General features: G+C 37.1%; 1 protein-coding gene across 1 annotated transcript; it reads right to left on the bottom strand.

The window, feature by feature from the left end:
- Positions 1-34,476: 34,476 nt before the first annotated feature.
- On the bottom strand, positions 34,477-35,159 carry LOC133758558 (large ribosomal subunit protein eL19-like). Its single transcript, XM_062189739.1, has one exon. The coding sequence runs from the start codon at positions 35,157-35,159 to the stop codon at positions 34,578-34,580; it is 582 nt and encodes a 193-aa protein (XP_062045723.1). The 3' UTR covers positions 34,477-34,577.
- Between the last annotated feature and the right edge of the window lie 36,930 nt (positions 35,160-72,089).

The following is a 72,089-nucleotide window of genomic DNA, read 5'->3' as shown; positions in this document are numbered from 1 at the left end:
TATAATACAATGGCTGGCATTTTGTAGACACTCAAATAATTTTAGCTAACTGCTTCAGTATCATCATCATCATCATCTTGTTAACTATCATCTAGACAGGGATCAGTAATTGATATGAATAGATTGACTCTGGACTAGAACCTGATTTCATAAATAAAATTTGATCAGAACACATTCACATCCAATTTTTTATAGTCTGGCTGAATTTGGCCCTACTATGGGAGAGTTGAACAGTTGCTGCAGATTTATTTTCAGAAATTTTTACCTAGATTAATGGTTCTGAAACCCCTGGAATATGATGGAGAGGCCCAGGAAGCAAATCTGGTGTCTGTCCTTACCCAAATCATATTTTAGAATGTTGTATATTATTTTATTAAATATTTTATTCAAGATTAGCGAACTAGGCTATTAATGAGGTTTTTTTTTTCTTTTTCTAAGGTTTATTTATTCTACTTGAGAGGCGAGTTATAGGAGAGAGAGGACAAGACAGAGAGAAATCTTCCATCCATTGGTTCACTCCCTAAATGGCTTCAAAAGCCAGTGCTGGGCCATGCAAAAGCCAGGAACCAGATACTTCTGGGTCTCCTGTGTCAGTACAGGAGACCAAGCACTTGAGCTGTCTCCTAATGCTTTTCTCAGGCACAGTAGTAGGGAGCTGGATTGGAAGTGGAGCAGCCAGGACTTGAACTGGTGCTCATATGGGATGCTGCTGGTGGAGGCAGCAATTTACCTTGCTGTGCCACAGCACTGGCCCCTTCATGAGTTTTTTAAGGGTAAATTATAAGCCCCTCTGAGCTGCTAGGTAGCAGCAGGAGGAACAAGCAGATAGATATGTCCAGTAGCTGAAAATGCCTTCCTAAAAGCACATTAGAAAAATGCTAAGGAGTTTCTGTAGAATTGTAAATGGTTTTCATACTCTATTTTATTGATAGACTATCAAATATAGAATAAGGAACAAAGAATTGGATGATGAAATTGGTCAGCTAAGTAACAGCCATGCCTGATAATGGATGCTGTATTAAGAAGCTGGAACTCCATCTTAGAGGAGATGAGGAAATTTGAAAGGTGCAGAAGTGACATTCTGAGTTTCTCTTCTGAGTTTGATCACTATGAAAGTGAATATGCAACAATATTTGGCAGATAATGAAGTAGAGGCAAGAAGAACAGCTGGTAACTGGTATTGGTGGTGCAAGTAATATGTGTTTTTCTAATTGTCATATGTAAATTAGTTAAGTTGCCAGGACTGGGAGACTTTGAAAAAGGCAGGCTAGAAAACCAATACTCATTTTTCTGAATTTTTAAGTATAAATTATAATTATAAATACCATTTTCAATTCATGCAAATGTAAATCAAGATAGCTATCATGTCTTGTGAAGAACAGATCGAAGAAGAAATAGAACATACATTTAATGATGGAAATGGAAATAGTCCCCAGATGATTCTATGAATGCCAAGCTCTGATAGTAGTTATAATAATTTGGCATTTATTTACTGAACAGTAAAATCTAACACCGTGTCTTTAAACAGTAGTTCTCATAATACAACAACTTTTTATGTGGCCAGTATTTTTACTTCTGCTGTACACATAGTCATAGTGATGCTTAGAGAGCTGGAATAGTATGCCTAATGTTACATTAGCAGAAAATGATCTGAGGTTTGGATACAAATCTCATCTCTCTTTCATAGAAAACTTGATTTATGAGTGCAGAAAACATCTTTTTCTTCTGTTCTTTAGAAGACTGACTGCCATGCAGTCAGGAGTTTCTAGGGGCCCTAGCATTTGGGACATCTTCCACTGCATTTTCCCAGGATATTAGCAAGGAAATGGATGGTAAGTGGAGCAGTGTAAGACAAATCATTGCCCATATGGGTTGCCTGTGTTGTTGTAGAGGATTAACTTTCTATGCCACAATGCCAGTGATTCATTATTTAGAAAATGTGTATTCAGAGCCCACCACATGACATTCACATAATCATGTCATTCTAATCTGTTAGGCTCCCTGAACAATGACACAGCAGCTTTCCAGACCTCTAGATTCATCTTACTTTGGTCCCCGACACATAGAGCAGTCTCAGTTCTTATTCTTGATCTTGAAGGGTTCTTGTGCAATATCTCGTGAGGAATCACATAATCACTGTTGAACATCTTGATACAAATCATTGGATTATATTCTCTGTTTTTTTAATTTTTTAAAGTAATACAAATTTCATAAGTACAACTTTAGGAATATAGTTATTCTTCCCTCCATATCAGCCCTCTCAACCACACTCACACCCCATCTCCTCTTTTCTCTTTATATTGCTAAATATAAGCAAAGTTACCTCAGATACAAGAAAAAACTTAATTTGCCGCTCCTCCACTAGGGGGTATAATCCCTACTTCTGGATAGCAATTTTCATAATGATTTCCTATGTCTGCCTTCTTAATCATGTTAGATATTAAAATACTTCTAATGGAAAGTACAATCTTAGTTGAAGACTAGTATTAGGCTTATAGGAATACACACATATGGATTGGGAAATTAAGACATCCTGTTAGTATTTTGTACATAAACATCAAATAATTTAGAATTTTTAAGGTATCCTAGGTATCAAATCTTTGCTCCTGGCTAATTTGGAAGCCTAAGATAAAACAAGAGACTTGAAGAAAAATAAATTTACACCTTTGCTGCAAACATTTATATTATGAAGATTGAAATGTCAGGAAGATTGAAAAGGGAGAGATTTGTGTAAAGTATTGAAATTGTGGTTGGCATTTATAAGACGTGGTAAAAAAAAAATTTCTTGCTAAGTGAGTCCTGGGTAAAGATCCTATTTCACTCCAATATTCTGCATACATTGTATATCCGATGTAACCATTAAGACTTACCTAGCCATGTATTATGTACCCAATATAATCATCTGAAATGTATCTAGTAAAATATCATCTGTGATGACTTTTTTTAAAGAGATGGAGAAGCAAGGGAACAATTTTTGAAGATGGTGAATGAAAGCTGGGCTATCTACTGTCTTTCTCTATTATAAAAACTCAAGGGTGTGTTTACTAAGGCTTCTTTGTAAAAAAATATTATGGGGGAAATCAAATTGTCACCTGATTTCTGCAATGAGTCAGTGGTTTTTATTCGGTTGGAAGCAAGTTATGATCTAAGATTAGGTACTGGTTTATATAAACAATTTAAAAAGGATTTGATGGAGTCAGTAAGAAAAATATTAGTGTTATCTAGAGATCAATTTACTATAATAAAAAGGTTGATATTAATAAAAAAGTTGTAGAATATTTGTAATATGATTATAGTAAAAAAAAGTGTGTGAGTGTGTATGTGTAAGAAAGTATGTTTGCATAGAGAAGAATCTAGAAATATGTAAGCAGAATATATTACCATTGTGATCTGGAGTGGTAGAAATGTAAAGGTTTTAGTCTTTCTATTATTAAGAATGTTGCTTGTCTTTATTTTCATAATTTCCATAGTGTACAAGTTCTGATTGTGTGTTAATGAATAGTTATTTTATATATAAATAAATACGTATTTGAGGAAATAAATGAGGTATTCAGCACCACAAATTATCTGATGTGTGATTAATGCAAATTGATAATCTAATAATAACAGTAGCAATTAAAAACAACATTAATTAGCATTGATTCAGTATTCTAATCACTGATAGGTTTTGTGCAGACATAATGTCAATAGATCCTGATTAAATTCCCAGGAAGTAGGTACTTGTATTATTTATCTTTTCTAGATGAGGGAACTGAAGATCACAGAGGTTTACCATCTTGCCCAGGGATTTGGCTAGCAGGTGATGGGAAAGGTGATTTAAGTCCAGATCCATCTGAATGCAAATAATTCTCACATAGTTAGCTTGTACACTGCCTCGTTTCTTGTTACCAACATCATCATTATCTCATTAGCAGTTCTAATGATAAGTTCTCTATTCTCAGAGATGTAGATATCATTCTGCAAATAATCCAACTGTTAAGATAAAAATTGGCTAGTTTCTTGAATGAAGAAAACTTGAAAGTTGGAACAAAACTTTAGTGGAAAATGACTTGCCTTGGATTCATAGAACTAACAATCTAATGAGCATAATTGTTATCACTGCAGAGAACATTTTTACGTATTTATGCTTTTAAAAGTCAACGTTAGTACAGATGTAAAATGAAAACGTGTCTGTAATATACAGATGCTCTAAATAAGCTAAGATATATACATCTACCCCATTTTATGTGGATGTTCATATAAACACTGATGAATACTTATTGAAGAATGGATGTGGAGATAGAAATTTAATGTTTTTAGTAGATAAGAAAAAGTATGAAGTGAATCTTAATTAAATATCTTCATAAATATGCATTAAACATACTTAAGAAGATTTCACATATTCCCTTCTGGGTGAAAATAATTGTTCCAGAACACAAATTTTACAGAATCACATATATTCTGTGAGTGTGCCTGATTTCACTTTAAAGTTCTTTGGGATTTATAGTGCAGTTAAACTTAATTGACCAAAATAAAAGTGTACAGAAAAATCAGCAGATGTAAAAAGCTAAGTAGAACAATTGATATTAGGTCTTTTTCTTTAAAATTATACCCAAATCAGGTTTTTCCACTTAAATAGGAGACTTGATTGATATGATTGAATTTTTTATTTTATTTTATTTTATTTTTGTAGGGACAACTCCAGAATAACAAGGAAGAGAAGTATTGCAAGTGGGCAAAGACTACTCGAGATGCACTGACTGTGCTTGGAGGTTTCCAGGTAGGAAAAAGAAATCTTTTGGAAATCCTGGGACTCATTTTGACCACTGGGATTTGGGATCTAGGGATGTTTCTTGATTGCATATGGACAAGGATAAACAGAGGCAAAGGTTTACATTTAGAGTTCACTTTATATTCAGACTTTAATTTCTTCCTACTAATACTTTAAAAAGATAATCTTAATTAACATTAAAAATGTAATTACAAACATACTCCATTACACCATTGGGTGGTATGAATTCCCAGGCTGTAGATATAACTCAGAATGTCTTTGGAGTTACAGTTTTGTTAAAGCAGGTCTGGAGCAGTGGGGCTAGTTAATATATTCATTTCTTATGGGTAGGCAACATCCCAATAGCTAATCATGGCCTCTGCTCACAACACAAAGAGAAAATAGCTCCACCATTTTTGGATTCAGCCTTCGAAATTATGTAAGTCAAAAAATTTAGAGGCATTCCCTACTATGCAGAAAATCATGTTTATAGCAAAGCAGGGAACTTACTGCTATTCATCTATTCCTGAGGGACAGTCAGTGTAGGTATTTTATGAGCAAGCACAATGCTCTGACTTGCATCAGGCATTCTCTGTGGTTCACATGAGACAGTGAGGAGAATTTGAGTGTAGACTTTTGGGCCAGCTCAGAACCTGGATTTTACGGGCTCAGTATTGTGGGACTTTCCTTAATCTTTGTCTTTCAATTCCTCATTTCTAACACAGGGGTAATAGAGGTTCTGTTATTTCATAAGATTGTTTTAAGGATTAATGAATTTAATCATGCACCAAACAGAAAATGACAAGTATAGTAATCACCTTTTGCTGTGCAGCATACATTCAAGACTCCCGAGTAGATGACTGAAACCTCAGATAGTACCAGACCTTTTTCCTATGCATATGTTTGTGGGATAGAGTTCAATTTATAATTAAGATATAGTTAAGAGATGACTAACACTAACAAATACTGAAGTAAAACAATTATACCACTATACTCTAAAAAATATTTTAAAATTTATGAATTCTTTGTTTCTGGGATTTTCCATTTAATATTTTGAGACCTCAGCTGATTAGGAATAGCTGAACACAAAGAGCAAAACAATGAACAAGAGAGGTCTGCCATAGTAGATGTGCTTAAAACATTATATATTATTTTGAAAAACATTTCTATAATTATTATTTTTTTATAATTTTAATTGACAGAGAGAAATGACAGGTAACAGAGAGCTCCTTTCCACTGATTAATTCTCCAAATGCCTGCAACTTCTAAGCCAGGTTTCCCATGTGGGTGGCAGGAACCCAATCACTTGAGCCAATATTCTTGCCTTCCAGGGTCTGCCTTGGTTGGTGGGGCAAGGGAGTAAGGATAGAATCACTAACCAGAGCCGAGAATTAAACAGGCACTCTTGTATAGGATACAGGCATCATAACTGGTATTTTAACCTCTGGGCCAAAATGTCTGCTCTGAAAGTACTCTAACAGGTAAATATATAATCATTGACTTTGCTATTTACTACTGTATGTGATGTATTTGTTGGTAACTGGATTAGCCCAACTGGACTTAATAGTTATATTAGCTTTGTGCTCTATTCTAATCGATCATAAAATGTATTCAGGCTATTCGAATGATCATGACTTCTATGTTAGGACTTTTTCCTTTATTTGTAAAAGTCCATAGGTTATTTTCAAGGACAAAGATCGAAATCCGATAGTAAAGGTAGCCCTTTATATAGTCTATCTGAAAAATATCCCTCTTGTCCCAGATATTAGTAAATAAATAGCTTCATGATAATAAAATTGTACCATGATAAAACTGAAAAATCAATGTGATATTTTCAGCAAGTCACTTTAAACTTGTGGAGTAATATAAACTCTAGTTACAGAAAGTGAAAAGTTTGTCTTATTATAGACAGAGAAGTTTACAAAAATATTACCTTTAAAGAAATCATTTATCTAACATATTGTATGTGGATTGACTTGATCTCTGTGGAACATGAGTTTTTAAACACCTGGTGTACACCACTTTAGTAAATTACTATGAGATGATAATTTACATGTAAAGCTGTTTATTTAATATTTGGTCTATATTTCACAGTTTGAGAGGTTCCTGTGTTTATACTTTAGAAAAAGTTTGCACATTCTCTTAGAGCAAGTCAAATGTCATATATTTCTAAAAAAAGCCTCAATAGAGTTTTTGAACTAAATACTCCAGTTGAAAAGGTGGAAATAAATATGATTTTTTTCTGTAATTCAGTTATATACTGAGGGAACACAGAGTTGAGGACTAAGCTGTCAGTGAGTTTGATAAATGTATATACCAAATAAGATCAGATTTTCTTCAGCTGCAAGATTTGCCTGTAATTACTGTAACTCTACCTTTCAGTGTTTAAATTCCCTACGCCTTTCTTTGTCCTGCTGCTATCAAATACATAAAATAGAGTTGTGGACAAAGCCAGATTCGATCAGCCATACTAATTGGACAGTAACTCACACCAATGAGCATATTGACCTACACCAGATATTTCAACTGACTTATGTTCTAGTATTACAACCTGAAATTTAAAACAATTAAAAATGAGGGATACGAGATTGGATTGATTATTCTTTTCCCAAGTTAAACAGAAGTGAAACTATTTTAAAAATCCACCATCAGTGGAGGTCAACTCCCTAAATGTAATCAGAGCATTTCATGTGTCTTTTTACTCCCTCACAGAGAGAGAGTACTGAAGTGTCCATTGTTACCTATGCCTTATCGAAGAGGTACACTGTTTCTTTGCCCAATGGAGAAAATATATTGTAGTGAAATGCTAAAATCCTCTTTAATGAAAAATCATACTCTATTATGCCTTCAGTTTGTAGACATTCATTCATGCATCCATATGTCATTATGTATTATATATATAGAAAGAGTAAAGGGAAGGGAAAGAGAAGGGGCCCTTATATATTTAAAACTGTTGATAGGAGACAGTGAATATATGAAGTTAGGATCCACAAATTCTGCACTGCAGAAAGTAAAACAAAGCATAGGACATTCCTCTCACTTCCCTGGGATAGTCTCTTCTTAGTCCCTATAAGGAGTCTGCCTTGTGTGCCTGTGCTAAATGCCCATTTCTTTTATTTTGCTTTTTTAAAGATTTATTTATTTATTTATTTGAAAGTTGAATTTTAGAAAGAGAAGGAGAGACAGGGAAAGAGATATCTTCCATCTGCCGGTTTACTCCCCAAATAGCCTCAATGACCACAGCTGGGCCAGGCTGAAGCCAGCAGCTTCTTTTTTTTTTTCTTTAATAAAGTTCAAAAGTATAACTTTTGGGTTATAACGACTTTTCTCCCCATAACCTCCCTCACACCCACAACCATCCCATCTCTCACTCCCTCTCCCATCCCATTCATATCAAGATTCATTTTCAATTATCTTTATATACAGATGATCAATTTAGTATATAGTAAGTATAGATTTAAAGAGTTTGCACCCACACAGAAACACAAAGAATAAAGTACTGTTTGAGTACTAGTTATACCGTTAATTCACATTGTACAGCACATTAAGGACAGAGACTCTATGTGGGGAATAAGTGCACAGTGACTCCTGTTGTTGATTTAACAATTGACACACTTGTTTATGGTATCAGTAATCACCCTAGGCTCTTGTCATGAGTTGCCAAGGCTATGGAAGCCTCTTGAGTTCACCAACTCCTATCTTACTTAGACAAGGCCATAGTCAAAGTGGAAGTTCTCTCCTCCCTTCAGAGAAAGGTACCTCCTTCTTTGATGGTCCATTCTTTCCGCTGGGATCTCACAGAGATCTTTCATTTAGGTCATTTCTTTTTTTGCCACAGTGTCTTGGCTTTCCATACCTGAAATAGTCTCATGGGCTTTTTGGCCAGATCCAAATCCCTTAAGGGCTGATTCTGAGGCCAGAGTGCTATTCAGGACATCTGCCATTCTATGAGTCCAGCAGCTTCTTCTAAATCTTCTACGTGGGTATAAGGGACCCAAGAACTTGGGCTAGATTCTGTTGCTTTCCCAGGTCTTTAGCAGGGAGCTCGATCGGAAATGGATTAGGTAGGACACAAACTGGTACCCATATGGGATGCTAGCTTTGCAGATGGTGGCTATACCTGCTATGCCACAGTGCTGGCTCCCACCCCTTTGAACAATATGAAAAATTGTGGGCCCCACTTACCATATCTGGAGTCCAGAATTGTTCATTTAATTGAAAATCCCCATCTTCAGGTTAACAACTAAGAGTCATTAAGTTATCGTGTTATGGCTTCATCCAAATGTAATAAGGGCTTGTAAAAAATTGTTTTAATCTGCAGCTATTGGGATACAGGGGAATTGTAAGTAAGTTTTACTTTGAGTCTTGAATGAAGACTACTGTCTATGTAAAAGGGTAAGCCTGTGCATTTGCTTTTGAAGATATGTGACGTGCATGTCTGCACCCACTCCCAGGATTACATTATTTACTTTCTGGTGCTGAACCAAACCAAGGAGCCTCTGCCAGACTTATCCAAAGGCACCCTGAAATGAGAGGATGGAATTAGTTGCTAAGAGACTTGTGGGTCTGTTGTAGCAGCTTCTGCCTTCCATTCAGCAGGAATAAAAGCAAATCCTAGCAACCAACTCACACAGGCAGGTAGGGAGGTACCTTTAAGAATTCCTGGTGAGCTGGCGCTGCGGCTCACTAGGCTAATCCTCCGCCTTGCGGCGCCGGCACACCGGGTTCTAGTCCCGGTCGGGGCGCCGTAGTCTGTCCGGGTTGCCCCTCTTCCAGGCCAGCTCTCTGCTATGGCCCGGGAAGGCAGTGGAGGATGGCCCAAGTGCTTGGGCCCTGCACCCCATGGGAGACCAGGAAAAACACCTGGCTCCTGCCATCGGATCAGCGCTGTGTGCCGGCCGCAGCAGCCATTGGAGGGTGAACCAACAGCAAAGGAAGACCTTTCTCTCTGTCTCTCTCTTTCACTGTCCACTCTGCCTGTCAAAATAATATAAAATAAAAAAAAAAAAATTCCTGGTGATGGAGTACCTGGGAATGACTCTCATAAGTTAGAATTAGCCAATATTTTCTGGCTACAAGCAACATAAAGAGAGTCAGTTAGTGTTATACAAGAAAAAAAATTTTTTTTAAATTTATTTTTTGTTTAATTGAAAGGCAAAGAGACAGATACAGACAGGCAGAGACTGTGCACCCATGAGTTTATTCCCAAATGACTGAAACTCAATAGGGGTCTCCTAGACGAGTGGGAGGGACTCAAGTACTTGAGTCAGCACCTGCTGCTGCTACATTGCACATTAGCAGAAAGCTAGAATCAGAATTGGAGTCAGAGTTTAAACCCAAGCACTCCTCTTGGAATATGGGTATCCAAATGGCATCTTAACCACTAAAGAAAAAGCCCATCCCTGTTTTGTTTTTTAAAGAACACCAACTTGTAATGATATAAGTTGTCTTAGGAAGAAATTAAAAGATAGTCAAACTCAGAAAGAACAAAACAACGGGATAATTATATAATTTTTGAAGACATATACTGGAGGAAGTAATGGGTTATGTTATTAGGGCATTCGTATTGACATGGATTCACTATGATTGCTTCCTGTACTTATTTCACTTACAATAAAAAGTTTTAGGAGAGAGAAGGCCCAACTCAATCCACCTGGAGAAATCAATCATTTATCCAGGGTTGGGTGGAGTATTTGGTTTGGTAATCCCATCAAAATTACAGTCCACAGTTCTGAATTGTTTCAAAAAGACATAAGGGTACTTGGACAGTATAAATGGATAATAGAAAACAAGATAACAGATATACATTATAACCACCATTTGTCCTTTGACTCATTTAATTATTCAGTGTGTCCATAAGTGATACTAAGGCTGCTATATATTTTGTTTACTCCAGTTATGGTGTTAAGTATTTCATATATGTTTTTGATAGCCCAACATATTAATTTGGGATAACGTACTCATTTAGGATAACGTATTCATTAAGTTGTTCAAATTTGGCAAGACTCAACTCTGATATTTGGAAACTGTGGTGTTATAATTAAGGTTTGTGTTTGGTCAGTGTTAGTACAAATCTAATATAGACATGACCTTAGGTCATGATTTTGGTCCTTTCTGGTAGTTTATTTGGTGTCTTAGCTAGACGGTGAAGGTATTAACAAGGTTTGTTGATGCATAATGGTTTAGAACTACACTAACTTCCAGAACCATTTTGTTTCTTTTATTTTTATTTTGTCCCAACCCCATAGCAGTCACTCCCTGGAAACCCTCAAAAGTTTAACCTTGTATATTTGCAGCTCAATTTGTGGTAAATAATTACCTTGAACCTCCCTCTCCTAAACTTACCATTTTTTCCCCTTCTATTTAACTGCTTCTTCTCTATGTCTGCCCTTTTCAGATACGTAGCACCTGCAATCTGCTCACTGGTCCCTCAATTAAACGGCATTGCCATGCTCAACATATGTTCCACCTCCCTCTGCAACATTCAGTAAACTTTCCTTGGGCAGAGGAATGTGACAAAAATGGAACTGACCTTCTGAGCTTTCTTTTTTTCTGGAATTGTTATGATGTGCTGCTTGTTGTTCAGTGCCTAAAAGCAGTTAACTGAAATATGGGTAATCAGTTTTAAGTATTTGGGGCAGAAAGTATAGCCCAGTGCCAGTTGTGCCATCATGACCAGAAGTAGAAGTCCAACACTATAATAAAATTTAAAGTTATGAAAAATAAATATTTCCTATATATTTTGGTGAGTTATTTAGAAAAATACTTCTTAAAAACATATATTTGGAGCCCACAAGTAGAAGAAGTTACACAGAAAGGTAATTAAGAGAGGACATAGGATAGGGTGAGCTCACACAGGCAATACAGGGTTTCATTTTGCCTGAAGTAGGACTGACAGGCAGGTTGATAGAATTTATTGCCAATATTTTACCCTTGATGCTGGTTAGTAAGTCCCATAGGAAGTTATTACCTTAAGATAGATAAAGTAAAAGGCTTTGCAATCATTAGTGATAATGTTGTATCATAAAATGTGTGGTTTTGCCTAATTCTTTCCTGATAGGACCAGTTTGTTTTTAATTCCTTACCATTTGAACCACTGGAATTGAATGTTTGTTTACTTATTTATTTATACATTTTTGGTAATGAAGAGGAAAATAAGGCCAACAATTAATATATAGATGTTCATCTATGGTGATATATATATAGCTTTTTTGTGTGTGGAGGAACACTGAGGTATTCCATAAGTAATAGGAAACACATATTCTTCCATGGAGCTGAGCCCTGCAAAATCCCATGTTATATGACTTATAATAATTTAAGCTATGCACAACCTTCAGACAGTAATTTTATAACTGTTTAGAACCTGGGTATTCATTATAAATAGCCCAAATTGGAAACATCTCAGTTTCTCATAAGCATAAAATGGACAAATAAGATATAACAGATTTATACAATGCAATACTTGTAGCAATTTAAAAGAATAAATTGAATGAAACAATAGAGATAAATCCTTTACATATTATATTAAGCAGAGAAGTCACACAAAAGAGCATATTCCATATGGTTCCATTTACGTTCAAACTCATCTATGATATTAGAAGTCAGCATACGTGTTTTAAGGAAGAAGTGGGATAAGTGTAAGAGAAGCAGGATGTGGGAAACTTGGGGATCCTGTCCACATTTTATTATTTTTGATTTGGATGGTGGTTGCATGAGTGGCTCATTTGGGATGGATCAATATTCTTTGCAACATATGTAATTATTGTACCTTTATATATACATTATACTTCCAATCCTGAGTTTATTCATTTTAATATTAAGTAAGTTCAGAAAAGAAATGTCAATTTTTTAAATACATGTAATTATTTGGGAAGCAGAAAGAGAAAGAGAATTTCCCTGTGCTAGTTTACTTTCCCAGTTGCCTTCAATGTTCTGGGCTGGGCCAGGCAGAAACCAGGAGATGGAAATCCAGTCTAAATCTCCCACATGGGTGGCATAAACCCAATCACTTGAATCATCATAACTGCCTCCCAGATTTAACTTGTGTGTTTCATCTCTTGAAATTGTTTCTAAAGTATATCTAAGCAGTAGAAACCTTTATGTTACTGGGGGAGATGGTTGAACAAAAATAATTTTATCTGTTGTTAAAGTCTTGCTCACTATTTTTTGAGTTTGAAGAGTTCTTTTGCATTATTTTTAAAACCCAAGATGGTTATATAATGACATTCCAATTCAAATTTCCTTTTCTAGTTTGGAGATCCTAGAGACAGGTTACATCATTTTCTAATAGCATTATTACCAAGTGGAAATGGCAATAGTACCAGGTACAGAATTCTGAAGATACAAAGCAAAATATTCATTAAGACATCTTGTATTTTCTTTTTCATCCAACTTTTAACATATTTAAATTATCATGTGGTAATAGAATAACCCAAATCTTGTGGCTTCCTACCTTCCAAGTCCCAAATCAACAAGACCTTTAAATGCAATAAAGAATTACTATGTTAGCTAATATTGATAGCATAGGCCTGGCATGGAAGAACCCTGCAAGGTCCCTGACACTCTTGGCCTATTGGAGATGTGCTTTTTGGGTCTAAGCTCTACTCCTCTTGAACCAGCTTGTCTAAAATGAAATAAATGAGTGAAAACTTTTTCATGCTCCAAAATGATTTATCACAGTACAGAAATTTCAGTTTGACAAATCTTCAGCTGTCACTAAAAGTGTCTGCTTTCTCTTTAGATGACATTCCATTACGCTGATACAAAACAAATCATTTTTCAGGAGGTGAATTGGCCTCAAATCATGACTTTCTTTAATTATTTGTCCTCTAATAGAAAAGAAACTCCCGTTAGGAAATAGTTTGATGTTTTATTGAATAAACCAATGAAATTATTAGGACAGATTTAAGGCAACATGTATTTACTCAAAGAATACTTGGAAATAATAATAGTTAAATTAACATAGTGTCTACGACATTTCACATAATGCATAAGCCCAAGAAGGGCCACTCCATGTATCATGGAACTAATACATTAAATATGGTACTTAGAGATCACATAAATGTGGAGAGGTGTGGCAGTGTAAGGATACAGAAGACATCTGGAGGGATGGAGAAATGGTCATTACATGGCCCAAAGCACTGAATTTGGGAAACAGAGTCACTTATTATTTGTAGATTTCTATAGCACCATAACAGGAGATCTAGAAACCTACCACTTCTGACTGCCATAACTTTCCATTTTGTCTTCCAAATCACACCTGACTTGTTCTCATTGGAACATTCTACACTGGAGTATATGATACAGGGGATTCTAGGAGACATATATTCTAGTCTTAAAAGCTGTGATGGTTAGTTTTAGGTATTAAATTGAATGGGCTAAGGAATGCATGGATAGCTGGTAGAACATTACTGCTGTGTGTGTCTCTGAGGCTGTTTCCAGAAGGCAACAGCATTTTAATCAGTAGATGAGTAAAGAATACCCACCCTCAGCAGTGTGAGCAGGCATTGTCCAATCTGTTAGGGCATTTGAAGACCAAAAAGGCAAGAGGATTTTCTTTGACCCACTAATATTCTATGGAAACCCTGGTATCTGTCTGTCTCTCTCCTTTCTCCTCGTCTCTCTCTCCCCCTCTCCTTGAACTGGAGCAGCCATCTTACCCTGCCCTTAGACGGTATTGCTCTTGCTTTTTGTATCTTGAGATTCAGACTGAGATTTTTGCACCATTGGCTTCCCTGGTTTTCAAGACTATAGGTTTAAGCTGGATTACAGCACAGACTTTCCTAGGCCTCCAGCTTGAAGATGGTGAATTAAGACACTTCTCAGTCTCTGTAATTACATGAGCCAACCCTTCATATTAAATTACTTTCCCATTGGATCTGTATCTCTAACACAAAAAGTGTTGATGGTGATGGTGCTATGTTGATAACATCTATGCTGGCAGTGTCCTTTATCACTTCAACATTATCACCCTTTACCCATTTTTAGGTTGAAATAAACATAACCTACCCCACTTCTATGTACTATGATACAATCATCACATACATAACTAGATATATTTCACATTCGAATGAACAGAATTAATCCCTCCATAGAAGAAGAGATATAAATCTCTTGTACTCGATCTACACCTGGAGATACTCATTGCTCTTCCAACTGAGTTCTGTTCCTGCTGAAATATTATGGTATTTAAATACTGGTATATGGGGTGAAATATGATTTACAGACTAATATTTGATGGCATGTAACTGATAGAGGAAAAATCAAAAGAGTTGGTAAATGTAATCATATCAAAGAAAAATTAATAAAACTATTACAATCCTTGTTTCTGAACTGGTTTCATGATTCATGTTTGTAGCTACTCTCTTCAGTCTCTCATCCTTTACTTGTTTTTCCATTATTAAAGAACTCAGCATATTGGGTCAGAAGTTTTAAAGTTACAGTCATCAAGTGCGTCACAACTAAATTATTGAGCTAATAGGGAAAAATTGCTAGAATTTCACTATTTCACAATGAGGAGTAGATAAGTTTTCTGTTGCTGCAAAAGCAAAAGTTACTACAAGCTAAGTCATTAAAATCAGCACACACATACCATCTCATAGTTTGCAGAGATCAAGAATCTAGCTTGGCTTTGTTAGGTCCTCTGTGTCGGGTTTTACAGGATGGAAATTAAAGTGCTTGCTGGATTGCGTTCTCTTCTGAAGGTTCAAGTAGGGAAGTATCTACTTGAAAATACCCTCAGGTTGTTAGCAGAATTCGTTCCCTTAAGGCTCTAGAAATCACAGTAATTTGCTTCTTCAAAGCCACCAATGTGAAAGAGGAAGAAAGATGGCTGCTTCCTCAGGATATCAGAAAGGGGAGGAATGCTTGACTATCACTCTAGGGTGTTGTGTTAACTCCGAAGTAGCAGACCCAATAGATGTATATATGTTTGTGTGTATGTTCTCTCTCTATTACTTTTAAAGTATTGACTGATGCATTTGTAGTGACTGGCAGGTTCAAAATCCTCAGTGTGGATCAGCATGGTGGGGACTGAGTAGAGCCAATGGTGTGTGCTTACTCCTAAGGCAGGCAAACTGGAGAACCATAGGGTTGATAGTGCAGAAGGGAAATCCTCTTGCTCTTTATACAGATCAGGCCCTCAAGTGATCTATTGGGACCCACAGACATTGTGGAGATCAATATATACTACCCACAATGAAAGAATTTAAATGTTTGAGACTGGCACCATGGCAGAGTGGGTTACATCATCACCACCAACATGGGCATCCCATCTGGGCACCAGGTTAGATTCCCAGCTGTTCTACTTCTGGCCCAGCTCCCTGCTAATGTGCCTGAGAAAGCAGCAGAAGATGGCCCAAGTACTTGGGCCCCTGCCGCCAATGAAGCACCTGTTCCTGGCTTTGGTCTGGCCCAACCCTGGCTGTTGCAGCCACTTGAGGTGTGAGCCTATAGATGAAAGATCTATCTCTCCCTGGGCTTATCCCTCTCTCTGTAACTCTGCCATTCAAATAAAATAAATAAATATTTAAAAAAGGAATTTAAATATTAATCTCATCCTAACAAAACCTTCAGACTGATACAGAATTAACCATCACAGGTTTGTCTACTAATCTTCAAAATAAATTTTATGAAGCAAGTATGTAATATCTTTTTTTAACAAAATGGGAACTAATATACAGATAATAATGTAATCTAAAGTAATTAAAGACGGACTTGTGATGCCAAATTCCTGATGATTTTTCTGAGGAACTATGAAGGGGACTGAGATATATTAAGAACCTTCTGGCCGGCGCTGCAGCTCACTAGGCTAATCCTCTGCCTGCGGCGCCAGCACCCCAGGTTTTAGTCCCGGTTGGGGCGCCGGTTCTGTCCCAATTGCTCCTCTTCCAGTCCAGCTCTCTGTGGTGGCCCGGGAGTGCAGTGGAGGATGGCCCAAGTGCTTGGGCCCTGCACCCACATGGGAGACCAGGAGGAAGCACCTGGCTCCTGGCTTCGGATAGGCGCAGCGCGCCGGCCACAATGCGCTGGCTGTAGCAGCCACCTGGGGGGGGTGAACCAACGGAAAAAGAAAGACCTTTCTCTCTGTCTCTCTCTCTCTCACTGTCTAACTCTGCCTTGTCAAAAAAAAAAAAAAAAAAAAAAAAAAAACCTTCTGTAAGCCAAACATTGTAGTCTTTTTGATCTGTCTGTACACATTCCCATACTGTTGACACCTACTGGGATGATATCATCATCATAATTATTATTTACTTTTTAAAAAATATTTATTTATTTATTTTAAAGGGCGAATTACAGAGAGACAGAGGCAGAGAGAGAGAGAGGGAGAGAGAGAGAGAGGTCTTCCATCTGCTGGTTCACTTCCCAGATGGCTGTAATGGCGGGAGCTGTGCCAATCTGAAGCCAGGAGCCAGGAATTTCTTCTGGGTCTCCCACGTGGGTACAGGGGCTCAAGGACTCGGGCCATATTCTGCTGCTTTCCAGGCCATAGCAGAGAGCTGGATTGAAGTGGAGCAGCTGGAACTCGAACTAGTGCCCACATGGTATGCTGGCATTGCTCAAAAAGTCTTTGAAAAATCCTGGAGTTGCAAAGTGGCCAAATCTGAACTCAGAGTTACATGGATTTCTCCACAGACCTTATGAGAGCCTTTTGTCCCCCACATTTCTTGACCAGAAGCCCATTACATAAACTCTATTATTTTGAAATACATTAAATATCTCTGTTTGCATAGTACACATATAGAAAGTAATGTTTTAATTCTGAGTAATAGAGATTTAACTTAAAGCGACAGAAGCATACAGTAATATAGTTTATTCTCAGAAAAGAACAATGCAGATAAAGGTATTTAATGGGGGTGTCATTAACTTTTCTTGAGTGTCTTTTACAAAATATTTACTTAATTCTCTATAATTTTGGTTATTTGCATATAGCTGCTAAATACATGATGACTTTGCTTTTGCTATTAAAATTCACTTTGTAAAACATTCTTAGTAAATAACTCTTGGAAATAGTGAACCATTAGAGTTATTTTTTAATCATATCTTTTTGTGTATCTAAGACTCTATGTCATTTTAAATTACAGATTTTTTGAGAAAAACCACAAAACTTTAAAATCACAAAGCAAACACTACTTCCAATGGAAATTGTCACATTAAACATATAATATAAATGTAATTTATCAACCCACAACAATTTATATCTGTGCTTTTATTTATCAATTTATTATTGATATGGCAGGTGATATTATTTTGTAACCATGTTAGGTAGAGCATCTGTGGATTCAGTGTATAATAAAGACCTTCCAGGCTGACATTGGTCAGTTTTCGCAAGCAGGCTTTATGTATCCAGTAGGACTTAGGTGCTGTGTGTTTGAAGGAGTCCACATCTTTGCAAATATGGCTTCTGAAGCTGGGTGGGGTCTTTTCTCTAAAGATAAATCTCAGAACAAACAAGCATCTAAAAGTGTTCTTGTTGACTTGAACTTGCTTCCTCAAGTCAAAACATGCTCTCTGTATAATTCAAGTAGAATTTCTCTGTGTTTCATTCAACACTTTTGAAAGAAAAGTCTAAAGCTACTTCATATTTCAGTATTTCTAAGTTTCTCTTTGTAAATACAGATGGAAGGTGCTGTTGCCTAACTCGGCATCTGTTTCTAATTCCATTGTTCTTGGCTGTCCCCAACATAGAAACTAAAACACTCTCCTAGACCTCCATGGAAGCCATTTCATCAAATTTTGTCAAGGACACCTGTAGATATATCTTTTTTTTTTTTTAATTTACGATGTGCAAAGTGATAGTTTATTTAGAAGGTGTGGAAAACACACACACACACACACACACACAGGCTTTTTTCAAGAACAGAGTGAAAAGGATAGGGGAGGGAAGTGGGAGTGGGTGCTTGAGTACCTCGGATGGGAGCAGAGATGTCCTTCTAAGGAAGTTCATTGGTCTGATGAGTGAAACAGTCATTACTTGTGATAGTTCTTTTGTCTCTTCCTTTCCCGTCTTCCTTAATTGTTCCCAAGTGTTAATCCTGGGTCTCTAGCAAGTATCCTGTTACCATGAGAATAAAAGAGCAACATGTGAAATGTAGTGAAATAAAACAGTGTTGCCCCTGAAGATATCACTGAGCCTCAGAAACAAAACCAGGAGCTGCCCATTTTTAGAGCTTTGTTATCTGAGAAAAAATAGAATCGCTATGTACTTAAGTCACTTCAGGTTGTATCTCTGTTACTTAGAAAACATTTTCTTTGGCCGGTGCCGCGGCTCACTAGGCTAATCCTCTGCCTTGAGGCGCTGACACACCGGGTTCTAGTCCCGGTCGGGGCACCGGATTCTGTCCTGGTTGCCCCTCTTCCAGGCCAGCTCTCTGCTGTAGCCAGGGAAGTGCAGTGGAGGATGGCCCAAGTGCTTGGGCCCTGCACCCCATGGGAGACCAGGATAAGCCCTTGGCTCCTGCCATTGGATCAGCACGGTGCGCCGGCCACAGAGCGCCAACCGCGGCGTCCATTGAAGGGTGAACCAACAGCAAAAGGAAGACCTTTCTCTCTGTCTCTCTCTCTCACTGTCCACTCTGCCTGTCAAAAAAAAAAAAAATTAAAAAGAAAAAGAAAACATTTTCTTTTTTTTTCCCCCAAGATTTATTTATTTATTTGAGAGGCAGAGATACAGAGAGGGAGAGACAGAGAGTTCTTCCACTCACTGGTTCAGTTCCCAGTCGCTGGTACTGGGCCATCAAAGGCCAGGAGTCAGGAGTTTCTGCCAAATATCCCACATGAGTGCAGGGTCCTAAGCACTTTGGCCATCTTTTATTGCTTTCCCAGGCCATTAGCAGGGAGCTGGATCAGAAGTTGAGCAGCAAGGATTTGAACAAGAGCCCATTTGGGATGTTGGCATCATAGGTGGAGGCTTAACCTACTATGCCACAGCACCAGCCCCATAGTGTTTTCTTAATGCTTTCAGTTGCATGCTTAAACATGAATTAAGCATGTAATAGTAATGATCATAATAATAACACTAAAATAGTTCTAGGTATAGCTTATACTGCTTTGTTACATGGAATATCTAAGTGTTTTAGGTTTTTTAATTTAGGTAATCTTCTTAACCCTGCTGAAAACTTATTATTATGTCCATTTTACATTTGAGAAAATAGAGGTAAAGTATTCTCAAGGAAGGTGACATGGTTATCATTTGACAAAAAATATTCTTGACCAAGCAAAGGTGCTAGAGTTTGGGACAAAGAACAGAATGAGGGCTTTTTTTACTATTACGAGAGATTGACTTTTTCTCATGGTACTCAGGATGCAGTGTAGATATGGCAGAGCGTAGGCTGTGAAGTTATACGGATCTTTGTTTTATGTCCCTTATTATCTATCTGATCATGGAGTATCCATAAATATCTCTAAGCCTTTATTTAAATATATGGCTAAGTATGTATCTTCTTGTTTAGAGAAATGTAGTCATGATCCAAAGTACCTCAGCATCATTATTTTTATTATGGTTATGGTCTAATTGAGCACTAATGATTTAGGTGCAGAGCTATATACTTTATGTATAAAACGTCACTGGCTCCTCATACCACCACTAAGAAGTATGCAGCATCATTTTTCCCTGTGGAAAATGTGGATAATTGTGACCACAGGCTTTTAAGCATTTCAGCCAGGGTTTATATTCAAGTGAAATGGATTCCAAAATTCCTATTTTTAATCCTTTGCCTCCCTGTTCCCAGGAGGCACTGGAGGAGGAAACATAAGTAGTAACTGAAGTTCCTGTGCCCCAAGGCAAGCCTTGAGGGGGAGACCGATAAGGAAACAGTATTTTCAACCTTATGTTAGGACAATGCGGAAGTATTACAGGTGGTGCTGTTTTGATGTCCCATTTGTGCCCCATTCTCAACATTTTGCTGAGCATGTTATAAAATCACATTGTGTATGTGTGGGTGTGTGTATGTGAGACGTTAATTTTGTTGTTGTTTATCACAGTACATTGTTGATAGTTGTTTCCATATAATATTTATTGTAGACTACTGCATACTCTCTTTTAAAGAAAAGTAGAGAGAAGCGGGTCATACAGGCTATTTGGGAGAAGAGGTGAATGAAGGTCTCTTCTCTGAATTAGCTGCTTTCTACCCTCTGAGATCTGGAGTCACCCAGGTTGTGTCCTTGAAGAAAACAAAGGAAGAATTGAAACCATTAATTTAAATGTTTTACTAGGGACATATGCTACCCTTTGCAGAAATTCTGGAATGAGTATTGTTCAAGTGACTTAAATTCCCTGTAAGATCATTTGACTGAGTTAATTCAAGACAAATGAGTTGAAAATGAATGGTAGGGCAATGGAAACAAGTAAAAAATACATCTGAATCCTGCTTCCTAGATTTTAGTCCCAGTCCCCCTTGCCAAATAGTGACACTTGTCATCTATGACTTGCTGTGCTATCCTACCTCAGATTATGATGCTTTCGTGTATTTTAGTTGTGCAATTCAGTCACAGAAATACAGATTCCACTTGCAAAACTTAATAATAACTTTAAAAATCGCTTGGCAATTTGGGGCATTTTAGACAAATAATAATGAACATTATGCCCAGGCAAAATATTAATAGGAGACTGTGGAACAATTCGTCTTTGCATAGCAATTTGGGAACATATGGTAATACATTCAAACAAAAGGCCACATTCAAGGTTGAAACAGCCATTGTGCAATGGGGCTAGGGAGTAACTCATGGCATTGATTACATAAAATGCAGCTTGAGGTTTCTTTTCTGACTAATTATATTTTAGGTCTATGTTGGGAAAATAATAAGGAAAGCTGGGTATGTGCTTAAGGTTTACAAGGCAAACCATACATCTCTTGGTCATTTATTTTCACTTTGGTTAGCTTTTTTTATTATCTTACCCCATAAGATAATACCTCTTATTCTCTAAGAGGTAACATGTAGTGGCTTAATGGTTCACCCTAGTTGTGGGATTTCGAAACAGCCTTCTTGATTTTCAACCTAATTCACTCGTTGCCAAAGGAAGTAAAACACTGATTTGGGGTCCAGTTATGACCTGTTTTTGGAAAGGATTGTTGAATCTGTTAAGAACCTTTTCATGTATATTTTTTTAAAAAATGCCATGGAACTGCATCTCCTTAGAAACTTGCATCCATCATTTAATCATAATACAAAAAGACTTAAGTCCACCAGCAAAAATCTGATTGAACATCTACCTTGTGCCAGGAGATGTCAAATTTAAATATAGAACATAGACCTCAGCCACATCAGTCTCACAGGTTAATTAGCAAAAAAATCTTTTTTCTGCTATCTTCTTTGGTTATTGGAAACTTCCCAAAATAAACTAGTTTACTCTGATCATTTATAGTTAGTATATATTCAGAATAATTCTATTCTTGGATGAATGATATTTTAATGGCTTAAATTCATTATTCATATGTGATCATTTATTTATCCTTAAATCGACAAAATATTCATCAAACATCAGCTATATTCCAGGTTTTATAATAGAAGAAAGAACTAAAAGAGAAAATGAGATGTGTATGGCTTCTGTTTTCATATAAAAGACTTTTAATGACTAATTTAAAATTATAACCAAAGATTATGTTATAATTACATGACCAAGGACTGTGTTAATTAGACTTGAAGATGCAGTGAGAGCTTGTGGGAGAACCCAGCTATGACCAAATCCAAATTTGGATGGTTAGAGATTTCCTGAGAGAAGATTGTTGAAAGGAGACCATAATTAGTTTTGCAGAGCCACAGGCCAGAGTGAATATTCTGGACAAGTATCTTAAATATGGTGGAGGCAGGGGAGTGAGGGAGGGGGAGAAAAGGAAAAAGAGAAAAAAAAATGAGAGTGAATGAATGTAAATGAATGGCTTCCAAGTACTAAAAGCTGTTAAGTATGAATGAATTGTTGGATATCAGGTGGACGTGAGAATTGAGAACTGAGGAGCTTATAAACCCTGTAGAGAAGTTTAGACATTATCCTAAGGTAAGAAAAATCCTTTGCAGTCTTTTAAACAGAGAAGCATGATTAAATTTATGTTTGTCATTCCTGCTGTGGATGTTTGAGATTAAAAATTTGAGAGTAAACATGGACAAATGTGTATTATAGAGCATGTCTAAGCAAATTATTCAATTTAAAAATTCATTTGTATTTATCAGTGACTTTCTTCTTCTCCTTTTTTTCATTTCAACCTAAAATTAGCATTACATATTAATCTGAGAAAGAGAAGATTTATTCTGTGTCATTTTAGAAAGAAAAGCTATATCCAAGTTAGATGAAAGATTTCATCTCAAGTTGCTAAGTAATGATGTAATAATTACACATGTCAGCATGAAATAAACAATCTTAGAAAGTAACTCGTCATCCCTGTAGATATAGTACATCTTAAGGAAGCATTTTCTGTCATTCCTTTTAGAGTGGAGTACAATAAACATATGTTATTTGCTACTGTGTTAAGATCTTATGCTTAAACTTTCAGGATGAAATAAACACAGTGACTTTCCCACAGTGTAATTCATGCTAATGTTGAAACTTTGAATGAGTTAACTCACATATGATGTTAGAGAAGAAACTACTTGTATACATTCTGTTCTAGAGAAATTTTTTGTATCAATATGAGCTTGTGTTTGCAGTGGATATTTTGCATATTAGCCATTTTCTATTGTGAATGGTCCAAATGAGATTAGAAATGTATACAAAGAAATTCCTACTGGTTAAGGTTGAGACATGTTATTAAGCATCTTTTCAAACAGAATGAAAGAATGTGCTTACATTGACATGTAAATGTAAATATCCTTGTTCATACCTAACAAAATCCCGTTTTATTCATGACTTTGTATACTCACATGTATCTCATTAGCCTCAAAGGAATCTGAATCCAACATCCAAGATCTGCAGATGGCCTTGTTTCCCCTTTGCCAGTGATTGAGCAGATAGGAGGAATTTGCACTCAGCAATTGTAACGAGAGGATTCAGGAGGATTCATATTAAAGATGTCCTTGATTTTTTTGGGAGACCAATCAGGAGTTGGCTTTCCTTGTGCATTGATACAGATAACTGGGTTATTGTAGGCTATAATAACAAAGACCTATGTACTTTTCACATTAATTTCCATCAAAAGTTTGTTGGAAGTTCTCCTCTGTGCTATCTTCTGTCTAGGACAATGGCTGGTGGTGACTCCACTATCCACCAGTGGTGAGGAATGGCGCGCACACACACACACATAAATATATAGCAAGCTAACTTTTAAGTTAAAAATTTTATATGGCCCCTGAATGATGACTATTTGCAGAAGAAAAGGTTTCTCACCCTGCTCCTCACTGTAGCAGAGAAAAATGGCCTTTAGAGCCCACTCCCAGAAATGATTCACATCAGTTCCATTTACATTTACTTCCAAAAGTAAGTCCTAGGACCACATCTAAGTTCAAAGGTGCAGGACATATAAACATGCACCAAGTAAGAACCAGAGATATCTGTTGGCCAAACCTAATGCTGACTGTTGTGTTGGTCCTCTGAACATTGTCCATTGTGTCGCTAAAGTAGGAAACACACACATAGAACAGGGCATTGCCAAGAGAAAACTGATTCAGAGAACATAGATTAAATAAGTTTGTCCTGAAGACCATCCTACCTCTAGATTTTTAGACTTTTGAACTGATCATTCTCCATAGTGGGTAAGCCGATCTCAGTTGAGTTTTCTACAACTTACAGTTAAAATTCCCTAACTGATACAGATTTATTATCAAATGCTTCTTGAATTAGTATCACCTGCCTGGTGCATTCTAGAGAGAGGAGATAACAATGACTTGCGATTCAAGTCTAGTTCTTCCCCTTGCCTTGGAATCTTCCAGTGAGATTTACATCAGACTCTCTGGGTGGGAAGTTGATGAATTCCCTGCTCACATGTATGTGTGGTTCAGTTATGCTTCAGTGGAGCATATTTTCCTTTATGACATGTATAAAATCTCTTGAAATATACAAAGGAAAATTTTCTGTATTGGAGGTATTGCACAGCAAGGCAGACGTCTGCTGTTTATTTCCTGGCTTTGGACTCTAGTATATGTGGAGATTGGACATGGGGGAACTGGTTATCTTTTCAAACTTCACTTTCTTTGAATGTCGCAGAGAAGTAACAAAGTTTTATGTAAGCCTGTACATCATAATATACTCTATATAGGGTATATTTTTGATCCATTTGGAATTATATTTTACAATTGTGAAGGCCAAATAAAACTCAAAATAGAGGTTGTTATTGTTTTCTAAGGCCATAGAAATTTACTTCTGTGATATTTCAAGTTTATAAGGTGAAAGGGAGTCAGAAAGTAGACCACAGTGAAGAACCATCAAATCCTTTGCGCTTTTCAGCTTCTACCATGTGAATCTCTGCAGATTCTAAATCTTGCTGGATCTGACCTCTTATCTCACCCTTTCATCAAATTCCCTGCATCCATAAGCCCTCCTAGAAGTGGAAATCACTAATCCATCTATACATGAAATCTGCCTGGACTAAACAAATGTGTAAGTCATTCATTCCTTTTTCATGTTTTATCTATTTTTAGAAAGGTTTTTTTAATGCTATTTGAAATTGAAACAGCCCTGGTTGTAATTTTTAAAATCATCTCACTTTGTACATGTGTCACATTTGAAGAAACACAACTTTAAAGCAAATCCCTAACTTGAATAATGCAATGCTAGGTACCATAGCAGGCTACTCTATCTGCCATTAATAACAAATTTTTTCTGCCAAAATTTTTTTAATACCAGTTTGTCCATGTAGAGTAGTAATTTCTTCACTAGGTACTCTCTAATTCCATTACCTTCGATTTAAAAAGAGGTTTATGCCAATGCTCCTCTAGTTACCGTACATTTTATCATAGAAGTTTTATTTATTTTTTGTTTTGTTTTGAAGGTTTTCATTTAATGAATACAAATTTAATATGTACAGCTCTTAGGGATATAGTATTTCTTCCCCCCATTCCCATCCTCCCACCCACACCCCATCCACCTCCCGCTCCCTCTATCATTCCATTTTCCATTAAGATTCATTTTTAATTGACTTTGTATACGGAAGACCAACTCTATAATAAGTAGAGATTTCAACTATTTGCACCCACACAGACACAAAAAGTATAAAGTACAGTTTGAAGACAAGTTTTACTGTTAATTCTCATAGTACATGTCATTAAGGACAGAGATCCAACCTGGGGAGCAAGTGCACAGTGACTCCTGTTGTTGATTTAACAACTGACTCTTTTATTTATGATGTCAGTGATCATCTAAGGCTCTTGACATGAGCTGCCAAGGTTATGGAAGCCTTTTGAGTTCACAAACTCCGGCAGTTTATATAGACAGGGCAGGGCCATATGCAAAGTTGAAGTTCTCTCCTCCCTTCAGAGAAAAGTACATCCTTCTTTGATGGTCCCTACTTTGCACTGGGTTCTCACTCACAGAGATCTTTACTGCAGAACCATTTTTGCCACAGTGTCTTGGCTTTCCATGCCTGACATGCTCTCATGGTATTTTCAGTCAGATCCGAATGCCTTAGGAGCTGATTCTGAGGTCAGAGTGCTATTTAGGGCGTTTGTCATTTTATGAGTCTGCTGTGTGGACTGCTTCTCATGTCAGATCTTTCTCTCCTTTGTAATTCTATCTATTGTCATTACCAGGCACTTGTTCTTATTTATGTGATGCCTTCGACTTATGGTCCTATCCATATGATCAATTCCTATCATAGAAGTTGTAATGCTTTGAATAATCTGCCTTTTTATTTTTCTCAGTTCCTAAAACAACGAGAGCTCCTTGAGGGTTTTCAATAGCTGTGCTTTGACTGATTTCTACAATATTGGTCTGGACAGAATTTAAAGTGACTTGTAAGGGTGAATAGATGAAAGACAATGGAATCTCAACTGGTGATAATATACAGAAGGAAAAAAGAAACAGGAAAACATAAAAGGTTGCTCTAAATGGGGCTTAAAATGTAAACCATGATGCTTGTTAAAAGAATGCAAAATTAGTTTAATCACTTGTTCTAACTCTCGCTGATCAGTAGCAGTTGCCAGGAGACCTGTGCTAAGGAGGAATCTGACGCTACTTTCCAGACAGTAGTACTGTGTCTGATTAGTGGTATCTGTACTGACACAGGACAGGGGAATTATTACACAATGTTTTCCACTCATGATCTGTATCTTTGTGTATGGACACATGTAAAATTTGTATTTAACCTTTTGGCAAGAGGGAAAAGGGGTCAGGTATACAGATTGCAGTACCCATAATACAAAAATATATTTATTGCTTCTGTGGAAACAATTTTTCTTGGTAGTGAGATGGAATCTCTCCTAGAAATAATCATAAAGTAGACATTTTGGTATGATGAGCATTGTACCTATGCACATGATGAACATAGGAACTACTGTTTGAAATAATGCCAGCAAATCTAACTAGATTATAAGGGGGTTACTTTAAAGCAGAAGAAATTTCATAGAATGCGGCATTTTGATGTACAAGCACCAGGTATCTGATTTTTCTCTGCACATGACATAGAGGAACACACCCAGAATCAGTGACAGCTGTAAGTCAAGAATTTTTTAAAATATGTTTATCCCTTGTGGGTAATTCAGGTTGCTCTGAAATGAACCCAATGTTACTCAACAACTAGACTCTTAGTCAGATGTTCTAGTAAAGATTCTAGTATTATGAAAATTACATTGTATTTCAACTAAGTTTATTGGTGACAAATTACTTACAAGTAGGTAAATTCAATCAAAGTTGAATTGTTGGTTATGATTTAGGGAACGACTCCAATTTCTAAGAATCACGTTGTAACTAGCAACCATTGTTGCTAACTCTGTTCCCTGGTGTCTCCTTCAGAGACAGGATTCTGTATTTGTCCACCATGATTTCATCCAGGGTGACAGTATTTATATGCTCATATTTTGATTGAATTTTTACATAAATATTTCAATAGGCATTTAATGTTTGCCTCTGTCACATTCATATCCCAGTCTCACTGACTAGCAATACTCTGTACTTCCTAGCCATGATTATAATTAGAATTGATTTTACACCCAACTCAATGATTTGGTCCCAATTTTCTTATTTTTCAGGATGTTATATCATGAGCATAGCACTAGAAGCTGCTGTGGACATGAGACCCAAAATGGCTAATTCACAGCCAGTGAGACTGAATTAAAGTCATTTAGTTAAACTGTAGGGAAAATAGACTGTTTCTCCCCTAAAGGAACTTGTACAAAGAAGTATGACACTGTGAATCTGCTCAAGCCACCTTGACAGCATGTGCAACAATTTTACTGAGAAATTAACCCATTCTGAAAAGTATTGCTGAGAAGTGGTGAATGTTGGGTGGTGGGGGGATAATGATAAAAATATGTCGCTAGACATACATTTAGAGAGAAAAACACAGAGGACTTGAGAGAATAGGAAGTCTTGCTAAGATAAAGAAATGAAAAGAAAATAAATCTAGGGTCACACCATTCAAGTTCTTGTTAAAGTCACAGTGATGTTATTTTAACACCTAAAAATCATCAGCAACTTAAAGCAATTTACATGTATGTATGTGCATATGTATATTGTCTGTCCAGTCCAAGAACTTCAAGCCCCGAACTGTTTAGAATTTATTATTTATTTATTTATTAGAATTTATGCATTTATTTTAAACTTTGAAAAATTGATATAGGAGATAGAACTTTGGTCCACTTTATATTTGAATATGAAGATAGAATAACTTTATTTTAAGCTGTTTCTTTATAAATCTGCAATATGTTACATTTTTCTAGTTTTATGATTAATCTAAAAATTATTAATATTTGTATTTCAAGAATAGAAATTCAGGACATTTGAAGAATCAACTTCATCTAAATGTCTCCCCAATTTTCTATCAAGTAAAGTGACAAAAATAAGGCATTGAAGAGTCTTTTTTTTTTTCGTTTTCTTTGACCTCTTTAGAAAGACACAAATAAAAGAACTCTTACACAAATATAAAAATTAGTGCAATTTGAAATGAATTGGAAGATTACAGAAAGGAAGATATGAACGAGACTTAAAGAGTCAGCTGCCATAGCCAGGGTGGGCCGTTGCCCATGCTCAGGACTTGGCAATCATTTGGCTTTATTTTTTACACTTACAAAAAACACATACATTAATTTACTAAATATATTCCTACCCCAATTTTACATTTTTTTGCTTACATGGCAAGGCCAGTGCTTTCCAAAAAGTAAAAATGGGAGTGAGGGCAAGGGTTTGAGCTATCATTTAAGACACTGCTTGGGATGCCTGCATCCATCCCATGTTGGAATGCTTGGGTTTGAGTCCCAGCTCTGCCTCCAGGTAGCTTCCTTCTAATGCACACCAGGAGAGATAGCAGGTGATAGCTCAAGTAGCTGGATCCCTGCTGCTCACATGGGAGATCTGGATTGAGTTCCAGACTCACAGCTTCTTCCTACCCCAGCGTGAATGTTTCAGCCATTTGAAGAGTGTTCTCTTGCTGTCTTTCAAATAAATTAAATAATTTTAAAAATAATAAAGTTAAACTAAGACCGTGGCCAATGGAGTTTGTTATTTGCATATTGTATATGCTAACCAACTATACAAAATGGGGGAATATCTGGAAATGAGGGAAGTAAAATAGGCAACAGTTACAAAAACTACATATAGATCAGTGTATTTATCTTTGAAAAGGAAAAACACAAGATAAAACTACCCTTTTTAAAAGATTTAATTATTTTGAAAGTCAGAGTTAGAAGTGGGGAAGGAGAGAGAGAGAGAGAGAGAGAAACAGAAACAGAGACATCTTCCATCTGCTGGTTTATCTCCCATATGGTCACAGTGACCAGTGCTGGGACAGGTTGAATCCAGGAGCTTCATCCGGGCCTCCCATGTGGGTGACAGAGGCCCAAACACTTGGCCATTTTCCTCTGTTTGTCCAAAGCCATCAGCAGGAAGTTGGATCAGAAGTGAAACGGCTCGGACATGAACTGGTACCCTGTGGGATGTCAGCACTGAAGGCAGTGGCTGTCCTCATTGTGTCAGAACGCTGGCTCCTGCTTTTCTAAGTAATGCATGTAGTGATACTTACCATTACCCATTTTGGAGCTTGGAGCCTGCTCCTTTTTTTTTTTTTTTTTTTCATATCTGTGTGGCCTCTCCAGTTTTTGTCCATTCGTAAGTTGGAAATACTGAGGTTGTTTACCACAGAGGTTTGTTAGGAGTTTTAAAACAGACAATTAATGGGAAGTGACTACATCTGACTGATGTAGTAGTAACATATGTTGGTGACTGAAATATTTGGCTCAAAATCCTACATAAAATATGAAGAGAGTCTAAAGAAAGCTTTTAAAGGAAAACAAATATGAGGGGAACTGCACCCATTTACAAATTTATTTCAAATATATTTCTGAATAAGATCGTGAGCTCTAGCATAAATCTCCATGGAATTGAATCTCAATTTCTCACAAAATTTTCTTTTATATTACAATATACATTCTAAAATATAGAAAGTGCATATTATGTATACACATATTTAAGTAAAGGTATATAAGTGAACAAGTAATAAAAAGGAGAACAACAAATAACTGTGACCTATCAAGCAAGTATAGCACTTACATTAGAGTATATGGATATATCATTTTATCTGTATCCTTTATCCTGTCTGTGTCCTTTTTCTAATCATGTTGCTCCCTTTCCCCATTAAAAGGTAATAAATAGCCTGAATTTTTTACATTTCTCTTGATTTATTAATAATTTTCCTTATGACATAATGATTGCATATTGTAGTCTACTTACATATTGTCTCTAATATATTGGCTACATATTAGTGTACCTAATTATGGTCCATATAGTTTACTAAAAACTTGTCATAGCTTTGCTTTATGTTCAATTTTTGTAAACATGTAAATGAGGTTTATCCATTCTCCACTGGTGTATAATATTTCTTTATGTTAACAAAATCATACTGTATTTAATGTTGAATAAGCTTTTCATATTTCTGTTTTTTTTTTTAACTTTTATAAGCAATGCTGCCATGGATCATCATATCCATACCTCCAGGGCACATAAGAGTTTCTTAAATACATACCTGGGGGCAAAATCACTAAGTCAGATCTGCCAGTTAATGCCTAATCTGTTACCAAAGTATTTTTAACAAATGACCTTCTCATTTCATTGTATGAGAATTTTAAGTGCTCTAACCTTGCCAACACCTAATATTGGACTTGGTTTTGTTAGTTGGATTTTTTTTCGTGAGAGAGTAAGTAAATGAGTGCCAAGCATTTTTATTTTCATTTTCTATCAGTTAATGCATCTTTTAATATTTATGGGTCATTTCTGTTTCCTTTTTTCTGAAATGTTTGCTTTACTGCTATTTCTACTTCTGTTCCTCTTCTAGCATCAAATCAGTTTTTCTCTGTTATGCTCAATGGCGTCTTATGCTACACATGCACAATCCAACCAAGGACAGATGATAAACCCCACTGATGATTTCTGTGGTCACATGCCTCTTGTCCTATAACGTGCCCTCAAATTACAGCTAATCAGTTAGCTTTACTCAACCTCTAATTCCTCAGGTCGGCTCATGCTTCTCTTCCCTGTACCACAGTAAGAAGAGTAAGATTTACATGTGTTCCTCTTTTTTCCCAAAGATCACATTTCTGCTACTACTGTGCCTATTATTCAGAGTCTGAAACATCTTGTCTAATTTGACAGTTGTTTATTGCCAGTTGTTAAGTTCAGTAAACTTGATCTCACTATGTTTGGCAGTGGAATTCCTAAAACTCAATTTTAAGTAGTTTCTGATCTGTGTTATGATTTTAGTTTTGGCCTCTGAGTTCCTTAAATTTTAATATATGTAGAGATTTTTTCTTTATTCATTCATTGCTTTCTAATTTTATTGCATTTTCATCCCTGAATATGGTCTTTACTATAGTAATCTTTCAAATATGTTCAGGTTAGTATGAGATTTTCTTAAGTTCTTGTAAGAATGAGTGTTTTGTATTTGAAGTGCAATACTCTATTCTATAAATCAAGGTTTTTTTTTACTACAATTCTTAGAGCTACACTATATTTACTAGATATTCTATTTAATATACTTTTATAGTGAGACATGTTAAAATATCTCATTAGAAGGATGGATTTTTCACATTATAGAGCTATTAATGTTTTTCTTCATATTATTCAAAGCCATAATAGTAGGTGCATACATGTTTTAAATTCTTCTACGTCCTCCAAAGCTAGCTGTAGGAGAAAAGGATATACGTTGCTGTCTGGTACATGTGGATATGAGGAGTTTCTGACTTTATTTTTTATTTTTGGATTGAGATGGAAAAGAACTGATTGATTATATTCTATAAAGCCAAGGCCATATTAATCTGCTATAGCAAAAGAACAATACTTCACACAGCAATTGAGATCTGGCTGTTTGTTGGTTATGACTATTTGCTGAGCTTGTTGTATTCGTTTCCTTGCACTATTAACGTACAGAAAACCAACTAGCTTAAAACAACAGAAATGTATTTCTTCATAAATCTGGAGGTCGAAAATCAGAAACCAAAGTGCCCTTAGTACTGTGCTGTCTTTGTAGCCTGTAGGAGAGAATCCTATCTTGTATCTTCCTAACTTCACATGGTTTGCCAGCTGTGTATGTCAATCCTTGGTTTGAAGGCAGAAGTTCAATGTGTCTCTTCTTCATCACATCGGATTCTTCCTTCATTGCATGGAGTTGTTTCCTTGTGTGTCTAAATGCTTTTCCATGATAATTTTTTTCTCATGTATATTGCTTTTGTTTTAAAAAATGTGTTTAAATAATTATTTGGAGGTCAGAGCATCAGAGACGAGGTGATGGGGGAGAGGGAGAATAGAATTAGAGAACAGAATTAGAATAAAGGCCTACCCTACTACAGTATGACCTCAACCTTATTTTAACCAATTATGTTTGCAATGAGCCTATATTTAAGTATGAACATTTTGAGGTACTAAAGGTTAAATTTGCAACACACCTTTTTTCAGGACTTAATTCCACCCATAACACATATAACATTGTACTACTGCCTTCCAGGGTCATTGACTTCTGCAGGGGTCACACTAATGAATATATGGTGGAGAATTCCAACACTGTGCTATGTGGATTCTTAAAGGAGACACAGATACTGGCCAACTCATGACCTAGTAGATGCAAATATACTTTTCTGTTACGATCTTGGCTGGAGGTGGTTTTTACTTGGCCTTTTCTGTGATGGTAACTCTTTTTCTTCAAATCAAGGGTCCACTGTGGAGTTCATAGCAGCTGCCAATTGTGTTAATCTACAGTATGTTGTACATTTTTACACTAGGGAGATTACCACTATGTGTGTCCGTAGACCCAGTGGATACCTGTAACCAAACCTTGGCCAGCACTCCATTTATCGCCCAGTCTTCTTATATCCTCACTCCAAGAGGGGGCATGAGGATGGCTTAAATTCTCTCAGTCTCCTTGTCAACTAAGACCCTCAAGTGTAGAGTTTTCCAAGTAAATGTGCTGAAGGCCTTTTGATTTCACAGTGGGGAAGCCAGGACTATGTTTATGTGGTATGATATTAAAGTCTCTTTCTCCTTCAGAACCCAGACTCCCCTCCAGCGGATAGATTTAAGTTCTGAACACTGGATCAGTGTTGGAAACTGGGCAATGGATTAATCATTTTCATCAGCAAATCTCAGTGTTGTGCTTTTATTTCTTCAGGATACTGTATTCTATTCACTATTTCCAAAACTCTGTGTGAATTAGTTCCCACTGGCTGCTACTGAAGCTCCTTACAGTAATTGTGGCCCTGGATTCTGAATTTTTTATGTATCACTATCTCACCTGCATGGCTTCAAGATCTTCTCATCTCAATTGCTATTAATAAATGACATTTTGCTGCAAGTGACAGAATTCAATATTTTTCGACTAAATATTCCATTCTGTATATATACCACATTTTCAGTTATTTTATAGCTATTATTTTCTTCATACACCTCCAAAGTCAAACACATTGTGCCACATAGTGCCTGCCCTTCCACCAGTACAGCTTCCCATTTTACCACCAGCAGCCATTTTACCACGTGCAGGGGCTGCCTGAGCTTCACCCATGACTCAGTGTCAGCTTAGTGAGTAATCGAGTTTCAGAAGCTCACCTTATTAACGTAGTCTTTTCACACCACTTCTGTTAATGAATTTCATCAGTATGATTCTGGTCCCAGATGATGGGTAAGAGCTTGGAAAATGAGAAATTTGTGAGGTATCCATATATGTAAAAGGAAAAAGGGCAAAACAGGATTGGGCAGAGAAATGATTGATTAGTAAGAAGTTCACAAGAGGAAAAAAAATAAAAATAGGCCAGGACACCCAGTAAGGAGTTCTGGGGTGAGTTTCGCCTGTAAGAGAATCCTATGAGGCCACCACTTGGACTTTTTTATTATACCTCATTCCCACTAAAAGTACGCTGACCAGAGAAGGGTGTGCCCCCAGGAGAAATGGCTCTCTTGAGTGAGGCATCCCCCAAGGACATTGACAGCTGGAACCAGTCTGCTGACCATTTGACCTTGCTTGAGTGAAACAGCAGGTTCTTCGTATGTTTCCTTTCTACTCTTTCAAATTGGGAAATTGCATGTGCCATACATATTCTTAGTGATTACTTAACATGCCATCAATTAATATTTTGCCTTCTTACCAGTTTACATCTTATAGGTGTTACTGTTTTTTTTTTTTTTCGGATAAAGACGTGTTTTATTTTGATGACCAACCCATGGCAATCCCCAAGGCCGCTATGTACAGACAGGAGGGGGCGTCGTTTCTCTTCACTTCTTGGTCTCCTCCTCCTTGGACAGAGTCTTGATGATCTCCTCCTTCTTGGCCTGAAGGCGCTCCTCTCTGCGCTTGCGGGCCTCCTTGGTCTTCGACCTGTGGGCCTCAGCCTGGTCAGCCAGCAGCTTCTTGCGGGCCTTGTCGGCCTTCAGCTTGTGGATGTGCTCCATGAGGATGCGTTTGTTCTTGAACACGTTCCCCTTCACCTTCAGGTACAGGCTGTGGTACATGTGGCGGTCAATCTTCTTAGATTCACGGTACCTCCGGAGCAGCCGGCGCAAAATCCACATCCTCCTCATCCAGGTCACCTTCTCTGGCATCCGGGCATTGGCTGTACCCTTTCGCTTACCTATGCCCATGTGCCTGCCCTTTCGGCGTGCCAAGGTGTTTTTCCGGCACCGAGCCCGGGAATGGACCGTCACAGGTTTGCGGATGATCAGCCCATCTTTGATCTTCCGGATCTGCTGACCGGAGTTGGCATTGGCGATTTCGTTGGTCTCATTGGGGTCCAACCAGACCTTCTTCTTGCCACAGCGGAGGACGCTGGAGGCAAGCCTCTTCTGAAGCCTGAGCATGCTGTTTTAATGCTATTGTCTTTGCTCTATGGATGCTTAAAAGATTTTTTCTGCTTGGTTTTCTGTAGTTTCTCTCTATTATGTTGTATAATGTCCATGTTTAGAGTATTATTGTTTAACTTTCATGGGGTGGGGATCAATAGTATTCCCTCAACTAAGGAATAGATTCTTTTAAGAGTTCAGGGTATTTCCTAGCCAGTGTTATTTTAGGTGTTACCTTGCTTTTGTATTCTTCCTGGTTTTCCCTTTTGAAACTCTGGTTGTATAATTGTTTGAATTTTTGTTCTAGTTTCTGTCACTTGAATAACCTACAGTCTCATCTCAAATCACTGGACAGTTCATATATTTGTACATATGAGTATTCTATTTTCTGTATTCCTGTTCTCGTGTTTTACTTACATTGATAGGTTATGCTTCATTTTCTAATTGATATGAACTTTGAAGATCTAGAAGCTTCAGATAAAGATTGATTGATTGATTTGAAAGGCCGAGTTACAGAGATCCTGAGGCAGAGGCAGAGATAGAGAGAAAGAGAGGACTTCCATCTACTGGTTCATTCCCCAGATGGCTGCAACGGCCAGAGCTGGGCCAATCTGAAGCCAGGAGCCAGAATCTTCTTCCGGGTCTCTCATGTGGGTGCAGGGTCCCAAGCGCTTGAGCCATCTTCCACTGTTTTCCCAGTTCCTGCTATTGTGGCCATCTGGGGGATGGACCAGTGGATGGAAGATCTCTCCTTCTCTCTCTGCCTCTGTCTCTCTAACTCTGCCTTTCAAAAAATAATTAAATCTTAAAAAAAAGAAACCTGATGTTATATGTATTTTTCCTCTTTAGATTTGTAATCTTTGTTAATGTTTTTTTATTGAAATTTACAAATTGCACTTATAAGAATCATACGACATGATCCAATATAATCTTCACTCAGTTTTCTTAAAGGTAATGTTCTATACCACAATATTACAACTAGAATATTGGCACTGGTAAAATAGACCAATATTATTCAGAATTTCTTGACTTTTATTTGTTGCATATGGTTGTGTGTATGTGTAGTTTACCACAAATATAAGTTTCTACATCTATGACCATAGTAAATATATTAAATCATTTCATCATCACAAAGATCACCCATGTGACTCTTTACAACCATGCTTCAACTCCATCAATACCTGTTCCCCATTCCTAAACAAATGTAACCATTAATATGATCTTCATATCTAAAAGATTTCAACTTTAAGAATGTTATACAAATGCATGTACACATAATATAATACCTTCTGGAATTGGCTTATGTAGTTAACACACTTCTCTAGAGATTTATCAAGATTATATGTGTATTGAGCGTGTTCCTTTATGTTGTTGAATAGTATTCCACGGTATGGGTATAACATAGTTTGGTCAAACCATTAGCCCGTTAGTGGGCATTTCAGAAGTTTTCAATTACTGTTGTGAATAAAACTACTATGAATGTAAGCTTGCTGTCTTTTGTGTACGATTTACAGGTGCTTTTCTGGAATAAATACTTAAGAGTACAATTGTTGGGTCATAGTGTAAATATGTGGTTAGTTTCATAACAACAAACTTTTTTCCACATTGTCAGATCATTTTACTTGGCTACCAACAATGAAACAGTGAGCTATTTTTTCAGCGTCCTCACCAACATTTGGCACTTCATTATTCTTTATTTTAGCAATTCTAATAGGTGTGTAGTGATATCCACAGTGATTTTAATTGGCAAGTTTACTAATGGCTAATAATGTTGAACTTCTTTTCATGTGCTTATTTGCCATCTGTACATGTTCTTCTGGGACATATTTCTTCAATTCTTTCCTCCACATTCTAATTGGAACATTTGACTTTAACTGTTGGATTTTCTTTGATTAGTAAACTTTTTAGAGCAGGTACAGGCTGATAGCAAAACTGAGCAGAACATAGAGAGCTCTCGTATAACCCTGCCCCTGCAACATCCCTCACAGTTGACATTTTGTACGGTAGTAGTACATATGTTAAATTCCATGCCCATCAGCTGATGATAAAGAAACTATTATCTATCTATCTATCTATCTATCTATCTATACTATACTATACACACACACACGCACACACACACACACATGACTGAACACTACTCAACCATAAAATGAAGGAAAAGCTGATACTTGTGACAGAGTGAATGAACTGGAGATCATTAGGCTAAGTGAAATAGGCTAGACCCAGCAAAAAAAAAATAGCACGTTTTTACTTATTTGTGGAAGTTAATATATAGAAAGAGAACTTTAAAATGGTGTGGATGTCATATTATCTGGTATACAGCTTCACTTAATTATACAGTGCCCATGACAATATACCTTTCCTTCCTCAGATTATGGTCATTTTCATGAACAATGCACTATATGACAGTAAATTTCTTTTTTTGAGAAAAATAGTATGTATGTGTGTGTAGATAATATCTGCATGTTGAGTATGGTAAAGTATTAAAATATTAAATAATAAAATATTAAATATATGGTAAAATATTAAATATTACAATTAAAATGTTTTACAAACTCAGCGGCCATACACTTATACACACACACAAACACATACACACATATATGGCTCACTCTTGCTGTAGTACATTCTGTGTGTTGGGACAAATGCATAATGATATATATTTGTGATTGTAGTCTCATACAGAATAATTTTACTTCAAAAATCATCTGTATTCTGCCTATTAAACCCTCCATCCACTTTAACCTCTGGTCACCACTGTTCCTTTTACTATTTCCATAGCTGTGCCTTCAAGAACGTCATATAATTGGAGTCATACAGTATGTAACTTTTCCATATTGTCATGTTGGACTTAATTATATGCCCTTTAGTTTCCTCAATATGCTTCATGCCTTGATAGCTTATTTTCTTTTTACATTGAAAAGTTTCAATTCTCTGGATGTACCATCTTCTTGGTTGCTTCCAAGTTTAAACAATTATGAATGAAGCTGGCTGTCATATGCACATGGGTGCAAGGTTTTATGTAGACAAAATTTTTCAGTTCAGTTGTGTAACTACCTGAGACTATAGTTGCTGGATCATGTGATAAACTTATGTTTAGAGTTGTAAGAAATCTTTGAAAGTGTCTGCACCATTTTGCATTCATATCACCAATGAATGAGAATTCCTGTTGCTCCATATCTTTGCTACCATTTGGTGTTTTCAGCATTCTGGAATTAGGCCTTTATAATAGGTATGTAGTAGTATTACATTTTTTTTTAAATAGAAATTTCTTAATGACATTAGATTTAATTCAACTGTGTATATTTTTGGTGATGTTATATTTTCATATCTTTTGACCATTTTTATATCAGATTGTTTTCTTATCATTGTGTTTTGTAAGTTCTTCATATAGTTTGGTTTTGCCTTTTCAGATGTCAGTCAGTAACAGCCAGTTGTTAACTGTGACATATTTACCCATTTCTTCACAGTTGTCTGTCACAGAGCATTTTTTATTTTAATGAAGTCTAGGGTATTGACTTTTTTATTCATGAATCTTAACTTTGGTTTTGTATCCCAAAAGTCATCCCCATACTCAAGGTCATTTAGATCTCATCCCCTGTTATCTTAATTTTGTAATTCACTGTGGGTCTCTAATCTATTTTCAGGTAACTTTTTTGCAAAGTTTAAGGTCTATGGCTATTTTCTTTTTTGGCATGTAGATATCAGTTGTTTCAAAATATTTGTTGAAAATTTCTCTTCCTCTTTATCAAAGATTACTTCAATATATTTATTCTCTTTCATTTGTAATTATCTGTCCTAGGTTTTTTTTAACCTAAGTTTTAAAATAATTTTGTCAATATAATCAAAATAAATTGTTGATCTGTTGATTGGGGTTGCATTGGATTTATAGAACATGTTTGGAAGAACTGACAATTTTGACAATACTTCTTGTCATTGAACAGAGGATATCTCTTCATTTATTTACTTTTATTTTTCACTGATGGTTTGTGCTTTTTCTTACATGGTTCTTGTATATATTTTATCATATTTATACCTAAGTGCTTCATTTTTAGGGTGCAAAAGCAAATGGTAATATGTGCTTTTGTTTCATTTTAACAAAAGTAAATCTTGATGAAGATAAAATCATTCTGATAATGTGTCACACAGCAAACTCAACAGTATAGTATATGCAAGAGATCCAAACAAAAAAGATTGGAAACTCTGAGAATTTAGTATACAGCAGGGAAATACAAACACAACAAAAGCAGGGATGGATATATTAATTTCACATAATGTGGGGACCGGCACTGTGGTGTAGCAGGTAAAGATTCTGCCTGTGGTGCCAGCATCCCATATGGGCACTGGTTCGAGACCCGGCTGCTCCACTTCCGATCCAGCTCTCTGCTATGGCCTGGGAAAGTAGGGGAAGATGGCCCAAGTCCTTGGGCCCCTGCACCCACATGGGAGACCTGGAAGAAGCTCCTGGCTCCTGGCTTCTGGCTTCAGATCGTCGCAGCTTTGGCTGTTGCAGATATCTGGGGAGTGAACCATCAGATGGAAGACCTTTCTCTCTCTCTCTCTCTCTCTCTCTGTCTCTCTCTGCCTCTGCTCTTTTAAGTAAAATAAATCTTTAAAAAAAATTCACATAATGTGGAATTCGAGACAGAGGTCATCAAATAAGGAATGAAGGGTATATTATTATATAAGAGGTATAATTCAGCAAAGACAACATTCATAAATATCCATTTAATATCCATATATTTTTGTACATGACAGAAAATATGTGGCATTTGTTTTCCTGTATCTAGCCATTTTCACTTAACATAATGATTTCTAATTCAACCCATTTTCTGCTTGTCCACTGTATGTGGGAAAGTAATTTTTGTACATTAATCTTGTATCCCACGATATTGCTATAATCACATTATTCCTAGGAGGTTTTTGCATCAGATTTATTTATTTGGACAGTGATGTAATCTGCAAGATTGTTTTCTCCTTCTCAATCTGTACACCTTTCATTTCCAGTGCTAGCATTGGCTAGGACTTCCAGTAGGACAGGGAAGAGCATACTTGCCTTATTCTGGTTTTACTTTACCTAATCATTTTTGATCCTACCTCCTTCTTTTCCCTGGAAGAAAGAGGACTCTCTGGTTTCACAACAGTGAGAAGCAATCACTTATAATCAATACAGCCCTGGCCCTTGCAGACATCTGGGGAGTGAACCAGCTTTTGAGATTGATCCCCTTCCCTCTCCCTCTCAAATAAATAATACTTAAAAAAATACACCTCTGAGGGGCATAGCATAAGGGTAAAATATAAAGTTTAAGGGAAGACCAAAGGGTAGAAGCTCATTCACATATCCTGCGATGTGAACTCTGCTTGCACCAAAGAATGATCCAGTGGAAAGTGTAACCTTTTTGTATCACGCAAGAAGCACAGAGCATGTATTTAATCAAGGATGGGTACAACTGGGTTCTCTTTAGCATAAGATCCTACTTTGAAAAATTCTTTCAAGCATCTCAGACCATAATGAAAGTTAAAAAAAAAAACCTTGAGGATCCATCCTTTTGTTGGGAGAGTCTCTATTGGAGGGGTTAACACACTTAGCATGGAGAATAGGCAGCCTCCTGCTGCACTGTGAAAACACCGGAGCTTTGATAGGCATAAAGGAAGCAACAAGAGGCTTCTGACCATACCTTTTATTTGAAATCCATTTGGAAGGCAAAACATGTTTTGGTTTTTGGCCAAACAAGACAGTTAAAACATTAAAAATAAAAGGTCCCTCAAATGCTGGCACATCAAATTGAAGAGCCTACAATAGAAGAATCTTCTCTTCCCTACCACCTGCGCCCATGAGGAACAGATAAAGACAAAAAAAAAAAAATCCTACAATGCAGTTAATATTAGTTCCTTTCTCTAGTGGTATTTGAAATAGCATTGTTAAGATCAAAGTTATAGTCTTTCTTTTTTGGATTCCCAACAACATATACTGGTACCCTATTCTTCTTCACAATTTGTGCATATGTTTGAGAGGCAGAGAAATGGAGAGGGAGAAGAGATTGGGAGGAGAAAAGAGGGAGGAAGAAGAGAATGTTTTTATCTGCTGGTTCACTTACTCCCAAGATACCCACAATGGCCAGTGCTGGGTCTGGACTATAGACAGGAAATTCAATATCTCATGTGAGTGGCAGGGATCCAAAAACTTCAGCCATCACTGTTGCTTTCCAGAGACTGCATTAGCCAGAAGCTAGAGTCAGGAGAAGGACCCACAGGTTGAAACTAGGCACTCCATATGGGATGTGACCACTCTTCCTGATAGCCTGTTCTCACAGGTAACTATACGATGACCATTAAACAATTCTGAGTATAAATGTACACTTTAGTGTATTCAGACTTTTGGCTTGTGAAATTAAACCACCTTGTCTCTGCTTCCTCCCATTTCACAGCCTTCAGGTCAGAAGACCTGAGAATATATAGTAGTAACTATAGAGCTGTTCAGTTGGGGTTAGGTTGGTTCCAACAGACCCGCTCTGTTTCCTTGACTAGTCACCCTTGAGTTTACTTTCCTAGCAGGCTCAGATCTGGATTTAGTTCCACTTGGCAAATTTCCCTAGCTTCAGAATCCTCCCAGGGTTTGCAGTAGGAGAGTGTATTTCCCCCTTGTTTCTTTCCTCTCTGGCTGTACTACTCTAAACAGTAAACAGTTAAACATCACACTTGGACAGACACAGGATCCACTTCTACATTTTGTTCGCTACTAACCAACTTGGTAAAATGGTTGTTCTGTAATGCAATGGAAATACCACACAGTGTTTTTTGTTTAGTTGGTTTTTTTGTGTGTGTGTTTTGTTTCTTTGTTTGTTTGTTTGACAGGCAGAGTCAGACAGTGAAAGAGAGAGAGACAGAAAGGTCTTCCTTTTCTGTTGGTTCACCCTCCAAATGACCACTACAGCTAGAGCACTGTGGCCTGCGCGCTGCGCTGATCCGAAGCCAGGAGCCAGGTGCTTCTCCTGGTCTCCCACATGGGTGCAGGGCCCAAGCACTTGGGCCATCCTCCACTGCCTTCCCAGGCCACAGCAGAGCGCTGGATCAGAAGAGGAGCAACTGGGACAGAATCCAGCACCCCAACCAGAACTAGAACCCAGTGTACCGGCGCCGCAGGTGGAGGATTAGCCAAGTGAGCCGCGGTGCCAGCCTACCACACAGTTTTGTAGTCAAAATAAGATGTGGAGAAAACCACCAAGATCCGAGTGCCAGCTTCCTCATTTGTAAATGCAAAGGATTTTAAGGACTCTATCATGGAAACTATTGGAAAGTATCACTTATGTGGATTACCCAGGATAGTAATTCATATAGTAGATGCTCAAACAGGCTTTGAAAAGTGAATATAATCAAACAGAAATTCAGGGGCTGACTAAGCCTTAGGATTCAGAAACAGCATAACTGAATTATACAGAATTGATGTTTTAAAGGACATCACTGGTTAGCAGGATATGTGTTACCCGAGTATTTTATCATGCAACCTAAGGCACCCAATTGTTCAGAATAGATTACATATCATGCTGATTGCTGATACTTCCTAGGTGTGCCTGCAAGATATTTGGAATAGTATTTATGTCCATAAAGTTCCAGCAGAGCATTTTAAAAACATTTATTTTTTGAAAATCAGAGCTACAGAGACAGAGATATCTTTGATATGCTGGTTTACTTCTCAGATGGCTTCATTGGCCTGGGCTGGGCCACGCCGAAGCCAGGAGCCTCATCCATGTTTTCCACATGGATGGCAGGTACCCATATAGGATGATAGTGTTGAAGGTGGTGGCTTTATTTGCTGCACCAGAATGCCAGCCCCCACATACCAGTTTTTAGTGTGTGCAAGAAATTATTTTCTACTTGGGGTAGTTGCATCAGATTAAGTCTTCGATACAGTACTACTACTGAAAATCCACTCTGTCAGTGTGTGTTTGCTGAATAAACATGGTCAAAATAGTCAGTGTTTTAATTTGGTTGATTTTGTTTCCCCCTCTTCTTTTCCCCCAGACAAGCTACTTTTATTCTAGAATATATGTTCTGTCATTGTATGTACTGTTGCTGCACGTCTGCTTTGATTCCCATTGAAGCTAGCATGGTTAGAAAATTGAGTCTTCCCTGGAGGCTAGGTATGGGGATACTCTGATCATTTCCAGCCCAAGAAATCCATTTTCGAGGGGTGGTGTTGTGACATAGTAAGGTAAGCCTCTGCCTGTGATGCCAGCATTCCGTATGGATGCCAGTTCAAGACCTGGATGCTCTACTTGCAATCTAGCTCCCTGCTAATACACCTGGGATAGTAGCAGAATATGGCCCAAATGCTTGGGCCCCTGTACCCATTTGGGAGAACCTGGAAGAAACTCTGGGCTCCTGGCTTTGACCTGCCAAGCTGTGGTTGTTGGAATCATTTAGGGAAATAAACCAGAAGATGTAAGATACCCACCCCTCCCCCATAACTCTGCCTTTTAACTAATTTTTTTTTTTAAATCCAATTTTGGAGGGACTCTTCAGGAAGACACTTCATAGTCGGTTAAAGTTAAAGTCACGAAGATACTTCAGTCAGTTAAAGATCATCTGCAAAGGAAAACCAGCTACCAGTTTTTCCAGTTGATGTGAAAATGCATTGTCAGGTCACATGGCTACTTATGATCCATCCTGAACACATCATTTTAACTGTGTCTGCATGAGGGGTTCCCTAGGGGAGTTTGCACTGGGATGTGTTTCTTGTGTGGAAGTTGATTTTCAGGCTATGTCCAGAAGTTGGGCATGCTTTTTTGTATTTGCATCAGGCCCATCATGACTCAATCACAACCAACCTGTGAATACAACCACATTGTTTCTAAGCAACCTCACAAATAAAAAAAGCAGCAGTATTTGCCTATGATTGTGGGGGTGAAATTTGATAAGGAAACAGATGGCATTTTGTAGCTTCCAGGAATTTTCAGTAAACAAGCTAATACTGAAATAATTTCACAGAAAACTTAAACAATGCTTTAGCAATACACATTTTTTTAAAAATTGAGTTATCAACTTTTACTGGTGATCAACGTCAATGTCAAAGTTTACAGATTTCAGAACTTAGTAATTCTGGACAAGAAACCTTGGCATCCAGAACTCATTGCTAATGTTAAGTTTCTTTTGTCTGGATACATCACCTTACCCAAGCTGGAGGTCTGAGCACCACATTAATTACATAACAGGTGGTAAAACTCCTACGATTCTGAGTCAAAAATGAAGCACATATTAATCAAATATCATGTGGGCTGTTTCTCCTCACAATAGCTAGATTTCAGGGGGGCACCACTATGTTATTTCCATTTTCAAATGGAAATATATTTCATGTAGGTATTTTGAGTTTGGAGAAGACATGTGGTAAATAGATTTACCAGAATCTCCTAATGGAAACATTGAATCTACATCAAAGCACAAGCACTCAGGCTTCTGTGTCATGCCCTGAAAATCTTGTAAAATGATGCCTTCATGTGTATGTTTTATTATATTTTGTATCTGTATATATTCTAGATACTTGTGATTCTATAGAATTGAATATGGTCAACTCCCTATATAAAAATTTGTGGAGAATTTTTAGACATCTTCCATTTTTGTTTTGTTTTAAAGGTTATTTACATTTTTATTAGTATAAAGAGAAAACATTTCATGGTGTTTATAAATACCATTTATTTTATTTTATTTTATTTATTTATTTTTTGACTGGCAGAGTGGACAGTGAGAGAAAGAGAGAGAGAGAAAGGTCTTCCCTTTGCCATTGGTTCACCCTCCAACGGCCGCTGCGGCCGGCGCATCACACTGATCCGAAGCTAGGAGCCAGGTGCTTCTCCTGGTCTCCCATGCGGGTGCAGGGCCCAAGGACCTGGGCCATCCTCCACTGCACACCCGGGCCATAGCAGAGAGCTGGACTGGAAGAGGGGCAACTGGGACAGAATCCAGCGCCCCAACTGGGATTAGAACCCGGTGTACCGGTGCCACATGCGGAGGATTAGCCTATTAAGCTGTGGCGCCGGCCAATACAATTCTTTTTTAAACTTTGTTCAAGGCATAAAAGTTTCATGTATTACATATATACAGTTTTAGGAATGTAGTGATACTATGTGATCTGAAAGAATTATGATGTTTAAACTCTAAATCTCCCCATCTGCAATAATACCACTTAATTCTGTATTGTTGAGGGGATTTAAATGTCTTTAAGTGCCTGTCCTATAGCAGAAAAATGGGTCAAATTTGGTAGAACCCTTCCATGAAGAATCACAAAGTCAAGACTTAGGGACAAGTATGCAAAGAGATAAGTTCAAAGTGTCATCAAAGTTATTGCCTCTATCCATGCTGCACTTAACCAACCTGGGTTTTCCTATAGATGCAGTTTCAGAGGATGTTGTGGGCTGACCAGGAAATCAGCAGAGGACACCTTAGAGGGAAGGGTGGTGTCATGGTGACTTGAGTCTCTCAAAAAGCCTGAATATTTTTATAAGAGTTGGATGCTAGCAGAGATAATTTCTACTGCTTGAGCTTGAAATCCAGAGTTTGTGAGGGAATGGGTAGCTTCTCCTAAGACTGCCTTGAGAGATAGCTCATATCTACTAACCTCAGGTGGAAGTTATGGCAGGAGGTAGAAGGAAAATTCTGTGAACAGCTATAAATGAAAAGGAGATTTCAGTTTTATAACATGTCTGTGATATCAGAGGGTCCCACCTAAGTATTAAATATTTGGGTCCATGGAAGAATGTGTAAGGAGATAAAAAGTATGACTAAATAAGCAGATGAGAACATTAATCTGTAAAGAACTGTCTGACAGTGTTTGTGTATCTGACAGTGGTCAGTACTGACAGAGCTGTGACATTTGGTAGGATTAATTGCACATAAGTTTTCAGACAGAGCTCTCCACCTTTTTTTTTTAAGTCTCTGCATTCAAAAAGCACTGTCAGAAGAAATCAATGTCCTAAACTATATACGGCAGCATAACTGTCGAGGTCAAAACCAAGTCTTTCCTACAAAACAGCAAATCTTCTCAGCTGCTCATAAACCCAAATACAATTGTGTGCACCTGACCTATGTGAGAGCAAAGAACACTTTTTATGTTATTAAAGAAAACATTTTGAAAATTAAAAAATATTTATGTTCTTATTGGTTCACATAATCCTTTGGGAACATAGATAAATGCTTAAACTGTAAACACTGTCCTTAATTAAAATAGCTATTTTACTAATATGAATTCAAATTTAAGTCATTTCAAAATATTTCCAGGAAATAGATAATTTTATTTTAGAAAATAAAATATTCTTTCTATTATGATATCACAATCTAATAATCCATGTGCCCTTGGAGGCACTTCAAATATAAAGAAGCATTTTGGTGATGATAGGGCCTATAAAAAAAATGGAGCTAACAATATTGTTTCAATAGTCTGTCAGCTTATCATTATTCCTCAAAGAATTTTGCAAATCTTGGACTACCAGGAGGAGTGTGGTATCCCCACAGGTTAGAACAGTATACTTGTCAGAACCAGTAACCTAGTCAAGCCTTGGAGTCATGGTACAACCTGTGGTATAGATATCAGAGTAAAGCAATGAGAAACCAAGGGCACCATTTCCAACTCAGAGGAAACTTGTGAAAGATATGGAAAAATAAGTCCTCATGTATTGCAATAAATATATCCCATTATCTCAACACTGTAGCTAAGTACCAAAGGCACAGCTTCTTGATGTCAGGGATTTTGATGACAATGTCATTGGTGGTGGTGCTGGAGATAAGACAGGATTATAATTTATCGAGTCTGATTCACTTCAACACTGGCTCATTCAGAAATCAGACTCCATCAATTAATCAAAAAGTGATTAAGACCTGAGAAATGTTAACTAACCTCATAAAGCAATGAATGATTTACTAACTAAAAAATTTTATTGGAAATTGTCTAGCAAGGTTAATATTATAATTAATTCGAATGGAAAACCTCCTTCAAGTGTACACTGGGGAACAAATGAATATTAAAAGATAAATTGGTGTGCTTAAAACTGAAAGCAAAGAAACCACATATTTGGGGCCAGCACTGTGGCATAGTATTTTAAGCCTCTACCGGTGGCACCAGCATCCCATTTGGGCACCCGTTCGAGTCCCAGCTGGTTCTCTTCTGATCCAGCTCTCTGCTAATACCCTGAGAAGGCAGTGGCTGATCTTCAAATACTTAGGCCCTTGCACCCATGGGGGGAGACCCAGATGAAGCTTGTGGCTTCAGATTGGCCCCGCTCAGGCCGTTGTGGTTATTTGGGGAGTGAACCAGTGGACAGAAGACTCTCTCTGTCTCTCCCTCTCACTGTAACTCTGTCTCTCAAATAAATTATTTTAAAAAAATCACATTTTAAAAATACAGTTCGAGTACTCTCAAATTCTTTCCCTTTTTGAGCTTTTACCACTTCTGATGAGATAACCTGGTACTAGCTATTAGGACAACAGTATGAATATTTACATAGGATGCAAACGATTATGGCCATACTATTCTTCCATATTTCTTGTGATAATGCTGACTTGGAATGTCATGATAAATGACATCACCTCTTTTCCTGTGAAAACTCTACCCTGTTTTCTAAGAGATATAAAAAAAATAAAAATACCCTCATCTCCAGTAGCTAAGTGAGTTTGGCAAGCCATGGGATAATTTTTACTTAAGGATTTCTCAGGGGAGCTCTTGTCATGTTAATGCTGTACCAGTCTCTAAGAGGTAAAAAGTAAAACATACAGATTTCCCAATTTATTTTAAAATCTAAGCCTTTCCACCCTATGCCTTTTATTTTTAATTTTACCTCCAAATTCTCATGGAATGAATATTTACCTGCAGAACAAACACTGAGAAATTAACTCTAGGCTTTTGATGATAATTAAAACCATTTTCCAGGTCTGGGGAGAGTAGTAGGAGGAAGGAATGGGGGTGGTTGGTCAGAGAGTACTAAGATAGAGATAGATAAAAGGAAGACATTTGAGCATTCTGTTGCAAAATACAGTGACTACAAATAATGATACTGTACTGAAAAGATTTTTGAATAGCTAATGTGTAATACAAAAAACAATAAATGGACATTTATGCAATCCACAGACTTGATTCAGTTGTGCCTGTTTTACATGCATTCATTTCTGTCAGCTTGTATTTGAGTATGTGTAGTTCTACACTATTACATGTTTTAAAAAACTTGGATTTGGACAATTCTTTTCTTTGGTTGTTTTCTGATTGTTTTTTAAGATTTGTTTATTTGAAAGGCAGAGTTACTGGGAGAGAGAGAGAGAGAGAGAGAGAGAGAGAGAGAGAGAAATCTTTAATCTGCTGGGTCACTCCTTGGCCAAAACCAGGAGCCAGGACCTTCATCCAGGTCTCCCACTTGGTTGTAGGAGCGCAAGCACTTGGACCATCCTCAGCTGCTTTCCCAAGCACATTAGCAAGGAGTTGGATCAGAAGTGGAGCAGCCTAGACAGGAACTGATGCCCATATGGGATGCTGGAGTCCAGGTAGAAGTTTAACTTGCTATACTATAATGTCTGCCCCTGGACATTTCTTAAAATTCAGGGCTTAATTTACCCAGGACAGATTACTTTTATTAGTATAATTTCAGGAATGCTCAGAATACTCTGCCTTTTCCCTGATGAGTTTCCTCAGACTGATTTCTGATGCCTCTAATACTGTTAGTTGATTGGTAAATTATTTCATAACAAAATGTAATAGAAGTCTTTTCATATGCTTGTTAAACAGGTGCACGCTTCTTTAGGGTCCACTCACTGTGAGACTGTTGTGGGCACTGTAAAGGCTACATGACTCTTTTACTTTGGTACAAGACAGAACATAAAGAGCAAAGCATAGACCATTGTGGTGCTACTTGTGCTATGAAGAAAACTAAAACGGGAATAGATATAAATACGGGCAAGTTTGCACCAGGAGGATGGAGATAGCGTCTCTGATAAGGTGATATTTGGGGAGATGCTGATGGGAAAGCAAGAAGAGCTCTGGGAAAACCATTCGAGCAAAGCAAACAGCAAGCAGTGTAGCCCTGAGTTGGGAAGTTGCGTGATATGTCTGCCAAACACCTGTGTGACTAGAGTGTGAGAGGAGTACTGCGGTAGGATTGAGGTCAAAGGAGTAACAGGGGCCTGAATACATGTGGTCTTGTAAGCCACACTAACAAAGTGGGATTTTAGTTTTAGTATGAGTGATGAGAGAAGCTACTGGGGGGATTTTTGCAAAGGACTAATACCGTTTGACTCATAGATTTAAAAATATCACATTGGTTTTCAGGCAAAGAGCTACCTAGAGAGGACAGGAGTAGAAATAGGAGACTAATGAAAAGACAATAGATGGTAAAGTTGACAGAGGCTTGTACAACAGTCATAACTGAAATGGCAAGGAGATGTGAGGTTCTGATTTTCTACCTTGTGGAGGAAGGAAGATTGAATATATTTCCCTGTGGAATATACATAGGGTGTAAGAAAGAACGGGACTGATGGTGAATATAAGGCTTTTGGCCTGAGGACCTCAAAAGGTGAAATTCTCATTTATTGAGATGAGGAAGGCTACGAGGATTGATTACATGGGTGGAAAGGTATGTGGAGACGGACAGCTCAATTTTGAATGCAGTCATTCTGAGATGGCTGTGAGGGGTCTAGGCGACAGTTTATATAGATGTCTTCAATGAAGAGCGATGGACATACTCGGCCCAGGGGCGCCGTTTAGGGTCATGGATAAGAACAGCCAGGGAGAGAATTGAGGTAAACAGAAGAATGCTTACTAAGGACCAAGAAGCACTCTAAGTACTTTGTGTTTAGTTGCTCATTTAATCTTGACAGTGCTCTGAATCCTCCATACTGTTTTACAACTGTGAAAACTGACATTTGTGCCAGTGCCGTGGCTTAACGGGCTAATCCTTCGCCTTGTGGCGCTGGCACACTGGGTTCTAGTCCCGGTTGGGGCGCCGGATTCTATCCCGGTTGCCCCTCTTCCAGGCCAGCTCTCTGCTATGGCCCAGGAAGGCAGTGGAGGATGGCCCAAGTCCTTGGGCCCTGCACCTGCATGGGAGACCAGGAGGAGCACCTGGCTCCTAGCTTCGGATCAGTGAGATGCGCTGGCTGCAGCGGCCATTGGAGGGTGAACCAATGGCAAAGGAAGACCTTTCTCTCTGTCTCTCTCTCTCACTATCCACTCCACCTGTCAAAAAAAAAAAAAAAAACAAAAAACAAAAAACAAAACAAAACAAAAAAACTGACATTTGCAAGGCTATGTAACCTGCCCAAGTGACACTGCCAAGACTGACTTCCCAAATATTACAGTAGTAAAGGGTTTACTTTTTAAGATTGTATTTTACTAATAATGCTGGAAATTCAGCCCCTGGAGGACAGAAAGCATAGACACAAATGGCTACTTAACTGGAAATGACTGGCAGTCGCTATTTTAAGGGACACAGAGCTTTGCCAGGACAAGAGAATAGAAGAGTTTGCTTATCTTATAAGAGGAAAATCTCTAACACACATCTTATTGCTGTCATCACTGTTCCCCACCTTCAGTGAAGCAAAGCAAAGGTTACCAGGGCTGCCGCCTTGTTCTTCATTCATCAGAGAGTGTTGGTGTCCCTTTCCGCCAGTCTATGAGACAGCAGCAGATTTTTGGGTGGAGACCTTTTAAGGGAACTCAACTGTCTTGCACATCACTCATTCTCAAATCTCAGTCATCTGTTTTGACGGGCATGGGCCCATTCATTCATCAGACATCTATTTCTGGTGTGCCTGTTGAGACAGGTGTTGAGGACAGAATAATAAATAAAATAGAAAAAGTTTCTACTCAGTTGGATGAGCTTTCTTTTTAGTTGAAAATAAAAGATTTTGGACAAGCATACAAACAAAGAGAACAATTATGTATTGTGATAAGTTGTACCTTGATAAGAATGGGGCAAATAAATAGTAATGGGAAGATCTAGTTGTGGTGGATAAGAAAGACCTTTCAATAGTTGAATGATCTGTGATTACTTTAAAATTTACTATATAGAGGTGAAATGGTCATTTTTCTGCTCAATTGTTTATAGCCATTGTATATATTCCCACTAAACCAAGGTCTTTTTTCTTCTCTTCAGTGAAGTATCAATCCTTTTCTCGGTAATGTTATTTTAACATATGTTATCTCAAAAACTAAAAATGAAAGGAAGAAAGAATGAGAGTAGGAAGAAGGAAATAACATTATGTTCTTAGAATTGTATCTAAAAATCACACTAAGTCTATTAAAAACAAAGTAAACATTTAAAAATATTTTTAAAGTTTGTAGAAAATGATATTAAAAGGTAAGTTTATTTCAGTGTCAAAATTTTTGAAATTCATGCAGCTTTTCCATGAACTTGTTGAAGATTCTTCACATGCATCTATTTCACATTTTTTGTACCCAAATAAACTTATTTAACTCCATTTCACATAAACATGTAAGATACCATTATATTTCTAAGTAAGGCACAAAACCAGAGAAAGCAGAGAAAAGTATTATATGGCTCAACTTCATGGAAATGGAAAAATTCTTGTGTATCAGATGTTACAAAGTTTCAAGTCCCACTATGGAATGTAACAGACTATTCAACTTGATAATTAATGTCAGAATCAAACACTTCCTATCTTTCTCTACAAAAATGGTTTTCAAATAATGCAGAAGTTGGTCAGTGATAACTGGGAAATTAACAGCTGAAGGCTGTCCAAAGGACCTTTCCAACATTGCTGGATCTCTAAATTAAGATGGGAAGAAACGTGGAAATAATACAAAGATATTATTTCCTAACCAATAGAGTGCCAGAGTTTAAAAAGCTCGGAATAGACAGTGCTAACAAGCAGACAGGGAAATGGTTGATCATAAAAAATGGTGGTATAGGTATACTAACATGAAAAAAATTGCACATGGCCTAGGAAAAAAAATTAAATAAATAATAAATAAAATGAAACCCAGAGATGTCTGTTGCTCTTCTTTATACTGTGTTAGGATATGAGCAGTTGTCAGTCTGCAACCCAGAAGAGGTCTCTGATCAGAACCTGACCACACCGGCACTCTGATTTCTGATTTCCAGCTTCCAGAATTGTGAGAAATAAATTTCTGCTGTTAATTTGTCAAAAAAACGTGGCATGAACAGGCAACATCCAAACATCCAAGGGAAAAGAAAAATATTTTATCTAGGGAGAGGAGCAGGAGATCAGAGACACTGAAATTTCAGAAGCTTTGATATTCAGGAATAGCTAGGACATTATGTTTAGAAAAGGGTGAATACATTAAATAATCCTAACTATTTTTTGCAGTGCAGTAAAAAATGAAATGAACTAATCTAAAATGACTCAGATATTGCTTTGCTTATATAGTTTCATTTAGACAAAAGTACTGTAAATTCAAAAAGATCTAATATTATTATGATAGAGCAAGGTACATTAGTTTTGAAAAGGCCACTAAGGCCCACACTCTGTGTGTCCACCACAGGTTATTATTATTCAATCTCATTGTTTAGGGAAATGTTCTAGCATTCTCAGTGACCCCTTGCTGTCTAAGAAGCTGAGTTTAGCCTGAGGTGATTGGCTGGGCTGAGCAGACCATAGCTAATCTTCAGTTCCTAATCATTCAGGCTGGGCTTAGATCTGGGCATTTGTTTGCTGCTTTGGTTAACTTCTCTCCTCATCACACATTTTATACATCACTTCCCAAAATGTGTAAGGATCCCAAGGAATTTACCTATGTAATAGGGACCAAGTTTAGGTTTTTGTGCCCCTAAAATGTTCATATTACTTGAGTAAGCAATTATGTTCTTAGATCTGTCTGTTGTAAGTTGTAGGAAACCCATTCAAATTAAACATGCTTTTTGTTTATTGTTTTTTTGTTTGTTTCTGGTTCACATGGCCAAAGTGTGGATCAAGTAAGAACAGTGAAGGCCTTATTGAGAACAGATCCAAGAGACTGAACATCCATGTTTTTCTCCCATACTGTGTTTACATGGGGACTCCTGGTTTTGGCTCAATTTATTTAGTTCTGTAAAAACTTAGTGAGTACTGCCTTATGTATGAGGCCCTGGGGTACTCTCTGGATACAGAGGGAGAGTCAAGTCTAACGAGCTCCATATATGAGTATATTTAAATTGAGAGCCTCCAAATCTTTTTTAAGAAGATAATGGAAGAATTGAAATGAATGATGAATATGCACATAATATCAAATAGCAAAATATTATGTAAATAAAAGTAATGCAAGATAAAAGAAAGGTCCACAATAGGAGAAATAGACTGTATTACTTTAAATAAAGTGGTGCTGGTAGGCTACTAGGAAAAGGTGGTAGTTAGATGGTTAAATGGAAGCATTTGTTCAGAGTTCTGGGGCAAGGAAGTTCCAGGAGGTGGCCCAACAACAATAAATACTATAAAATGAAAGTGACCTTATGTTATGCAAGGGGTAGAGACTATGCTCTATAAGGGAAGAAGAGAGATCTACAGCAAAGGTAGTAGGCAGATGTAGAATAGACAAGCAACTATTACCTAGGGTTGGATAGTTCAAGGCAAGGATTACAGATTTTTATTTTATTCCTAACAGGAAGCCACTGTAATATTTTAGTAGAAACTGAAACAATCGGGTTTAAATTTTATAAATATTGTTCTGGTCGAGAGCAAGCTGTAAGAGGTCAAGTGTAGAAGTCAGGAAACCAACTTGAAGGTGGGAATGTAAGATTGGCCAGAAGTTATTCAAATTTAGAATATATTTTGAGTATTGAGTGAAAAGGATACGTTGCTGATTTGGATGCAGGAGCTCAGAGAACAACAGTGCAATTTACAAGCTATTTCCTCAAGCAGATGGTGGACGGATGGATGGTTCATTGTGCCATTTACTGATAGGGGAAGCTGAAGGAGGAGTTGGCTTGAGGAATATGGTTTGGAGAAGTTTGAAGTCCAATTCAATAGGATTAACAGCAATAAACAGAGAGATAGTAAGTGGGCTATTGCCATCAGAATCTAGTGGTCAAAAAGGAATCTGCACTATAAACAGAGCTGGGATCCCCAACATTATAAACAAACTATTATAAAGATGTATATTTTTATTTACTTAATGGCAGAGTGAGAGAGCTACAAAGTGAGAGCAGGAGCCCTTCCATCGGCTCATTCTCTTCCCAAGTGCCTGTAACAGCTATGGCTGGCTAGGTGGAAGCCAAGAGCCTAGAACTCTATGTTGGTCTCCCAAATAGGTGGCAGGAGCCCAAGCACTTAAGCCATCCTGTTTTTGAATGTTTATTTTTATACTTTTCATTTACTTGAAAGGCAGAGAGAGCTAGTAATGAGCAATTTTTACATTCACTTGTTCACCCCTCAAATGCTAGCAATAGCCAGATGTGGGGCAGTCAGAAGCCAAGGATAATAAAAGCTCTTAACAAGGAAATGACTGAGGGCAGTGTGCAACTCAGATCTCTTTAGCTCAGGAAATCAGTGGAGTTAAAGCTTCTTATCCCAGTGTTCATTAGAAGAATGCTAGGCAGGGACTCTAATTAGTCTGTATCATTTCCCCCGTTTTCTTCGTGGTTGGGAAAATTACAAAAAAGATGGAGTAGCTCAGATATGGCAGCTGTATCTACTTATGGAATGTGAAAACAGTCTAGCAAATAAAACCTAGTCCTTTGCATCACCTTTCTACTTGCTATTTCCATAAGAACTTTGCTGTTTCCGTAAGAGCATTCTTTTCCACAATATCCTGTTATCTGTTTTTGTGAAATAGGGGGTGTCCTATTAAACAGCAATGTGCACATGTGAACAGCCAGTAAGTAATGTAGGAGATCCATAGGTGAGCAGTTCTCAGCCTTGAGCCCACAGGACTTGGTGGAACACATGATGCTGGGCTCCGTGTCCAGAGATTCTGATTCTAGACGTCCAAGGTGGCCCAACAAGTTTCCAGGTGATGCTGATGCTGTTAGGGGAGCTGCCACACTTGATGAATAACTGATCTAGATCATAAAGGCCAAACATCAGTATAAAATTACTGAGGCAAAGATCCTGTCTTTTGTTGTGAGATTTGCTCTGTTTTTACCTTATTCTCTAGGATTGGCCTTCAATGGCTCTGAGTTCTGCATCTATGGGTTTAGCCAACTGTGAATGGAAAACATTCAGGAAAAAAAATTGTCCGTGCTAAATGTACATAGAATTATTTTCTTTGTTACTTCATACAGTCATTTATTTACATCGCCTTTGCATTGTTAGGTATCATAAGTAATCTAGAGATGATTTTAAGTGTACAGAAGGACTTAGATAGGCTATATGCAATTTCTATTCCATATTTTCCCAAAGGAACTTTTTATTAATGAGTACAAACTTTATAAGTACAAGTTTAGGAATATAGTGATTCTTCCCACTACACCCACCCTCCCAACCCACCTCCTCCTCTCTCTCCCATTTCCAGCTCCATTCTCCATTAAGATTCATTTTCAATTAACTGTATACACAGAAGACCAACTCTATACTGAGTAAAGATTTCAAAAATTTGCACACACTCACACACACACTAAAACTGTTTGAGAACAAATTTTACAGTTAATTCTCATAATAAAACTCAGTAAGGACAGAAGTCCTGCATGGGAAGTAAGTGATTCTTGTTGTTAATTTAACAATTAACACTCTTTTATATGATGTCAGTTATCATCCTAGGCTCTTTAGATGAGCTGCCAAGGCTATGGAAGCCTTTTGAGTCCACAAACTTCACCACTATTTAGACAGGGACATAAGTAAAGTAGAAGTTCTTTCCTCCCTTCAGAGAAAAGCACACCCTCTTTTGATAGCCACTTCTTTCCACTGGGGTCTCTCACAGAGATCCTTCATGTAGGATTTTTTTTTTTTTTTTTTGCCACAGTGTCTTGGCTTTCTATGCCTTAAATGGTCTGATGGGCTGTTCCGCCAGACCAGAATGCCTTAATGGCTGATTCTGAGGTCAGAGTGCTATTTAAAGAGATTTTCATTCTATGAGTCTGCTGTGTGGACTACTTCCCATGTTGGAACACTCTCTGCTTTTTAATTCTATTATTATTTCCAGACACTTGATGTTAATTATATGATCAATTTAATGCTTAAGATGGCATTTTTAACACTCAGTTTAATGGGATTTGGGGGTCCCATGGCAAACTTTTAAACTGTACCCTTAGAAGTAACTCTATAGGAATTTATGCAGAATTATACAACTTTATGGTTATAAACTTCCTCCTATCTCTTATTCCCACTCTTATTTTTTTTTATAGATTTAGCTGAAAGAGTTACACAGAGAGAGAAGGAGAGGCAGAGAATGAGAGACAGATGTCTTCTATCCACTGGTTCACTCCCCAGTTGACCACAACAGCCAGAGCTGCGCTGATCTGAAGCCAGGAGCCAGGAGATTCCTCTGGGTCTCCGACATGGGTGCAGGGGCCCGAGCACTTGGGCTATCGTCTACTGCTTTCCTAGGCCATAGCAGAGAGCTGGATCAGAAGTGGAGTAGCCGGGACTTTTACCAGCATCCATATGGGATGCTGGTACTGCAGGCAACAGCTTTACCAGCTATGCCGCAGTGCCAGCCCCTCATTCTTATTTTTTACTGAGATATATTTTCAATTAACTTTATACACATATGATTAACTCTATGTTAAGGAAAGAGTTCAACAAATAGTATAAAGAGGGAAAAAAAAAAACATTCCACCACAGTCAAGACAAGGGCTGTTCAAGTCATTGCTTCTTTTTTTTCTCTTTCTTTTTCTTTTTCTTTTTTTTTTTTTGATAGAGAGACAGAGAGAAAGGTCTTCCTTCTGTTGGTTCACCCCCCAAATGGCCGCTACGGCTGGCCACTGAGCTGATCCGAAGCCAGGAGCCAGATGCTTCCTCCTGGTCTCCCATGTGGGTGCAGGGCCCAAGGACTCAGGCCATCCTCCACTGCCTTCCCGGGCCACAGCAGAGAGCTGTACTGAAAGAGGAGCAACCGGGACAGAATCCGGCACCCCGACCGGGACTAGAACCCGGAGTGCCAGCACCACATGGTAGGATTAGCCTAGTGAGCCACAGCACTGGCCAAGTCTTTGCTTCTTAAAGTGTCAATTTCTCTTTTACAAATTTCCTTTTAGGTGCTGTATTAGTTATCACAGAGCACGGAGAATATATGGTATCTGTCCTTCTGGGACTGGCTTATTTCTCTAAGTATGATGTTTTCCAGAATCATCCATTTTGTTGAAAATGACCAGACATCATTTTTTGTGTGTATTTTTCATTTTTTTTAACCACTATGTACCAGGAGTGTGAAGGCTGGGTCATATGGTAGGTCTATATTCATATTCTGAGGTATCTCCAAACTGTCTTCCATAGGCGTTTTACCAGTTTATTTTCCCAGCTACAGTGGGTTAAGGTACCCTTTTTCCCATATCCTTGTCAGCATTTGTTGTTTGTTGAATCTGATGAAATCCATTCTAACTGGGGTGAGGTGAAACCTCATTGTGGTTTTGATTTGTATTTCCCTGATGGCTAGTAATCCTGAACATTTTTTCATGTGTTTGTTGGAAATTTGGATTTCCTCTTTTCAACAATGTCTGTTTAACAACCCATCTCTTAAGTGGGTAGTTTGCTTTATTGTTGTGGAGTTTTGCGATCTTTTTATATATTCTGGTTATTAATCCTTTTATCAGTTGCATAGTTTGCAAATAATTTCTCCCATTCTGTCAGTTTCTTCTTCATTTTCCTGAGTGTTTCTTCTGCAGTATAGAAGCTTCTCAATTTGATGTAATTCCATTTGTTAATTTTGGATTTGACTGCCTGTGCCATGAAATCTTTTCCAAGAACTCTTTGCCTGTACCAATCTTTTGCAGGGTTTCCCTAATGTTCTCTTTTAATTTGTTGGTATCAGGTCATAGATTTAGGTCTTTAATCTGTTTTGAATGAGTTTTTGTGTAAGGTGTAAGTTAGGGGGTCCTGCTTCATACTTTTGCATGTGGACATCCCGTTTTCCCAGCACCATTTTTTGAAGAGACTATTCTTGTCCAGGGATTGATTTTAGCTCCTTGGTCAAAATATTAGTCAGTTGTATATGCTTGGATTTATTTCTGGTGTTTCTATTCTGTTCCATTGTTCTACCCATCTTTTTGTACCAGTCTAGGCTGTTTTGATTATAACTGTCTCGTGGTGTGTCTTGAAATCTGGTATTGTGATACCTCTGGCTTTGTTTCTGTTGTGTAAGATTGCTTTAGCTATTTGAGGGCTCCTGTTTTTCCATATTTTATCTAAGAGACTTGAATAGGGTTCCTGGTACCAGTATCCCAAGATTCATTTCCAGTAGATGCGAAAGTGTACACTTCAGCCTGTTAATTTTCTTCTACATGACTTAGAAGATCTGACTGATGGAATAATATTCATTGCTTTCTGCTTTGCTTGTTGGTGCCTTGTGGACATGGTGTGTGTGAATATGCATTGTTATCATTATCTAAATATTTGAACTTGTTATTTTCCTGCCCAGAAATTCAGTTTATGCCCCCAAGAAAATATCCATGCAGCTTATCAATTCTGCAATGAGGATAAAAAAATATACAGTGCTGGGATACTAGATCCAAAAGGCAAGAATAAAAAAAGTATTATTACTGAGTGCTCCCAGAGTCGATACAGCTCTTGTCATTTATCATAAAACAGTTATCCACATGTACCAGACCCTGTTATCCTCCCTAAATTGACATAACTAAATTGTGTATTTTGGCTGATTCTTTTAAAATTTTTCTTGCAGTCAGTTTTGTTGGCATAACTACAGTACAGTTAAAATAATATTTTAGGTGTGTGATATCAAATAAGATGTGTGATAATAAAATATTTTACTCCTGTCTTCACTAGGGAAAAATTTTCAGAGCTGAATGGTTTCCTCTGTTCTGTCCTCATTTCTTGTATAGCCATGGGCAAGGAATTCCCAATAATGCTTTTCTATTCCCACGAAGGGTTGTAACTTTGTCTGGCATGGCATAAAATTTCTTTTCATGTGTTCCAGGCAAGACTACTTTACAAAATTCTGGCTAATTATATGAGATTTGTCTATGTGGAAACAGGGATTAAATGGGGACATTTTCTTCAGTGACTGTTTTTAACAAAGGCTAATGAAAACAAAGTTTATACAAAACAAAATCTTTCCTGAAATTCTCTCACTAGTGAAGAGAATTGTGAGCATTCTGTTGATGCTTTTATGCTGGCCTAACAGAAATGGCTACCAGTAACACAGAAATACAAAACAGGCATATTTGCCTGTAAGCCATTACTGGAAATTCTGTTAAACTTATCTCTCTGACATACTTGTTACTAAGCTTCCTGCTTTTTATTTTCTCATTATTCTTCAGTAGAACCATACTAAAGAAAACAGCCTTATCTTTGTGCTACGCTAATTTTTCATAGCAAGTATGTTATTTAAAAGGATGTATTTAGCTTCCAAATAATTCTTTATAATTAATTGTTTTGTCTGTAAGTCCTCATTTTACTTGTCTGACTTCTCGCCCTGGAAGTATTGGCTTTCCTCTTACTGCCTAATTGCACATTATATCCTGCTCCCGTTTTCATACTTCACAATTACTTTTCCAGGAGGTGGCTACTGCTGTATTTTATTTCCCTTAATGCAGAGTTTTAATTTCCCTCATTTGCTTATTTGTTCCATTTATTAGCTGCAATGACACTATGAGGAAAACATTTTAAAGACTGCATCAGAGTCATCTGTTTATTTGGATGACTGCTCTATAACAATAAATTTACCATATTTTCAGAATTAGCACCAATTAGTATCCTTCTTCAGGAATAACCCACTCTTCAGAGTAAAGGTGTAATTTCTGTCCCAATAACTCCACATCACATGGTGCCCCTCCAATAAGTACAATTATTATGCATCTGCCTAAAGAATAAAATTTAAAAGAAAGAAAGATATTTCCATAGTGTATATAAATTTCATCTGTAGTGCAGCTTGTGGCCTACCTGAGAATTAGCATTAAGTGAATCTGTACAGAGCTCGGAGTAGTTTTCGTCTCCTGCAAGTACACTGCTCTGATTTGCCGTTTCTGGTGCAGTGGAGGTGCCACTGCTCCGTTGGGAAGAGCTGGGGTAGGTTCTCAACCCCTGAGTGGGGTTCATTGCTTTTCCAGGTTACTTAGCCTTCATATGGTTTCCTCAACTGAAAATATAGATCCAAATGATCCAAGGTAATAGATTGCAAAGAGAACTGAGATGAAGCTGCAAAATTTAATTTTTTCTATTTAAAGGTTTAAGTATTGAACCTTGGAGTGAGCCCTCAGAGGACTGAACCTTACTGGATGGAGCCCCAGATCCTGTTTGCAGGTTGCATTGTCCTACAACATAATTTCTACCAAGTCTGGGACTGACATCCATCTGGGTTCGTCCACTGAGACTGCCTCTCCATCCTTCCCCCATGCTGCCAGGTACTCCAGGTTAATCTGTATGAATAACACTAGCAAGCTGCTTTGCATTCAAGCTTCCTACCAAGTTTGACATCGGACGGCCGTGCGTGCATTGCAGGGTTAAAGAGTGAAATTCAGCTGTTAGTCCCTGGATTCTGTATAGCAAAGTCCCTTTGGCTTGGTTTATTTCAGCTCACAGGCTGTGTCTGCACTTCTTTAGGCTGCATTCCATAACTTGTTGTCCTTCTACAGCTAGGGGTGTGGTTATTCACCCCAGATGTCACTCGTTCTGAGAAATTACATTGTCACCTGTGCTTTCCTCATATTCTTTTAACAGAGACTGCCTTAAATGCCTCCAGTTATCCCTCTTCTTTCTTCTTGTTTTGTTCTTTGAGTTTTTTGCTTGTTTGACTTCTTAAAAGTAGGCCAAAGAATTGGGGGAGGGATTTGAATCCTATGGACTAGATGCAAATAGCTCAGATGGTTTCTTTCTGCTAGGAACTCATATATACACATAAACAATTACGAGGGGCTTCAAAAATAGACTTAAAACATAATGATGCACTTTCCACAAACCTTTTGAAGTATGCTTGTATTTAAAAAGACAAAAAAAAACTTAGGTTCTTCACAGGGCCCTGACACCCCAAGGGTTAAGATGTGACATTGACAATGATGCTTTCTGCAGCCCTGCACAGAGTTGGACTCATGCTATTTGTCACCAGCAGTACATAACTGCTTCCATACTCTGCAATGCCCCTGGAAATAATAATAAAGGATCCCTCACCCATACCTTATCCATACTTGAATTCTATGCAGATAAAAGGCCTAAGAGTGAAGCACATTTTAGTATTTTGAGAAAAAAAAATAGGAAACAACTTTATGACATCCAGATAGGAAATGGCTTCAAATTAAGACAATGTGAATACAAACCATGAGGAAAAATCTTATAGATTTTAATATCACTAAAACATTTATCAACATTTTTCAAGAAGCACACAAAAACTTCCCAGACTGAAAGAAGACACTAACAAACAATTATAATAAAAGAACCACAACATATTTATAAGAAAAATATGTCACTACAAAAAAAAAAAAAACTGAAATAAGAGCAAAGTGTTGAGAAGCCAAGTAAACATACAGAGAAAAATGTATTGCATCTTACAAGTCAGTTATGAAATGACCCTTGAATGCAATTCAGTTTTAATACATACTGCAATTAGATTTGCCAATTGCCAAAGTTTAATAGCATGAATCGTTGGAGTATGTGAGAATGCGAAACCTTATAAATGAGTGCACCTACTTGGGAGAACAATTTGTTCTGACCTAATAACACTGAAGAACTTCAACATCTGGCAGTAACTGCTGTGACGGAACTGTTTATTCCTACATAGCAACTCCTCACTATGCATTCTGGAGAAGGTCCTAGATAGCCACACAGGAACCCTTGTGTAATATACAGATGATATACAGAGAAGTATTGTGGGCAGTAATGGAGAGAAAGCCTCCACAGGAAAACCTGTGATATTTTATTAAAACTGAATAAAATAAAATACTGAAGCTGAAGATGCTAGAGCTATACATTTCAAAATTGACTAACGTTACAATATACAACTTAGTGAAAAAAGCAATTTTCTGAAGAATACATAAAGTACTATGCTACCAGTGGAAATTAAAATATACTAAACATCTCTTTATATTGTCTGTGGTAAACATACAATGAAGTATTAAATATTGATGGAGATTAAACACAGCTCTGGAAGATTGCTTGTGACATGTGATAAGGATGTGGATGTGTTTGTTGGCTTGTCAGAATATCTTAATTCTGGTGACAGAGTGTTCTTTCTTGAGGTGAGTGTTTTTAAAATTATTCTTCAGGTCTTCTCTATATATTGCATACTTTTGTGTAATTAAAAAGTTATAATATGAGGCAGGTGTTCATTCTAACATTGAAGACACTAATTGAAATACTTCTGTCATCAGCGTCCCTGGGTTCCACTCCAGGCTGTAGCTCCTGACTTCCACACACTCTGGGAGGCAGCAGTGATGGCTCAAGTAATTGAGGATCTGCCACCAAGCTGGAGACTTGGATTGGGTCTCAGGCTCCCAACTTTGCCCAGCACTGGCCTTTGTGAGCTTTTAGGCGAGTGAACCAGTGGATGGGAGTGTCTCTTTCTCTCTCTCTCTTTCTAAAAAGTAATTAACTAAAAATAGGTATGATAGCTTCTTAAAGATGTTGGTGAGAAATGATATAAACATGTCAAATTGTTAGCATAGGATTAAATACATATAGAATAGAAATTTAAAAATCTTATTTTCCCTTATGTTGCTTATCGTAAAGGTGTAGGAATCAGTTTATTCAGCAATTTTTCCTCCTGTTTCTAGGTAAGTGGGAAGTGTGGTAAATGCATGGGCTGTAACATATGCCCTAGATTCAGATATGTGATGCCATTTATGTCTAATCTGTCATCGAGGGGCAATTATTTAACTTCTTTCAGCCTCACTTTTATCCATCTGAACAGTAATGAGTGTTTATGGTGTAAATTTAATTTAAGATTAATTTAATCCAGATGAAATTCTTGCTATAGACTGTTGCCCAAAATAAAATATATTATTAATGTTTCTGGTTTGGTGATCAACCAGCTAAAAATCTCACTGCTGGTTAGTGATACAGGTAAAATTCAAATAATAAGAGCTTTCTTTTAGGAGTGTTCATTGTGTGTCATGCGAACGCCAAATTACATTTTCAATGTGTTGTCCCTTTAGTATTCACAACTTCAGAATTAGATAATACCATTATCCAATTTAAGTAAAATTTCTTTGGAGAATTTGATTGGTGGCATGTAACATAACTGGCAATTTATGTGAATTTCAGTATTTTTGTGAGTCACTATTTTGTGTGTGTGTAAATATCACACTGAAGAAAATTTTAAAAATTTGCTTCGTGTGTCTACAAATGTATAGCTGATTTTTTAAAAAAAATTTCAGCCAGAAATCATTATGTGTAGACTATATTTTTTATTTTGTGAAAAGGGCACATTACACAATTTGAAAAACGGGCAAAAAACAAAGTTCAGGAGGCATGTGTGCGTCTTACTATGTATAGGAAGAAGGGTATGTAGTGCCTTCATCCAGAATTGCTGTAGTCAGCACTTCTGAAGTCATGTTTCATTAAAGTTTATAGAGGCACTTGAAGCCACTGTCAGTAAGGTAAGCAGACTATCAATCTCCCGCCACCCTAAAAACACAGGTCCTCAATCAGTAAAAAACAAAATCTTCCCACATGGGCTTGGACAGATTTGCTTTGGAATTTTCTATCAGAATCAAGAAATGAGCTGAATATTAATAGAAGACACTGTATATAATATATATATATATATATATATATATATATATAATATCTTTTCAAGTGGAAGGTGCAGAAGGCTGGGGTTAAAAGTATAGTTCAGGTTTACTAGTAATGTCCAGAATATTTCCAGAGTTTATGTACACAGGATGTTTTTAGTCTACAAGGCTTAACAGAATGGATTTTTTTTGTTCTGCTTGGGTATTCAAAGGCACATCATGTGACTTCAAAGTCTCTTGGATTTTCTAATATTAGTGTGCAACTCACTGGGTTGCTCTAATCATCAGTAGTCACTTTATAGTAACAGCCATTCTCCAATGATGCATGCCAATGACATGAGTGCAGTTCGATCAGCATAGAAATCCCTACTCCTTCCCTGCACCACGCAGAGCTTAAAACATTTTGTGGCATGATACATTGCCATGCATCTTACTTATCTTCTTATGCTTATACTGTCATAGTCTCTGAATAATATGTTTTTCCTATACTCTACAGATATAAATCTTTGAGAATATGTATTTTTAATGCTATTGTTCTTTAGAAGAATTTTAGTTAAAAATGGTCTCACTGAATTTATGAATTAAAAGCCCAACAGACTGTTGGTTTTATAGAATTTATGAGCTTTCTGTTGAACTTTAATTTGAGTGACGCTAACTACACAAGTCTCATCAATTTTCAAATTCTCATTTCTAGCATTCTTAACAACTTGTTTGTTGTTGTTATTTGTTGTTATTGTTGTGCTTGCTAATGAGATTTTTACCAGAGAGGTATCACATAAATCATTTATTCAGCATCTTGTTATTTTACAGACTATTGGATGAGCAGTGAAGTTACAGCAGCAAACAAGACAAAGTTACTGCGATCATAGAACTTCCATATTTGTGGAGAAAGAAGACATCTGACAAGTAAAGACATTTCTTTTTTTCCCTTAAGTCCCTAAAATAAAATAGCAAGCTCATTGCTTTCCAAGTAACAAAAGTTGTGCCATAAATAGGCCAGTATTTTTTAGCATCCTTTAACAATTTGAACATGGTGTCTTTTTTTAGTTTACCCAAACAGAAATGCTAAGGAATTTAACATTCTGTTTTTTAGTTAGTAGCATGCTGAAGTCCTAATTGAAAGGGGCTGGGCTGTTGCCCTTGGTCCTTGATGCATCAACTAGCTATATAATAGGTGGGGACATTGTTGTTTATTTGATGTACATAATTTAATAGAATCTTTTGACTAAGTACGTGGAATTTTCCAAATATGCAAAGTAAATATACACGAGTCATGGTCCTCAATTTCTCATAGTGAGAAAACTGCCCTAGAATATTTCTGTTAATTTTTCAACCAGTTTATTTTAAGCATATGTTATTTGAATGGTTTAAGTGATAGGATAAAGCTATATCTTGATAATAGCCAAGGTAATACTAACATTTTTGCTCTGCTCTAAGTCATAATGAGCCAATATATATTTTAATAAGGGGTAAGTTTACTTTCTTGATTGATCGAATACAAGAGTATTAGATATCTGTGTTACCTCAAAACTGTTAGGGTAAGTTATAAGTTCATATAATGTAAATTTACTGTGATTTCAGATTGACACTTTTTGTGGTAAAAATATATGTGCCAAATAATGTGGAAATAAAGAACACATCTGCAGGTCTAGCATGAAATTTTCACAGTGGAAGAGAGTTGCAAAGGTAATGGGTCACAAAATTTTGACCTGAGCTTTGAAATATTAATTGGAACAACTTTAAGTTTTCTTTAAAATTAGACTTTATAACATGGCTATTTCAAGGGTTAATTTCTTGAATATTTACATAATTTACAGTAGAGGAATATCCAAAAATAAATATTTGATGAAAGATGAAGTCATTACCTGCTCCCACTCCCAAAAGCTGTTGATGTTGTTTATTGTGACATTCTCTGAGTAAAAACATCCTGACCACAGTTCTACAAATCTGATGATTGTAGTGCTTAGAATTACTCATCTAAATGAGCAGAAGTAAAGTTCACCAAACATACCTGGAAAGATGCTCTTTGTACCTTTCCATTTCTTCATAAGAGAGAGATAACTGGAACAGCATTTTTTCTGCTCTCTTTTCCAAATGAGATGCTATTTTCTTCTAATTCCTACTTGAAGCATGAATTGTTAGCTGGAATAGGAGACAGTTTGACCTACTAGTTATGGCTCTAAAGTATTTCTGGTGGTACTAGGATCCCCAGGTTCATGATCAATGCCCTCCTCTCCAACTAAAATTACTAGCACTGTTCCCATAAAAGCTTCTTTTACCAGAAGTGCCAACATATTAAATAGATCAGAAACCACCAAAATATCCAGTGCTAACTTTCAACTCCTTTGAGAATGTGATTTAAAACATTGCTTCATGTGAAAAATACAACCGTCTCCATTTCTTTTTTCACTTTTATATAATGCAAATTTTAAAATTGTTAAGCAACTTAAATATCATTTCAATGGCTATTTAATATTCTGTTATATATATATATATATATATATATATATGCCACAATTTATCATACCTAGCCCTATTTATGTGCATGTGGATTGTTTCCAATATTGTGTTGCCATAAGTGATCCTGTAGTGAAACAAGGAACAAATAAGTGTACATTTCTTTTCCTTCTCTCAGCCAATACTCAGTCATTTCCCTCCACTCATAGGATAGACATCTGAAATACAACATTATGTCAGAGCATAGGATAAAATTTAGATTTCTTTCTCTATCTGTCCCAGTGTAACTACATTATACTTCTAACAAGAAAATGCATTATTGCATCCATTCATTTACTGAAAAGGGAATCAATCCTTGTTACATTAGAGTCATTTGTTTTGGCACTTGGGATATATGAGTGAAAGAAAATAGTTCATGCAGTCATGGGGGAATTTCTTTTCAGAAACCATTGTCTTACCTGCTGGGTAAATATGTCCTTTGACCTTTGTATATACCACAGCCCATATTAATGTATTTGTGTGAGAAGACTGTATACTTTCATTGCATTATGTTGAGGGTGTAAAGCAGGCACTGAGATCTTTTAGTGGCAAGGAACAACAACAACAAAAAAAGTGGATGGATAACAGCAAGTTAAAGCCTCTGCAAAATCCATATTCAAAACATACTCCAGGGGGAAAGCATTTGATCTGGTGGTTAATAAGCTTCTCTCTGGAACACCTCTGTCACCTATCAGAGAGCTAGGGTTCCAGCCCTGGTTGTATCCCTGATTCCAGCTGCCTCTACTATGTACCCTGAGAGGCAAGAGATGATGACTCAAGTAGTGAGTCACCTGCCACCTACATGGATGACTTGGATTGAATGCCTGGTTTCCTTCTTTAGCCTGGTCCAGCTCTGGCCATTGGGGTTTTGTGGAATTAATCAGGGAAAAGCTCTGTCTCTATTTCTCTCTCCCTCTCTCTCTCTGCCTGTCAGATAAGAAATTATGCCATTTGCAGAACTGTAGCTAAACATTCTCCTCATACTGTATTTTCAGGATAGAGTCACCCTGTGATGCAAACCTAGCTTGCAGAGATGAAGGAAAAAAATTCAGCTATAAAAGTGAATCCTATATTTTAGTGTAAGATCCAAACTATAAATCAGTATTGTGGGCAATTCCTTTTTAAAAATTGTTTTCATAATTCCATGTATAAAAAACAATTTCAATGACTGAATAGTGTTTTCATAATATTCATTCTTTCATTAAATGCCATTTTAAATCCTGACGGATACAATAGTTATGACATGGGCACAATACAAATAACAATCAGAAGATAGTGGTTTTAGGAATGATACATTCTAGACAGCTGAGAAGACACACAAAATGTTAATCCCTTCCCTCAGAAAAATTCACAGTTGAATTGGAAAGCTATAATATGATGCTAGAAGAATTAAGATACAAAGAATAGATAATTACATAACAGTTCCAGCAAAGATTCAAAGATGTGTCATAAGAAGTATACTATCATTACTGTAAGTGGCTTAAACAGAGTACTCACCTAGTTGCTTAGATCAATCATGTTTCAATTGGCTCACAAGCCAAGGAAGTCTAGAGATGCAACCACTTTCAAGTGTGGACGGATCTAGAGGCCTGACATCTTGGAGGAGATGTGTGTCCCCACTGTTTGCCTTCCCCCCTACTCCATTTTATCTTGATCATCAGGAAGGCTGCATCTACATGGTTTTAGATGTCTACCAGAAGCTCATTAGTATTATCCTACCTCATGAAGGGCAACAGTTAGCAGTTCTAGAAGAAAGAGCATTCTTTTTTTCCCAACAGTTCCAGTAAAACTTCTGTGATTCTATGTACTGAACTCTCTTTAGTGATATATGTTGCAGACATGGATCAAAGGCCAGTCTTTATTGCTATAGGATTCATCACTGTCATGTGAACCACAGTGAGGTTATGAAGGAGAGCATGGTTTCCTATGGAACCAGCTGCTCTTAACACAAGAAACAGGGAGTGGATATTGAGCAGGAAAATAAAGAGGCCACTTTTTATTTTGTTCTTTTGTTACATAATATCTGTGATCACTCAGAGATATAAATTACTTTCTCCATATTATATAAATATTGATTAATTTAAAATTCATTGATTTGTAACACTTATGCAATTTTCATTGTCACATTAGCATAAATGCTTTTGGCTCATAAATCTCCTTTTATCATTACTCTAATTTCTTGTTCCTCAAAAAGATTATTCAATTATTATTTTAGTTGGCATAGTTTCATTGGCAGGTGACAGAAACCTAACTGAAAATAGAAATGACTTAGGTAAGACAAAGAGGGAAAGGTTGCAGGTACTGGGAAGAGAAAAAGAGGAAAGGCACAAATGTATAGCTTTCTGTAATTGAAGTTCATGGACAGATGGTTTTAGGCAAAGCTTGATCAAGGTTAAAGAATGAATGCTCTGTCAGTCTCTCAGTTTTGCTTTTTTTCATATTGCCTTTTTCCAAGGCAGGTTTTTCCCTTTGTGACTGTAAAATGCATAGCATCATTTCCAGGTTACCAGCTCAGAGATCCAAGCAGAAAATGAGCTCTCCTGATAGATCCAGAAGGAGATCCATTGTCCCGTCTTAGTTAAAGGCCCTTTCTTGAACTGGTCGCATCTGGGGTAGGATAATGGTATGATGGGCTACATTCCTTTCTTCAAGGAATAGAAAATAGGGTAATCTCCAATTGGACAACACAGACCCAGAATGGAGAAGTAGTCCCCAAAATGATACTGGGGATGCCGGTAGCTTAAGAAAACTGAACAGACGCTGTATTTGCATAAATATAGGATAGCTATTTTACAGGTAAAAAGAAAAAGTAATGTTTTGATATGACAGGAAGATTAGAAATCATTATTATTTCTGGTATAACACAAAACCAGACCCATTACACGAACCTTGTCATTTGTCAAAATTTTGTGTGTGTGTGAACACACTTGTTTCCCTTTATCCTAGAACCAAGTAAGTAACATAAAGCAAGAATCTTATACTCAGAATTCAAATTCAAATTCCATTATAATTTGATGGAGAAAATTTGATCATATTCTTATGACTGATGCAACTACACTAGGAAATACATACATAGTGATAATTTATGAGCCTAGTGAAAAGGCTCAGATTGCAACAAATAAAATTTGGTAACATTCCCCAGTGAGACTAATATGACCTCCTCCTATACTAAGGTTCACTAAACTCCCAGCAAATCATGCTGTTCTACAAGGCATTCCAAGAGGTCACAAGCCAGGAGCATTAAAACAAATCTAGTTAATATGTGACAAGTGAGGCTACAAATGACAAATGGCAGGAAGATTTTTATATACTGTTTGCCAGAAAAGAATGTAACCTGTAATACATTTTCCTCTTTTTCATTGAAATACAAGAGATTATGAAGCTAATGTCAGGGCCTAGACGAGCTGAGGAGTTCAGCCCTGGTTTGAAACTCTGCCATGTAGCATGAACTCACTGGCAGTGGGGTGACTGAAGATCATAGACCACAGATGTTAATAATGAGAAAAGATAGTGTTGGACCAAGGCTTCTCCCAAAGCTGAGTTTGAATGATTTAACAAGGCAGAAGAAGAATGTATTTTTATTTCCTAATACTGTCATTATAAAAGAAACATAAGGCAGATCTGTACCAATTTCCATATGGTGGAAAAGTGAAAAATTGTCATATTTTCTCCAACCCTCTAAAATTAGTGTCTCAACAATATTTTCTCTATGTTGAATCTCAGATAAGAAATGCATGTTATGGTCATGGTCTTTAGGCCATCATCATGACACTGTCTCCTGAAGTTTAAAAAGCAATAAAAGTTGTGCAATTTTACAGTTATTTTAAAATGTAAAAAATTTTACTGTTTACTGTTATAGGGTATAGTGTGATACATCAAAACATATATATTATGTATAATGATCAAAATAAGTTAGCTAGCATATTTATCTCTATCACCACTTACAGCCTCTAAACATAAAGTTCCTCTCACAGTTGTTTTTTTTTTTTGTAAAATATATAATAAGTCATTATGAACTAGAGTCACTCCTACTGTGCTGTAGAACCATTGAAATCATCCCTTCCTTCTAAGTGTATTTTGGTGTCCATAATTACAACTCCCTGTACCCCCTTACTCCACCCTTCTCAGTCTCTAGTAATCATTATTCTACAATCAGATCAGTGTTTTTAAAGAGGAAACATGCTGTTTTTGTCTTTCTGTGTTTGATTTATGTCACTTAACAATGTCCTCAAGTCCCACGATGAAGCAGAAATTAATGTCCTAATAACATCTAACTAGGTTTTCTATATATGAATCACATAAAAGAATATATTCTTAGAATGGGAAGATTTAAATTTTGAATGGAGGAAGAATAGTCTTTAAAATTAGGAGACATGACTCATTAAAAAAAGAGTGCTTTAAGTGCACTGTAGAGTCTTTAACCAGTTTATAACATTTTGTAGACATAAATATTGAGAGAAAGAAAAAGGCATTTCTTCAAATTTGCATTTTCTTCAACAGCAATATTCTGATTGGAATGTCAGTGTCTTTTGACAGCAGCTCATTAACCTGTGGAGATGTGGGATTCCAGTGGGGCTTTGTAATAAGGTCAAACCTGGAACAAACTATGCTTTTGAAGTTAGGCAAATCAGACAGTTTGCTCTGACCAAGAATGGGATTCATGGAAGGAACTAAAGGATCATCGCTCTGGTCACTGTGTAGCAGAGCTCTAACCTTTGCCCAAGTAGGAGGATTTCACACACAGGAACACACAGAAATGAGCAGTGGCTCACTCCATAATGTAAGGAGCCCATTATGACAGACCAGCACAGCCTGAAGGTGCCTTTTAAGATGGTTTAACACACACACTCACACACACACACACTCCAAATCTCATTAACAATATTCTCATGTAAGGGTTGAATGCACATGGGCGCTTGGGAAAAAAAACTGTCAAAGACATAAAAATGGCAGGTAGATCTATGAAAAATGTTCAACATCAGGGAACTGCAAATGAAAACAATTATGAGCTATAACCTCACTCTACTTAGATTGGTCGTTATCAAAAAACAGAAGACAGCGGGTGCCACTAAGGATGTAAAGAAGGAACTCTTACACAGTGTTAGTAGGAATGTCAGTTAGTATAGTCTTCATGGAAAACAATATGAATTTCCTAAAAGAAAATTAAAAATAGAGCTCACATATAATCCAGCAATCCTGTTCTGTGTATATATCCAAAGGAAATGAAATCAGCATGCTTAAGAGACATATGTATCCCCCATCTTTATTGTAACATTAGTCACAACAGCCAAGAAATGCAATCAACTTAATTGTTCATCAATGGATGAATAAAGAAAATGTATATATACGATGAAATATTATCAAGTCATACAAAAGAACAGTATCTTAGCTCTTGTGGCAGCATGGATGGAACTGGAGGATGATATGCTAAATGAAATAAGTCAGGCACAGAAAGATAATGTTGCATAATCTCACCTATACATGGAATCTAAAAATATCACTCAGTAAACTGGAGTCAGTGGAATTGAAAAAAATATTTGTCAAGGATATAAAATTAGATAGGGGGTATACGTTAAAGAAACCCATTGTAGAACATGGAGAATATAGTTAATAATTATGTGATATATACTTGAAAGTTGAGGAGTTTGAGGGGTTCGTGCCACAAAAAATATGTGAGCTAATGCAT

The sequence above is a fragment of the Lepus europaeus genome, chromosome 4 (assembly GCF_033115175.1).
Source record: "Lepus europaeus isolate LE1 chromosome 4, mLepTim1.pri, whole genome shotgun sequence".
NCBI classification, from domain to species: domain Eukaryota; kingdom Metazoa; phylum Chordata; class Mammalia; order Lagomorpha; family Leporidae; genus Lepus; species Lepus europaeus.
This window is presented reverse-complemented; position numbering and strand designations above follow the sequence as displayed.

What these genes read in the sequence shown, in the direction of transcription:
- LOC133758558 (XM_062189739.1), bottom strand. Translation starts at nt 35,159, where the DNA reads ATGCTCAGGCTTCAGAAGAGGCTTGCCTCCAGCGTCCTCCGCTGTGGC.